At 36.1% G+C, this 72,089-nt stretch overlaps 1 protein-coding gene across 1 annotated transcript; it reads left to right on the forward strand.

Annotated features, from left to right (window-relative positions):
• Positions 1-4,743: 4,743 nt before the first annotated feature.
• LOC113732489 (uncharacterized) lies at positions 4,744-22,320 on the forward strand. The gene is made up of 15 exons (XM_027258271.2): positions 4,744-5,181; positions 5,262-5,404; positions 6,691-6,780; positions 8,251-8,313; positions 9,222-9,308; positions 9,402-9,551; positions 9,637-9,797; positions 10,220-10,454; positions 10,626-10,736; positions 14,065-15,123; positions 15,242-15,505; positions 16,808-16,993; positions 17,109-18,263; positions 18,711-19,061; positions 21,497-22,320. The coding sequence occupies exons 1-15, from the start codon at positions 4,887-4,889 to the stop codon at positions 21,818-21,820; spliced, it is 4,674 nt and encodes a 1,557-aa protein (XP_027114072.2). The 5' UTR covers positions 4,744-4,886; the 3' UTR covers positions 21,821-22,320.
• The last annotated feature ends 49,769 nt before the right edge of the window (positions 22,321-72,089 follow it).

Below are 72,089 nucleotides of genomic sequence, written 5' to 3' on the forward strand. Positions count from 1 at the left end.
GAGATAAAAGAGGAAAAGGGTCGGCTAGCTATATATTAGTAGACTAGTACTTCTGAGGAGGAGAAAAATTAGTATCGTGACTCTTTAGATAGGATGATTGACGATTTCTTGTGTTTCTTCCTTGATAGCCTCATGTCCATCGAAATTGTTCAAACTCTTACATTGTGATTTTTCTCAATGATTAATCACTAATTTTCTTTTCTAGTCGAAGGTCAATTTGAAGGCATTGTTCCAAACTTCTGTGAGATCGAATTGATTTATATTTGTTTCTTTTAATTCATTGGTATTCGTATGTTTTCTAATTTAACTTCTTATGATTATTTTGTTATTTGAATATCACGGGTCTGATATTTGAATTAACCTAATAATCTACTGCCATATTAATTAATTAAATTCATAATTGTTTGATTGGTTGATATTAGTGGCGACTAGTGTGATTGGTCCCATGTTAGGGGAACGTATGATCTAATTTAAATAAATCCTCGTAGCGTGTTTGTTGGTTAGGGTCAGATTTTTCTAATTTAAATAAACCCTCGTAGCGTGTTTGTGTGAACCATGTTTGAAAAGTTGCACTTTTAGCTAGAGTCATGTCTACTGTTGACTTAATTCTTGTTTAATTTCATGAATTGCTCTTTTTCTTAATTAGTTAATTAGTTGTTCTTAAAGTCACCAAAAATTCCCTCATAATTTTACTCTAAAAAGAGATAAATTTTCTCCAGTTCCTGTGGAGACGACTCTACTTATCACCATATGCAAATTTTTATTTTTCTTGACCAGGTTTTTATTATTGTACAGAGTCGACATCTATAGTTGACATCTGTCAAAATTCCCTCCATTTTATTTCTTTGATACAAGATTGGATATATTATCAGAAAATAAATTTCTTCAATTATTTCATAAAGTTTTATTCGATACTTTACAATCTCAAATACATTTTAAAACCCCTTGTGGCCATTAGATTGTAGTTTCTTATTTTAAACATGCTTATTTCCACAAAATTCCTATTACTTTTCATCCTCGCATAGGTCAGCGTCATGATATTGAATATATAGAACATCCAAAAAACTCCTAAAAGGAGTCCTATGTTAAAATTCAAAAGATAATTACATTTAAAACAACTACAGTTAAAAAACATATCTACTATCCTAGAAGACATAAAAGAGAAATTACAATTAAGTTACACAGAGAATCCCCTTAAATTTTGGGATAGAAGCCAAGATTATGCTGAAATAAATCTCAAAGATGAAAATAATATAATTAGAGTTAAGTCCATGAGGTATAATCCAATTGATCAAAATGAATTAAAAATCAAATTTAAAAATTGTTGGAGATACCTTTAATAAGAAAAAGCAATTCTCCCCATTCGTCACCCACATTTTTGGTAAGAAATCATACTAAAATAATAAGAAATAAATCTAGAACGGTTGTTTTCTATAAATAGCTAAATAATGAAACCATGTTTGATGGATACTTTTACCACATAAAAAACTCTCATAAATATGAGTAAAAGAAAGAAAATATATTCTAAAATTGATTGTAAAAGTAGTTTTTCTCAAATAAAAATGCAACTCGGTAGTATCAAATATGCAGCTTTTAGTACTACTTAAAGACAATATGAATGGTTAGTCATGCTGATTGGATTGAAAAAATGCCCCCCAAATATATCAATGAAAAATGGATAAAATTTTTAAGGATTATCATTTCTTATGTATATACATTGATGATATCTTAATAGCATCAGATTCAATAGAATAACATTTAGAGCATTTAAATATAGTTTTTGATCTATGTCTAAAACATGGAATAGGATTATAGGAGAAAATTGAATATTTAGGTCTATAAATAAATGGTGAAGGTATAAAAATGCAATCGCTTATTTTAGGAAAAAAATTATGAGTATTTCCTGATAAATTAGAAGATAAAAAATAATTACAAAAATTTTTGGAAACATTAAATTATGCATCAGATTTTATTTGCAACTTAGCAGACAAAATAAAAGAATTACAAAAATTGCTAAAGAAAAATAATAAATATGAATTCTTCGAAAATCATATAACTCTAGTAAAGAAAATAAAAGAGTAATGCAAGAATATATCATTTTTAATCTTACCTTCTAATGAAAATAATCTCATACTAGAAATTGATGTTTTCGAAAAAGTATGGAGTGCAGTTCTAAAAACGAAAAATAATCTATTATGTAGATATGAATAAAGAAGTTTTTGAACTTCTTATCAAGCATGTCAAATAAAGCCAAACTACAGTTAGCTTTTTACAATAAAGTTGAATTATTATTATATGACCTATTCAAAAGGGATGAAATAAAAAATCTTCCCTCTTCATAGGGACAAGAAGATTGTCAACAAATTGAGAGATTTGGAATAAATTCTCTTAATAATGGAATATTCTTGAGATCGAATTTTAGCCAAAACTAAACATTTCAAATGATAACCATATTTGATAATATAGATAATGAGCTCTGAATACAATTCTCTTATGAGAGAATTATATAATTTATCAAAAAATGGATACCGATTATATGGATTTCACAGGAATCTATCCCCAAATAAATTGCGTGCGGGGATTTGATAGCAATTTCATCCAAAATTGGTATAATTTTGGAATAATTAATGTTATATATATATGACTACTCCCAATTTTCCTAAAATTTTCAAAATCCCTAGGTGGATTCAGGGCAGAGTAAAGCATATTTATCAAAATAATCCTACATATGGTCCAAAGACATCTTAATGCTCAAAATTATCCCAACAGGACTAGATTTGGAAAATTCAAATAGATATGATGCCTTTCATCATATCAAAGTTATGAAATTTGATAAGTTGGACATAAAAGGGTTATTCTCAATGGAAGGAATATGAATATTTCTTTGAAGACAAAATACATTATCAAAGGGCTCTTTGGATAAGAAACATTTTGCAAAATCTTGAAAATACTCCCAAGTAAGGTTTTCGGATATATGGAGGAAATGGAGCACTTTTTTCAATAATGACCACCTATGCAGGAAAGACTGCAAAGGCAGCAATATATTATTTAAATTGGAAAATACATTTACTTGACAGTTGTCGAATCAAGTCAAGCAATAAAGTCATCAAGACATTATGCAGGATGAGACAACATAAAAATAACACGTGTCTGACTTGTACGAAAGAGAAAAAAGAAGACAAGGACACCTCATCAAGCAGTCAAAGTATGGAATAAAATATAAGCACTTACATCAGAATGCACTCTCGGAATCGAAAATACTTAATTCAAATCCGCGTAATTCAAGCAAGATAAAGTTCGTGGAAAACACCACTTAAAATCCAAGATTGAAATAGCATCTTCTATAAATAAGGAAACAGTAGATGAAGAGGGGTGTTGGACTAATGAAAACCCAATTTCTCTTAAAATATCTCTCATGTATAGTTAAGCAGAGAGAGAGAGAGAATATTGTACTATCTATCTTGTACTTTAGTTTCCACATTAATAAAAGAAGAAAGTTCTTTGTAATTGTCACTTCTTTATATCTAAGTACACGCTTAGAGGTAGGAAACGACGTTAAACTATGCTACTAATCTTTGAAGCGTCCCTTAAAGGAAGTCACCTTGGTGGTTGGAAGATGCAACGCCCAAATAAGATATTCTCAGGCAAGAAACCGGAGTTTTGTCGGTCAAAAATCAGAAATAAGATATGAAAGCGTGATGGACCCTTTTCTTTCACTAAAAAGAAGTTGTTAGTTTACATATGATACACATTCCATTCTCTTGAAAATTTTGTGGAAGATACTTCAAGCCTATGTAGTACTTTATCAATAAATATAACACATTTTGAATACACATTACAGATACAAATAATATTTATGACAAGATTTATAAGTATAAATGTCTTGTTAACTAACCCAAGTTTTAATTTGGATCTAAATTTGGCATTGAGATGTGAATAGGGGAATTACTTTCTCTTATTGAAGGTATTTCTAACAATTCTTCAATTTATTTTTTGAATTCATCTTGATCAATTGAATTATATCTCATAGATTTAACTCTAATTATTTTATTTTCACCTTTGAGTTTTATTTCAATATAATCTTGGTTTCTATCCCAAAATTTAAGGAGATTTTTTATGTAACTTAATCGTAATTTCTAAGCCAAAATCTAAGGTAGTAAATATGTTTTTTTAACTATAGTAGTTTTAAATGTATATGATATAGATAAGTATATCTATATCTTCCAAAATTATTATTATAGAGCATATGCAAAGAAGAGGGAAATATATATAGAAATAATATTATATAACTGTAGTTGGGCATGAACAGATTTGAGGATGATGAAAATTTTACTTATACATTCCACATGGAAAAGATAAGGCATTTTACTTGGGGGATGGTACTTCTAAAATTTTATTTACTTTGTTTGTTATTCCTGATGGTGAAATTTGGTATTTTTTAAATTAACTTTTTTGTTTGTCTGTGATATGTGATTGTGAAATTTGGTATATATATTTTTATTAAAGTAACTCTATTAATTGTAGAAAATTAGCTTAGCGCAACGGTTATGCCCGTCTATCGGCCCACATGGATTGAGTAAAATGTGGTCAAAAGTTAAAAACTTATTAGAGAACTAAATTGGTTAAAAGAATTCATCAAGAACTAAGTTGATTTCAGCGAAAATGTTCAAGGACCAAAATAGCGAAATACCCTCAAGTTTTTACATGTTACTATATATTAGGAATTTAGATATCTTCCAAATTTTCAGATGGATAACGAAAATCAATTGTCGTTTATTTACGAAACCCTCCATTTTAACCGCCATAATTTCCACTCCTCCCCCACTAAAACCCAGCTCTCCACGACCGGACCCTCTCAATACAGCAGAAGGAAAAGAAGATAAAATATGAAAGTATACGGAACAGGGGTGTTTGATTTCAGGCGGCACCGGGTGGCTGAGTACCCCGTGGAAGGTCCGCTACCGGCTGGTGCAGCTGAGTCGGCTGTTCCTGACAAGTCGCTGGAGTCGAAGCCCGGGACAAATTTATCTACGTCGATTACCCTAACCGAGATCCAGAGGGACCGATTAACGAAGATTGCAGCAGCTAATTGGGCGAAAACGGGAGACTCTACTTCTGCGAAGAAGCCCTTTAGTCCTCAATTGGTTAAAGAGATTTACGACAATGAATTGACGGTTAAAGGTAAGGGTTTTTTAGAGGGTGTAGAATATTAGTTAATTGACTTTAATGCAAATGCTAATCCTTTGTTGTGGTGAATGAAGGAGGGCGAAAGTCTGTGCCGTTGCAGAGAGTGATGATATTGGAGGTGAGTCAGTACTTGGAGAATTACCTATGGCCGAATTTTGATCCAGAAACGGCTACCTTTGAGCATGTGATGTCGATGATTCTCATGGTCAATGAGAAGGTATAGATTTTGTTCTTATATTTATATTTATGTATGTTTTATGTGGATTTTACTTTTACATTTCTGCTGAAAGATGAAACATAAAATTTTAGATGGTTTAAGTGGTTTCATTTGGATAGGTAGGTAACCACATGGTTTGGTAGAAAAGAATGCTTCCTTTTTTTTTTTCCTGATAGCAGGTTTGGTTTATTAAGTAGGTTTATTTTGGTAATTAGGCTAATTTGTAGTTCAATTAACATGTATATGCTATTGTAGAAGTTATAATATGTCATTTTTTTGTGGATATTTATCTTGCATTCCATTACTAATGTGCAAAATGGCCAGTTATGTGGAAATGTGAGTTGGATTTGACTGTTTTATGCAAGAATCATTTAAAAAAAAAATGAATTCACGTACTTGAGAATTCACTTGACCTCTATCTATTATTTTTAGATCTAAAGAACTTGATGGGGCATGTCTGTTGAGATAATGACAAGAAACATAGGCATGAAATTCAGAAATTTTTCGTCTAGTGGTACTTAATTTCTATATGAAGGGGCTTGGTGATTTATGAGAATGCTGTATAGATTGTGTTTGTATGTTAGTGAATGTGAGTTTAGCAGCACCTGAGAGACATGCCATACAAAGTTGTGGATCTATTAAGTGGAACTGCCATAGTTTTTATCTGTGAAAGTCTGACGTTAGTATCGCATAATCTCTCTGGCCTTTGGCTAGTTTGGTGGTTATGGAGGCTTAGCTTTCTTGGTAAGGTGATGTTTTGCCATTTTTTTTTAACTTTTATGTTAAAAAATATGTTCTAATGTTTTGACAAGGTAAGATAATGGCAATACCCTATGCAATTTTCCCACTGAAATTTTAAGCACATTATTCCTATTATATTTAAATAATTGCCAAAAGATGAACATGAATTCTCAAGCTCTGCTTTCAAGGTTTGAAAAATATTAAGAATTGAAAGGGCATTTTTGTAGATGAATTTTCAAGGATAGGATAAGTCCTCCTCTAGGCTAGAGGCCCACCTTTTTCCCCCCCTTATATTGCTGTTTACAAGTGACTGCAGGGGAAAGTTTACTTTTTCCCAGTCTAATTTGCTTGGTAACGTCGATTTTTACTGGTAAAACAGTTAAAAGCTGAAAGAGCAGAAAAAGTTTCTGCTTTTGGATATTGAGTAAAAGAAATATGGGACAACAAAATTCTTAATCCTAATTATTGAAGTTTTTAGTTTGAAATTAAAGCCATTTCCCTTGAGCAAGAAAAGGAAAAGTAAATTGAATTTTGCAAATTTGCAGTTTCGCGAAAATGTGGCTGCTTGGGTTTGCTTTCATGATAACAAGGTTATGTTCATGGCATTCCTCGAGAGGGTACTTTGCTTGAAAGAGGTATGTTTCTGCTAGCTTGGAGGTTGCTTATCATGAAAATTATCATCTCCTTGTTTTGAAATAAGTTTTGATGGACTCTAATCATTTGGCTGAAGTTTGCACCTCTGGCTTTGGCATTTTCTGACTGTTTACTTGCAAATTTGTGTAGTTGTGATACTGTATTGGAATAATACATATTATCTTGGTCCTACATTGCACAAAGTTCCTTCTTTTTTGGTCATTTTTTCCCAAGAAGAGACCTGACCCTTTTTCTCATGGTGCTTATGAGAAATATCATTCATCCTTTATTCGTAAAGTTGGTTGTTTTAAAGCTTTGTCAGTTAGTTGACTTGTTTTTCTCTGCTTTGAGTCATCATTTCAAGGGAAGGTACCTTGGCCATTGAACCCTAAATAGGCAAGAAGGCAGGTGTAATTCTATTGTTGAAATGGTAGGTCACATGGACATATTTTGGCTATGGGCTTCACCCTTGTTGATGTTGAAAAGTACTCTAGAACAATCAGCTAACATGCCATGAAGATGTTTGTTATGCGAGATCTAAGCTGACATAAATACTAAACAAAATGATGACTATTTTCAAGAAAAGGGGTGCAATAGATTGTTCATTTAACTGTAGATATCAAAGTTTTTGGAGTCATGAAATGAAGCACATGGTAGTGGATGCTGTGATGTTTGTGATGTCATTTTTCATTCTTTGTTTTTGCGGAAGGTGGATTAAAAAATTATGAGTTTGTGGATAGGGAAATGACAATTTCCTTGATACAATTCTTAGAGTGAACAGTGTAGGTGGACATGCACTTTTGGTTTTGACTGTTGGTTTGCTGTGATAACTTGTAGAGTTCTTTGCATATCTTTATATTTCAGCTCTGCCTCCTGTATTTCTTGGCAGAGTCTGCTGAAATTTAAGGAGATTTCTCATTCCAATAGTCTGAGAAACTTGGATGTTGTCACTCAGGATTCTGCACTAAGCCACATGGGAAGAGGAGGGTGGGGGCTGAACTTGCACTGCAGGAATAAAGCAATTTTGGTCTATAGGACTATGACATTGTGTTCTTTCTTTTCTGATTTTTAGTTTAACTTTTTGCATCATCAGGTTGGACAAAAGGTTAATGCTTGAATAGTTGTCGAAATAGACTATCTTTGAAATAAATGCTTTGAAATAGACTATCTTTGAAATAGACGTTTTGAAGGAAGACTATGTTGAGGCCTTGGTCTAGTCTAGTGGTTGAGGTCGAGGCCCCAGGATTTAGAGGTCCTAGGTTCAAATCCTCCTTCCCCCTCCCTGCTTCTTGAATCCCACCCCTCCAAATGACTTCATTTTACTTGAAACTAAGTTAACCATTAGTCAACAGACATCATTGTAGCTTTACCACTGTTGTTGCCTGATTATTGGCCAACATTGTTTCTTATACGAGGGTTGTAAATTCTTGGATATCTGACATCTTGAAATGCCATTTGAAATGTGGTTGCAGGGAAGAAACTTTAGTGTTGCAGAGAAGATAAACTATCTACTTTTCATGATCAATGGATTTCAGGTGCAGTAACAATACCTATGAGCTTCCATTTATTCGTAATTTGCAATTTAGGTGGTTAATGATGAGTTATGGGTTGATCCATGTCTTTTTACTAGCATTGTCTCAGTATTCTGGTCAGGTGTGTGCTGATTTTCTGTTGCACTAATGTGTGAAAATTTTTCTGTGTGATTATATGCTTAAGCTCTTCAGAAACTATTAGCTTAAAGGTACATGATTCTTTCAGGATGCTTTGGCACATGCATTTTATTTGTTCTGGGAAAGTGGATCTTTGTTCTTTCCTGCATGCCTTTCTGTCTTCTTTGGGGATTGATGCTGAGGTGCAATGTGTTAATAATGAAGTGTTTTAAGCATCTTCTTCCCAATGTTATAGAGGTTTATTACTGAGAAGAGAAGTTACTTGAAAGCATTTAATGTAATCAGTAGCAAGCAGAATATTTTGCATTTATTTCTTACTTTGAGCGTAAAAGGTTAAAAGATTCCTTTTATCTTCGTTCCTTTATTTTCTTTTGTTATCATCCTTTTTGTTTTTATAATCTTTGGCTAGACATTTTTTTTATCAGGTCATCTGTCAACAAGATGTGCTGGTGTTCGATCTCTTTTTAATTGAAGTATTTTACGTGTGCTAAGTAAACCTTTAAGTGCCATTGATTTGCACACAATGTCTATCCTTTCCTAATTCTTTTAATAAAGCCAATTAATTTTTGCCTGAAGATTTTTCTTGCAGGATGAATGTTCTTATTGATGAGTTATTTTGTCTCGTGAAAATGTTACTTATGGTCCTTATATATTGCTATTATGGTCTTAAATTAGCGGCATTGCTTCTTTCAAGATTTTCCTAATTGGACAACATTATTTTGCTATGTTTGTTGTCACGGATGATGGTATCTAACTATTTTCTTCTTTCTTAGAGCCTTGAAGATGAGATAGTGAGTGAAAAGGTTTTGAGAGTAGCAAGTCTACAGAGCTGGCATAGCTTATCGTATGGTCGTTTTCAGGTACACCTGTTTATAAGCTACAAGTTGGATGAGAATTGTCTTTTTCTATCCCTTTCACTTTATGATCAAAACGTTTTTACCTTCTTTCTGTAGATTGAACTTTGCCTTAATCCAGATCTGATTAAGAAATGGAAGAAGATTACAAGGCGAGCGAAGGAGGCTGCTAAAAGAGGGGAATCTTTGGAGGCATCAAGTATGATGGAAGTACGATTTTTGCGAAATCTCATTGAAGAGTTTTTGGAGGTATGCCTTCAGCTAAGAATTTCTAAGCAGTATGTGGCTCATAATTTTGGTTCTGCAGACATGTAATTTCTTTCGTATATTACAGGTACTTGATTCCAATGTCTTTCATCATCAGCAGCAGGATGAAGAGTCTGATCAGTCAGTTAATATTGGTGATCCTGAACAAGTTGATGATGCTTGTGTCTTGTATTGTGAACGGTTCATGGAATTTCTAATTGATCTCTTAAGCCAACTACCAACAAGGAGGTAGCATTTTTTCACCCTTATCATATAGTTGAGGTTAAAGTGCTGTTACATATTTTCGCATCTGAAACAAGCTCATTCTTTTACATAGCACTGTAACAATTTGAAATGAATTTAGATATGTGCTCCATTTTCATGTTTTTGTCTGTTTGTGTTCTGGAGAAAAGGGAGTTGGGTGATTGATCTCAGGTACCTGCATGTTTTTACTATAGGAGATGGCTCATCTTTAATTTGTTTGCTTTCTAGCCAGCTTGCTATTTCTTTCCTTTCTTGATATGATATGATTAGTGCCTGTTTGTTGTTTGTTGCCACATCAAAATTTTTTTTTGCTGAAATTTGTAGTACTTTTAACTATCTTCTCGTTCTACAGCATTTCTTGTTCTTCCTTTTGTCTTTAATGAACCTTTGGTTTTGTTCATTTGCAGATATATCAGGCCTCTGATTGCAGATGTTGCTGTTGTTTCAAAATGTCATTTAAGTGCTCTGTATAGACATAGAAAAGGGAAACTTTTTTCCCAGTTGGTTGACTTGCTTCAGTTCTATGAAAATTTTGAGATTGATGACCATTTAGGCAGACAGATGGCTGATGATGAGGTGCTTCAAGCTCACTATGAGCGCCTCCAGGCTTTTCAGCTCCTTGTTTTTAAGAAGATTCCGAAGGTGAGATTTTCTTTTTTGTATCTATGTGGTCTGGAAGTGGTACCGTCTCATTCTGGTCTCTCTGCAATTTAAGCAGTTGCTGCTATCTGATATGGGGTTTTTTTTTTCTTTTTGAGAAAATTACCATTCATTCTGGGTGTTCTTATTGATCAACTCCCTTCTCATTTGTAGTTGCGAGAACTCTCATTGGCTAATATTGGTGCAATTAACAAGCGTGCTGACCTTTCAAAGAAACTGGCAGTACTTTCTCCTGAAGAGCTGAGAGATTTAGTCTGCGTAAAGGTATGTGGTGTGGCTAGTCTGTGTAATGCTTTTCTATTTCTTTATTTGTGTGTGACTTCGATGGACAATAATTATGCAAGATATCACAAGTCAGTACCTGTTAATTGGTTGTATTTTGACCTCACTTACACACATGTTCATGTATAAGAGAATTTATGAGCTTGGATGTATAAGATATTGTAAAGTAAGGCTTCAATTCCCCCTCTTTGTATTCTTTCCTTGGTTAATAAAACTGGTAGGGGTCCATGCCAACTCCCCAGGGCCCCTCGATAGGCTTTCTGTATATTATGTTTCCTGGGATTCAAAACTCAAAATTAGCTAAAATGGTAATCATAAAGCAATGTTAGAAAGAATTCCGGTAATAGCTGACAAGAAGAGCAAGATTAAAGAAGCTGAAGGCAGTTTCAAATAAAGCTTGAGCTATAAGTCCAGTGCTGAGTCACAGTTTTGCCAGTTCCCTTGTTGATTGCTTCCAGTTCTTTTATCATTTGTAATAGACTTGTCAGTAAAATCCCAGGAGTAGTAGCAAATTAAGACTTTTAGATGCTCCAAAAGTTCTCACAATTTGTGGCTTTGTTATCCAGATGTATGCCAAATTGCTTGACAATCCTTGACTAACATTGCTTGGTCTGTTATTAGGAACTGAATTTGAACTGTTTTGGCTATTTGCTATAGAACAAGGGTAATACCGTCCATGCTACGTATGCTGTTGATTGAAATGTTGGTATGTAATAGGGACTGCTGGGAACTAATTGATTGATGAAATCACGATATTTGTTTGAATAATTAGAACTACCGACAAAAGACTGGGTCGGATGGTAGCTGTGTTCTGTGCTTAAGCATCTTGGATTAGCCATACCCTTTTTAGCATTCTTTTTTCAACTGCTTGTTGCTGTTTGAGGCTTTTTGGTGACCTAATGCTTGTTTAGTAGGGACTTCATAAAACAATATATGCAAATGAAATCTTTCATTTTCATTTCAAGATATGGCTCCTCCATTGATGTAGGTGTCTTGTGAGTATGTGATTCTGAGAAAGATGATTTTCTCTTATTGGATTGGTCTGGATCTAATAGCTGATCAACTAAGGGTATCTTTTTGGGTTCAACAGCCCTTTTGTCAAGATATTTGGTTGGATTTCTAATTGACAATTTATGGGATTTTGCCAAGATTGGGGTAGTGCTCCTGGGGTTTTTGGACTCCATGGTATATATTCAAATTTGGTGTTAACGCGGTTGTGAGAAAGATAAATCGAATTGAGTGTTTATAGGATTTTTGTGTATAGTTATCTGTTTCAACACTGCATAAAATGGTAAGAAAATAAAGGCACTAACTTATCTTGTAAGAGATATGTCTAGAATATTTAAGTATTGTCACCATTCCTATTGTGTCACTTAAGAATTAACTTTTTCCATATTCTGGTTTAGCATTTTGCTCAATTCATAATTGAACTTTAGTGTAGAATGTGATTTGAAAACTCTGAAAGTGTGTCTGTACATTGAACCTAGGTCAATTGAAATACTGTTTATAAATTTTTGATTTAACTTTGTAATTGGGAGGACCTTTTTTAGTACAGCTTTTAGTCAGCTGAATGTTTGCGAACGAAAGACGTTTGAATTCAGTAAAAGCTGGTTCTACTAGTAAACGAGTTGAAGTAAGAATGATTATGAGTCATTTAATAATCAACTAGGGCTTGAACATGTTCCCAAACTGATCAAAGAGGTTTGCCATCATATATAAGTATAGTTTCAACCATATGCAAACACACTTAGCATTTCCCCAATAAAATTAAATATGTATCAAATTAGTATCATTTATTTTCTAGAACAAGATAAGTGTTATATATACATATCTCGTGTATTATCCCAAAAATAAATTTAATTAGTTTTAACTTGTATTTGAATTCAAGGTCGAGCTTGAAATCAAACCCAAATGCCTTTACAAGTTAATGAATTCAAGTTGAACAACACTTCAGGTGCATATAATAAACCAACAAATTTGTACCTTTTCATGTAACGTTTGAACAGAGTTTGAATATCGAGTATTTGGCTTGACTTAGCTAAATTAAAGCTATACTTTTATGAAGCAAGTTTATTTGCAAAAGTTTAATTTTCTAGCTAGGATCGCTTATTAAACACTATAGTGGAAATGAGTATGAAACCTGAAGTTTAGCAACACGTAGTTCATTTTAAGAGTCGATTCATTAAGAAGAAATTTTCAAAAGCAAGTCCTTAATGAACTCAAAACTCAGCCTCATTTGCAAAATGAGGAGTATGACTAATGATCTTGGCATGTGATTAATGAACTTCCACTTGTTTTGGGAATTAGGATTATTATTGTCTGAATCCCATGCAAAAGATTAGAACTAAAAAAGCAAAATAAAAATTAAGAGACTAGAAGCAGTGGAAAGGTCAATCCTAATAACCCCCTCATCTCCCAAAAGAACTTTTAGATTGTATTGTCGTGTTGAAAATTTTTAAAGCTTAAGCTATACCCTTATCAAATTTAGAATTTGCCCACCTAAAATTTAGTGTAAAGTATAAAGTTGTTCATCCTAACTCAAAGTATATATATATGTAAGTTTGCCCCCTCAAGTTCCAAGTTCTGCAACCTCGAGGGGCAAGAAATGTGATTGTATACTTCAGATGATACATTACATTATGTGTTAATTAATGCTGACAATTGCCCGTTGGCAAATTCCGCTTAACATTTATATGCAACTATTAAAGAGTGAGCAAAGTTGAACTTAAGCAGATGAATAGTAGTGTAAAAGTAAAACAGTACCGAGATGAAGATTTCTTTTGAATTTTCTCCTTCTTGTTAGGGTGTAATCAAGCTGCATCAAGCTAACATGGTAAAGCTCTATCTTGAGCTCAACTTTAGCTGAGCCTACAAAAGCTTGATGAATTAAGGAAAAAATATTGCGTACACTCTTAATTAAAGGATAAAGTAGACACTTGCACAAATATATGCTTGTGTGTATATGTATGTCTGTATGTATGTATACATATTTGTGTATATGCTTGTGTATGTGTATGTCTGGGAAATGCCCAATTAAAATGGACAAGATTTCAAAGCACATGTGAGTATGCTTGAACTCATCTACCATCAAATCAGCTTATTTGCTGATAGTTTACACCTATATTATTATGTCTAATGTAGTCATTAACAAATGTAATCTCCAAAAGTTGTTATTGGTTTCTAGCTCATAGTTTAACTGCTTAATATTTATGTGCTTACCTCCATGAAGATGAATACTCATATGTTGGTTATGATGCATATCAGGCACCATGATTGCTTACTAACTGATATTTTTATTTCTTTAATACAGCTGAAATTGTTGTCCAAGAGTGACCCGTGGTCAGAAAGAGTGGACTTCCTAATTGAGGTGATGGTTTCCTTTTTCGAGAAGCAACAATCTCAAAAGGAAGCTATAAATGCTCTCCCCCTGTACCCTAATGAGCAGATAATGTGGGATGAGAGTCTTGTGCCAAGCATCAACTACTCAGGTGAAGGGTGCCTGGCGCTTCCAAAACTCAATCTGCAATTTTTAACACTTCATGATTATCTGCTGAGAAATTTTAACCTTTTCCGTCTTGAATCAACATATGAAATCCGGGAGGATATCCAAGAAGCTGTGCCACATCTCCTTGCTCACATTAATAATGAAGGAGAAACTGCTTTTCGTGGCTGGTCAAGAATGGCTGTGCCAATTAAAGAATTTAAGATTACTGAGGTGAAGCAGCCAAATATTGGGGAAGTAAAACCATCGGCGGTGACTGCTGAAGTCACATTCAGCATTTCCAGCTACAAAGCACAAATAAGATCGGAATGGAATGCACTTAAAGAGCATGATGTTCTGTTTTTACTCTCAATTTGCCCTTCATTTGAGCCTCTTACTGCTGATGAAGCTGCTAAAGCAACTGTACCACAGAAGCTTGGGCTACAATATGTACGCGGCTGTGAGGTTATTGAGATGCGTGATGAAGAGGGAACACTCATGAATGATTTTACTGGAAGAATTAAGAGGGATGAATGGAAGCCACCGAAAGGAGAACTGAGAACTGTGACTGTTGCACTGGATACAGCTCAATATCACATGGATGTTAGTGATATTGCAGAGAAGGGTGCTGAAGATGTTTATGGTACATTTAATGTACTGATGAGGAGGAAACCTAAGGAAAACAACTTCAAAGCAATACTAGAATCAATAAGAGATTTAATGAACGAAACTTGTATTGTTCCTGATTGGTTACATGATATATTTTTGGGCTATGGCAATCCTTCTGCTGCACAATGGATTAACATGCCAGACCTTCTGGAGGTTGTAGATTTCAAAGATACTTTCCTTGATGCTGATCATGTCAGAGAGTGTTTTGCAGATTACCAGGTTTTATATTTTTCTTTTATTTATTTATATATTTATTTTTTGCCTTTTCGTTTTAGTCTGTGATTATGGTTCATCTCAAGTGTATGTCTGCTTTTTCTTATTTCAATTCTTGCCTTAGGTTTGCTTCACAAACTCCGATGGGACAGAGAATGCCAACCCAAGCCCTCCCTTTCGTATTAAACTTCCCAGGAGCCTGAAGGGAGATGCTCATGCTCTTCCTGGAAATAAGAAGTCTATCTCAGCTCTAGGTGATGCTGCTAATGCAACAGATGTCCATTCCAATGGGGAAAAGCTGGTTGTTGAGGCTTATACTCCTCCAGACCATGGTCCATATCCCCAAGATCAACCCAAGCAGAACTCAGTTAGATTTACTCCTACTCAGGTACTTGATTGCTCAATTTGTCAAAGAATTCCTTACTCCTGTTTCGCTATCTCTTCTTTTGTAAAATATTCTTTCAAACTGCTTTGAAATTAATGCTGTTCTAGGTGTCTAATTGGAATTGTTCCTCTGAACACAACTTTATGCACTTTTTGATTTTGCAGAGGTGCTGCTTGTGTGTTTTCTGGTTTAAGTATGTCATTAGGCTTCTGGAGTTTTCCTTCTTTAGCAAGTATTTATTTATAGGTTGCTTTAGCAATATCATTGCTTTGAATAGGTTTTTCATACATTTGGTCATCATGGCGACTGCCTTTAAATGCAAAATACATCTTCTTGGTGTTTCCTTCATTTGTTGTGGTGTTCTACATGACCAGGAGTATGACCATCGGCTAGAACATATGATTACTGGTCCTACACATTTTGGTGGGATTAAGTGTAAGCCAGAAGTCTAAAGGGGACAGCCTAATGGATTGCTGCTTCCATTTTGCAAGCAAGTTGTTTTGGTTATTTCTTTTAAGACTTTCACGAGGCACATGTATTTAGTCCAACTAAATTCCTGTGCCAGTACATACAGATCAAACTTCTAGGGATTTATTGATTCCATGTTCGAAAATCCTTTGTTTGTTTGATATTTACCTTTTCCCTTTCTTAAAGTCATCCTCCACCCTTGGCTTTTAGCTAGTTTTGCTTCTGTCACAAGGATTTATGTGGGAAACCTGTATAATTTATTATGGACCATTCATGTATTGGATACAGAAGGTAATAAAATCTGTTGATTCAATTCTTTCCAAGGCTTACAATTTTTTGGTATTGATTTTTGCTGAAGCTTGAACAGTTTTCTTATAATTTGAAGGGATGCAATTCCTTTTAACTGATAATTCCCTCAGAATCTGGGTCTGAAGTTTAGTTACATCATTCTTCAGGCATTCCCTGGGAAATGCAGCTAATGTAGAGTGGATCATAACCAGTAACGAGAGATATTTATTTATTTGTGCCCTAGTCTTTGAATTCTTTGCTACTGCTTGTTTCATTTGATTTCCATCAGTGCCATGAAATAACTGAATTCGAGGGGTCAGTAAACTTTTTAAGTGCATTTTCTCGGGTACAAGTGGATAATTTATGTGGCACAATGGTGGTATTTCATGTTTATTTGCTTGAATTTCCTGCCAAATTTAGATGTCCCAAATTACATGCTAAGTGATGTCTAGACTTTTGCGATCCTTTGCCTTGGGCCTTGGTTGAACTATATCACAGATTGGTGGAATTATGTTTTTTTCTTCTGACATTATGATTTCTGTCCTACAGATTGGAGCAATCATTTCAGGTATTCAGCCAGGATTGACTATGGTTGTTGGTCCTCCCGGTACAGGAAAGACTGATACTGCAGTACAGATCTTGAATGTGCTTTATCATAATTGTCCTTCTCAGAGGACATTGATAATTACTCATTCAAATCAGGCTTTGAATGACCTATTTGAGAAGATTATGCAGGTATGTGTTTTCTATCCTCAAACCTGTGGAGTCTTCAGCTTGATGGGCTAATCACTCCTCTGTATTTGTTTTAAGTTTGGACTAGCTTTAAGTCATTTGTGTTCTGCTGTAACAGAGGGATGTGCCAGCTCGTTATCTTCTTCGTCTGGGTCAAGGAGAACAAGAACTGGCAACTGACCTGGATTTCAGCCGTCAAGGCCGTGTCAATGCAATGCTTGTGAGGAGGTTAGAACTGCTTAGTGAGGTGGAGCGACTGGCTAGGTCTCTCCAGCTGCCTGAGGATGTAGGCTATACTTGTGAGACAGCTGGTTACTTTTGGTTGCTTCATGTCTTCTCTCGTTGGGAACAATTTTTAGCTGCTAGTGAAAAGAACCAAGACAAAGCAACTTTTGTTCAGGATCGCTTTCCCTTCAAAGAGTTTTTCTTCAATGCTCCACAGCCTATATTTACAGGCCAGTCCTTTGAGAGTGACATGCGGGCTGCAAAGGGGTGCTTTCGTCATTTAAAAACTATGTTTAAGGAGCTTGAAGAGTGTAGAGCATTTGAATTGCTTAAGTCAACAGTTGACCGGTCAAATTACCTTATGACCAAACAGGCAAAGATTGTGGCAATGACTTGCACCCATGCTGCCCTTAAAAGGAAGGATTTTCTTCAGTTAGGCTTCAAGTATGACAACTTACTGATGGAAGAAAGTGCTCAAATCCTGGAGATTGAGACATTCATTCCAATGTTGCTCCAAAGGCAAGAAGATGGATATGCTCGCCTTAAGCGGTGCATATTGATTGGTGACCATCACCAGTTGCCCCCTGTTGTGAAAAATATGGCTTTTCAGAAGTACAGCCACATGGACCAGAGTCTATTTACTAGATTTGTTCGCCTAGGAATTCCTTACATTGAGCTCAATGCTCAGGGTCGAGCAAGGCCAAGTTTAGCTAGGCTTTACAATTGGAGATATAGAGAACTAGGTGATCTTCCATTTGTGAAGGACAATCAGATCTTCCATAAAGCAAGTGCTGGATTTTGCTATGACTATCAGTTGGTAGATGTACCTGATTATAATGGGAGAGGTGAGACTGCTCCTTCTCCATGGTTTTATCAAAATGAAGGAGAGGCTGAGTATATTGTCAGCGTCTATATGTATATGAGGCTACTCGGCTATCCTGCAAACAAGATATCCATCTTGACAACTTACAATGGCCAGAAACTTTTGATCCGTGATGTTATTAACAGGCGATGTGCTCCTTATGACTTCATTGGTCCACCAAACAAGGTAACATACTCAAAAGCATTTACTTGTTAGGGTAGTTGAACTTCCAGAAAATAACTTCCATTGGAAGTCAATATTAGCAGGAGCTCAATGACAGTAACTTGTTAGGTTTACATACTGCTTATTAGTGACGAATAAACATCATTGAAATTTCTCTAACTGATGCCTGACCTTGAGTAATCTTTTTCTATGGCTCATTTACTGGTGATTACTAAGGCATCATTTTGCATAGTTGCTAGTGTTAGATATTGGATAGACTGGAAGCCATTGTTTTTCAAGGAATGCCTAGATAGAGTTTGGTGGTAACAAGTAATGCTCCACGGGTATTGTGAAACAATTGAGCTTTAGGCACCTCCTGGTGCTATGTACTATGTTTATGAATCAATCCTCTTTGATGTGATGCATGTTTGTGCTTGTCTAACATGGCTTTCGCTTACTGTGATTTCTTAGGTTACTACTGTTGATAAATTTCAAGGCCAGCAGAATGATTACATTTTATTGTCTCTTGTGCGAACTCGATTTGTGGGCCACCTTCGTGATGTTAGAAGACTGGTTGTTGCTATGTCCCGTGCTCGACTGGGGCTTTATGTTTTCTGTCGACGTTCTCTTTTTGAACAATGCTATGAATTACAACCGACTTTTCAACTACTGCTCCAGAGACCTGATCAACTGGCTCTGAATCTACATGAGGTCATCCCATACACAGATCGTCATGTTGAGGACACTGGAATCGTCCACCTAATTAGTGGCCTTGAAGAGATGGCTGGCATTGTCAACTACAAGATGCATCAAATATATCAGGTACTGTCCAGCTGATTGAGTTATGATTTAAGCATTGCTTTCCTGAAATTCCCTTGACTGGCATATTTTCTCGATTATATGATTAAATGCATCAAATATATCAGGTACTGTCCAGCTGATTGAGTTATGATTTAAGCATTGCTTTCCTGAAATTCCCTTGACTGGCATATTTTCTCGATTATATGATTAAATTGCCTCATTCCATGCATGAGGGTGACCAGTGAAAGGGATTGAAATGTCTATATTATGTGCTTATAGCTTTTGGTTTAATAAAAGGATCATGTGGTTTGTTGCACCACCCCAAACTTCTATCATCCTTCATTTCCTGGGAGGCCAGAGTTTTGCCCATTAAGAAGTTTGATGAAATTATGTTGTGGACAACTTTTCTAGTAATATCTCCTTTTATCAAATTTTAATGCCCTATTGAACACCATTTCTTTATTTAAATCAGACTCTGACATATCATCAAGTTTATCATCCTCCAGGGATTGCTCATTGACTTCTGTGCTACCTCATCCAGATCACCATCATTAACTTTTCACACCAAAGGCAATAATTATTCAGGAGGCAGCCCAATCAACAGAAATCGGTCTTTTGCTGACTTTTTCCAACTGAACATCTTCATTACCCGTAGAGTACTAAAGGGACAAAGGGAAAAGAAGAAAAATTTCAGGATAACCATCTCATAGCTCATAAACACTAGTAGTAAAAAAATTGGTAGCAAAATGAATCACGTTTAGTCCACCAAAAGTTGGAACTTTAGCAACTTTAAGGTGACCTGCTGCAATGTTTACAAAGGTATGCCTGAAACTGTAAAGGTCAAGACTTCAAAGCTCAAGCTGTCAGACTCCATTAAAAATTGTGAGGAATAAATTTCAGGCAGTTTGTCATACAAAATAGCTGATGGAATAAATACTGATATGCATCTTAATTTTTGCATAGTTACAACAAACTGGAGCCACAAACAATATGATAACCAAATAAATTACAAATTCAGTTGGGCAGAAATTACTCTGCAGGAAAAGTTACTATTGGAAAAAAATTGATGGCAATTAGGTTAAACATCAAATTTTGATTATGCTGGGTTAGACAAATGGTTTGTGCTGCCATAGGATGGATGGCTGCTAGGTCATCGTATCAATATTTGAGCAATATTGCAGAAGGAGAGAGGCTAGGGAAGATACAGGGTGGTTGGAGCTTTGTGTGGTTTGGAAAGGAGGAGAGGGAGAAGGAATCTGACAGATGAATTTGAAAAAAAAAAGAACTGGGAATGGTGATAGTATAACAGGACAAGGCAATCCACATTAATCACAAAATGCATAAGGGACCAAGACTTGTTCCCACTTTTATGTATTTAGAATATCTTATTGTAGACTGTAGTGACCTTAATAATAGGTGAAAAAGTAGAAAAAAATATATTAGGTGAAAAAGGACTAGTTATGATTTTAAGTTCAAAAGATGTTGGCCCTTGATTTACCATACAAAAACAATAGATGTATTGGTGGGATTTTTTCCTCACCAGTTGACTGACATTATAGGATCAACTAGCTATTTGACAATATCTCAACTATTAAAAGGTTAGGCCTATTTGACAATATCTCAACTATTAAAAGGTTAGGCTTATTTGACAATATCTCAAACACTTGGGTGTGCATGCGCACACGCACAGAGTCTCTCTCTCTCTCTCTCTCTGTTTATCTCCTCTCTGACACACAAGCACATACAGAACAGGTTTGGTTAGAATGGAGTCCTTTTGTGGTTTTGCTCTGTCCTTGTTTCTCCTTTGGTCAAATAATTTTCTTTTGACCATTCTGAATTTCTTAAGCTGCTGACCCTCTTTTCAATTTTTGCCTGACTGCTTTGATGTATGATTGATCCAGAATTTGGCAGACGTTCCCTAGTTTAGTTACAAAAGATAGAAATATATAATTAGAAATATATAATTTTGTTCTTTCCCATTTAGTTTCCTGAACTCATTTGATTGTCTTTTTAATCATATGGATAAATGGTCTTGAATGTTGTTTAGTGTCCAACATAAAACTTTGAGGTGTGGAGTGGGAATAGGTTTAAACAGTATGGGTGCAAAATGGCATTGAACCTTGTTTATCTGATCATGTGTTTCTGCATATGGTTTTTTTTTTTTTTCGTTTTTTTGTGTGTGTGTGTGTTGTTGGGGGGGGGGGGGGCTTTGCGTCTAGCCACAGATTTTTTTCTTATAGTTTTACCCAGTAGGAGGCTAATTGGCAATGGACTTCTACTGCAGACTTGCATGCTGGCAGTCTTTAATACCGTTATACTTTTTTTTTGGGTTTCATTAAGCTTTGTTTTTTCCTGGGGTTGTGGGGCATAACTTGCAATTCCTAGATTTCCATCATCTCCGTGTTACACATATCTAGAATTTTCATTAACACTAACTTTCTGAGTTCTCTACTCAGGCACGAGCAATGAGCCATCAGTTATCAGCTTATTCTGAGCATGTTCCCATGGCAGTGGACGCTTCAGATGAAAACAGCCTTTCAAGTTCAACTGTGCGTGGTGCCTTGGAATCTGATCCCCATCGTGACAATGGTATTAATGGGGAAGTATCACCTGAAAATGAGTCAAATGAATCTGCAGCAAAGGACCTTGCAAATGGAAACAATGACATGCCACCTGGTAGCAAGTCAAATGGAAATGTTGATTTGAAAGTTCAAGGAGATGACTTAAATGGCATGGAAATCTCGGGTAGTGCAGAAGAGGAAAGCGAGATGGAGGAGTAATGAGTAGTAATGCTCCACTCTTCTGAACTTCCACATATGTTATTGGACTCAACTTGTTGACATATTGAAGGTTATTAGTTCAAACGGCATTAGTCCAACTCTGGAGAGGCCATTCAAGTGAGACAAAAGTTCCCAGAAGACGAAATGCAAGAACATTTTCACCAGACTGATCTAACTTGTAGTTTGGATGGAGGCAGTGATCTACCATGCAACGGTCGTTGGGAACTGTGAATTTTTGTTTAATCCTTAGTCCAACTAAGTAGAGAGAGGGGACACGTTGGGGGAATGTGGGAGGGTGTTCTGAAAAAAAATGAGAGGTGGGAGGAGAAGGAATTATGGCTTGCTGGTGCTAGATCAATGGAAGTGGCTACTGCATTGTATACATGTTTTTCTTTTGAGTGCTAAAGTAGGTAACAGCCACTAAATGTTTGCACAACATATTGCTTTCATGTCGTATATGCTCATCAAAGGGTCCCTCTGTGGTTCACATGTATTGCTAACTGCAGTTTTTGAGGAGCAGAGTTTGCTCCAGTTTCCACCTTAATTTTGGTAATAGATTACTTCACTGGGATAAATACGAAATATGCATGATTTGGGAAAAAGTCACTTTTCGTCCCTAAACTTTGAGTTGGAGACGCATTTTGTTCCCAAACTTTTAGACGTATTACATTTAGTACCTGAATTAATTATTTTTTGTCACATTTAGTCCAAAAATGGTAAATTGCTTGATTTGGATGAAGAAAGTCGTGTTTGGCACGTGATCGTTACGTAAAAATAATTTCTCAGTCAAAATTAATAGTTACGTCAGACTTTTTCATCCAAGTTGAACATTTTATCGTTTTTGGATAAAATATGGTCCAAAATAATTAATTCATGTACTAAATGTGGTGGTGCGTGCGTCTAAAAGTTTGAGGATGAAATATGTCCCTAACGCAAAGATTAAAGACAAAAAGTGGATTTTTCCCTTGTATTCTTTATCTAGTAGTACCAAGTCATATGCAGTAGTGGAGTGTCACACTGAAATGACTTGATGCAAGAGAAGCATGAGTTCTTTGATTTCATGGACACAGTTTACCCTTTGATACATGTAACGAGGTTATTGCAGCTGCAACAAAAGCACTGGCAACATAGATGAGAAGTGAGTTCTTTGATTTCATGGATATAGTTTACCCTTTGATACACGTAGCAGGGCTATTGCAGCTAAAACATGATTGTGTTGAATTCATTATTTTAAATTGACCGTTGAGAAACATTTGGTAGAGGAAATGCTTTATTTACGGATGAGTTTAAGCGTTGAAGTAAAAATACTGTTTAGGGTTTAATGTTTATGGTGCGAGTCAGATTATATTATAGGTTCCAACTTTTTGAACTATAAGGTCTTCCTAGGATTTGCAAGTATCTTGGGCTAGGGAGAAAATGGGATAGTTCCCGTCTACATGTTAAGTTTCAGTTGTAATTCAAGGATGACCCCTGCCTTTTAAGTGCGTGCTTTACCTGCACTCTGATCCTTGAAGTCTTGTGTCAGGCTAAGAAATCTACGAGAGGTTGAATGAAGCTTGGCAGAGCAAGAGTGGAGAAGGGAAGCTGGGAATGAGCGGAGAAAAGGAAGAAGAAGAAAGAGAGTAACCGGCAAGAGAGAGAAAATGAATCTTGTTATTACTCATGCTAATTCGGTTACAGGAAAATGGAATCATTTATACAATTCTGTTATTCATTTAAAGAATGTATATAAACTGGGAAGAGCCTGCCAAAGCATGGTCGTCCTCCATGCCTTGCTCACGTGCGGGTTATTATCAAAGTGGCCGAGCTGGAAATCTTTTTTTTTTCTTCTTTCTCTTCTTATTTTTTTTATTTGTTTGTTTGTTCTTTCTTCTTTCTTGGAACCCAACGTCTTTCTTTTCTTTGTTCTGAAAGTTATCGGCGCCCTCCATCAAACACCTTTTGTCCTTGGAACCCAACACTAATCATAGCATCTCTGCTAGCAACCTTATAAGAAAGGTCCTTGGAACCCAACACTAATTATACTATCTTTGCTGAGCAGCGTGCTTTTTATATTGTATTTATTGAGCTGTTAAAATTGGGATGGTGATGATTAGCTTCCTATTAAAAGCAGATAACAGGACCCTAGAACCTTAATATATCGCTGCCCAACAATAATCAATGTATAATTTTTTTAGAGTTTACACGGCAGCTATACATGCAGCCCGACTGTGCGCTGCTTTCAGCCGTCTTAATGGTTCCTCGGATTTCAAACACATGCACTCTTTACAGCTTTTCATGGAGCTTCTGGGCCCGACGTTCTATGACTAGAGGTGGAGAGTAGCTTTTTCAGTCCTTCTTCTTGCAGGCGTCTCGCCTTCTCTTCCTCTCCTCCACCTTATTTTGGACCCGTTCCTCAACCTTCGCTGGTTCTGTTGCATTTCTTTGGGCTCTTACTCTCACCATCAATATACTCCTTGCTGCTATTAGCTGGAAGAAGTTCTCGTTCTATTTCTATTTTTTGGTTCTTTTTTTGTTATATTTCTTGCTTCCTGCCTATCCAGGTTCAGAGCTTAATTAGCCTGTGCTTCCATCACTCTGCACTCATTTTCGCTTGTTTACTTATTAGCGTTTTCCCTTAGTGCGATTAGCTCCTGTCCCTATACTGCTTTTCCATTGTGCCTGCTGCTTAGATGGTTTACGTTTGTCCGCGCCTTGGCTGCCTATGTTGTGTGCGTTGACTTTGTTATTAGCTCCTTACTTGCGTCTTTCTTTCTCTTTAGCTCCGTTGTTTTACATGCTGGTGTTTTTAAAGCTACTGCTATTTCTCTTGTCTGTATGTGTTTGGTTTTATTTGCTTATTTTTCTCATTACATCTGTCATTGTTCGTCGAACTGTTCTTTATCACTTCTTCCTAGAAGTGCCACTGCTCTGCTCTTTTTTGTTCAGTTCATGTGTCGTTTACGTTCGGTCCGTTTCTTCTGTTTCTTGCATGCAGGTTGTGCGTTCCATCTCCTACAGTTAAAAGGTACTCTCTTCACTTCCACCTTGTGAACTTTGCTGCTAAAACTTTGTTATCATTCAATCTTTTTGTTGCTGCTTCGCCTTCATGCTCATTTCATCTTTTGTCGATTTGTTTAGCCTTTTTTTTTTTTCTCTTTTCCCACTGTTTGACCTTTGCTGCTAAGCCTTCGTCTTCATTCAAACTTTCTGTTGCTGATTGACCTTCATGCTCACTCCCACTTTTGTCGATTTGTTTGGCCTCTTCTGTTTTCCCTTTTCCAGTTTTCCTGCTTTCTTCTTCTGCCATTTGCTTTTCCTTTCTTGTTTCTATTATTTCTGCCTTCTCCGTTGAATGAATTGTCTGCTACGGACGTTGCGTGGTATGGAAATAAAAGACATATTTCCTGCCTTGTCGGTGTTCTACTGCTTTATGGCTGATAGATGCCTTTTGTCTGGGAAAGCATGAGTTTTTTACTTCGGTAGTACTAGCTCCATGGATAGAAATGCCAATCGTCGCAAGCGTTATGCCGAGATGCCCCAGGAAAAGAAGGTAGATCTCTTGCGGCGCCGCAGGGAATCTAATGCTGCACGGAAACAAAATGTAACCCTTCATCCTTCTGTTCCTGGATCTGCAACTCGCCTCTTAAGGAGGGGGCGCAGAACTGATGTTCAGCAACCACCTTCTCCCCGCGTAGGAACGGCTGGCAGTTCTGCTGCTTCGGCCAGCCAGTGTCCAGCTTCTAAACAAACATACTTTGTCGAGCCAGACAGAGTCGCTCTAGATAGTCATGGACTAGCATCTTGAACGTGCCTGACCAGGTATATCCTTACTGTACGTATTGGCTATCATTATTGCAAAAACGCCTTATCTCAGCTTTCATAATGCTTGAATTTCCCTGCAACTTTTAGATATTTTCTCCTCAGTTCCAGGCAATCCTCATTAAGCACCAGTGCAATCAAATTACTCTACGTGAGGGCTACAAAACATGGATCATTAAACTCAACAGACAGTGGTTTGGAGAAGGATGGCAGGAATTCTGTCGCAGCAACATCCTGAGGCAGAGTGATGCTTTCTTGCTCCGTCATTCCGGAAGTTTAGTTTTTGATGTGATTCATTTCTCAGAGGACCGTCAGCAAGCACGCATGCCATGGACAGATCCATTACCTAATATTCTACATCTAAAGCCGTCTCTTTTTTGGTCTGCTTTCGCTCATTATTTGTTTTTTTGCGGAAAATTCCGCTTGCCTCATATGTATATAGTTTTCTCTGCAGTGAATAGACAACTAAGAATAGTACGACAGCGAGTATTATCATCAATGAAACCAGAGTTTGCAAACAACTTAACTGAAGGAGCGTGTTTCTATCAGATTGTTACAGGGAACAATCGACATAAATTTGTAAGTTTTTTTTTTTACTCTAAAATGCATCTTCCCGTGATTATTCTGCAGCAATGTTAACGCTGTTGAGTGTGCCACCAGAAAATTCCCAGATTTATGCTTCACTGCTTACCTGGTGACAAAGCACCTTCTATTACTCTGAGGACTGGAAACAAAACAATAACTGTTACGATGCATGACAGACAGTTTATAGAAAACTGGGACATTTTTGCTGCTGAGCACCAACTGGAACTGGATGAAATTTTAGCTTTCCTTCCTGAATCAAGCTACACCTACAATGTTCTAATCTTTGACAGATATGGTGCAGAAAAGCAGTTCTCATGGTATCACAGTTTCCATGTTTACTCCATCGTGAAAAATGAATCAATTTAGATCAATCACAAATAGCAGTTTCCCTGCATCATGTTTCTTTTTTCAAGCGTTTACTGTAAGGATTCTTTTCGCTCATATATTATTCCATTCTCTGCAGCTTCTTTTTTATTTACAAGTTTAGACTTAACAAATGAAAAACTCTCCTGCTGAAAAAAATGCCCACAACACATGCCTTCTTCCAGACATTTCATTCACTTGTTCCTAAAAATATCCAAGGTACGTGTCAAAGGTTATAGGAGAAAAAACATTTTCCTTACATTTCCAGTATATAGTCTATAGCCATGCTAAGAATCCAAAAAAAACTTTCAAACAAACTAAACAATTTCTCTGTATGACAAATTTTCTTCTGAAATACATGTACACTGTCCCCTCAACCTGGGCATATTTACACCGTTCCACCGTGCGCAAGCACGGTGAACATCTCCTAGTCTAACTAACTGGACATAAAGCACTAACTTCTAGAATAAGTCCAATTACGTCGTTTTGCTTATTTTGCTTCTTATGACCAAAACGCACAGCAGTCCTTATAAAACGACATTTTATTTTTCCTTTGGTGCCTGACATACCCTCCCTGCTAATGTCAAGCTTGTCCGCAAGCTTGAAAACCTGGAAATATTTTATCAATGAAGCTTTTGTCTTCCCAAGATGACTCCGACTGTGGAAGATGATTTCATTTCACCAGGTATTGAATGACTGGTTGAGTATTATGCATAACAACTCTCTTTTTCAATACCTTCTCGGGGTATAGTACGCACTGATCAGAAGCATCAAGCTCAGGAAGAGTAGGCTCAATGTCCTGAGCAACACCAATCTTCTTCTTTAATAAGGAGACATGGAATACTAGATGAACTCTGGCTCAGTCTGGGAGTTGTAACTTGTATGCTGCTGCTCCAATCTTCTCGATAATCTGGAAGGGTCCATAGTACTTAGTAGATAATTTTAAGTTCCTTCTGATAGCCACCGTCTACTGCCTATAAGGCTGTAGTTTCAGGAATACCCAATCTCCTACTTGAAAGGTCCTTTTTGTCCTGTGTTGATCGGCAAAATGTTTCATTCAGTCCCGAGCCTTGGCGAGGTTATCCTTGATATTTGATAGAACTTGAAGTCTCTCTTTTACCATGTCAGTTGCTGCAGGAATTATACTATCATGAAAGGGTCCTAAAGGGAGATGCACTGGCTTATAGCCATGTAAGGCTTCAAAAGGTGTGAGTTGCAGACTTGTGTGAAAATTTGTATTGTACCATAGCTCAGTTATAGATAACCAATCACGCCAGTGCGAGGGATGTTCACTGCACATACACCTAAGTTAATTTTCTAGGCATTGGTTGACCCTCTCACTTTGGCCATCTATTTAAGGGTGGTAGGAAGAGCTATAGTGCAAACCAATACCCAACGTACGAAAAAGCTCCTGCCAGAATTTACTAATGAATATCTTGTCTCTATCCGAAGTGATAGACTCAAGCAGACCATGCAATTTATACACATGGTCAAGGAATAACTGAGCTACCTGCTATGCAGAATAAGGATGGGACAACTTCATGAAGTGACTGAACTTGGTGAAACGGTCCACCACCACTAAGATAGTGTCATACCCATTAGAGAGAGGAAGTTGCTCAATAAAGTCCATAGTCAGATGTGTCCAAGCCTGTTGAGGAACTGGAAGTGGTTGCAGCAGCCCAGGATAAGGAACACTTTCATGTTTATTTCTCTGGCAAGTGTCACAAGCCTGAACAAATTGTATAACATCCTTTTTGATACCAGGCTAGTAAAATAGAGACTGCACCCTATGCAAGCACCCCATTGATCAGAATTGCCTCCTACAGTTGAATCATGTAAAGCCTTGATTAAAATGTGCCTAATCCCATTAGCTGTTCCCACATACAGTTTCCCCTTGTGATGTGATTTCTTGATCCTCCAAGAAAGACTAAGAATTGACACGAGGAAGCCTAGATCTTTGTAAGAGGGACGTTTGCTTTGGAACGGATTCGAGTTCAACCTTGGACTGCTCAAGTGTGGAAACGAAGGTAGAATACGCCACAATCAAGTGTGTTGCTTGATTGATAAGTCAAGGAACATCAACGGATCGACGCTAAGATGCTCAAACTAGATTTCACAAGCTAATGAATTCACCTCTCAAGAGAAAACAAAATTCTGGAAAATTTTATTAAAACTCTCAGAACTCTATAATCAAAGCATACTTAGGGCTATTTATAGCCTCACATAAACCTACTACTACTTGGAAAACTTTAAGGAGCCCGGCCCTTTAGGGTTTGCTGCAAAATTGGGCCAAGTTAACAAGCTAACACTAAAAACTAATTAACAAACCAACTAGAAATCGGCCTTGCCACTCACGGCTTAGAACCAAATTCTTGCAATTTATTCTAAGCCCACATGAGCTGATTATTGGACTCTAAAATCTTGAATAACTACTACTAATGCTCGCTTGACGCTTCACTATTGTCGCCTTCAATGGATAACAACATCTTGGTCGGTATGCAAGTGTCTTCTAAATCGATACCTTCAAAACTGGTAAAAGATCCTTCTTGTGCTTGCACGGCTTGTACTAGAGTCAAAAGTGACTCCTTGAATCTTTTAGCTCTTGGTCATGTTACTGGACCTTGAGGAACCTTCATAGGGCCTATGTGCACATCATGGCTAGCTTACAATTTCGCATCATTCCCCTCCTCTTGAAAGCAATTTGCCCACAAATTGAAGCACAAATGATGATAAGAAGAGTTACATGCCTTCGAGTCAATCTTGTTATGATGACTACAACTGTCATCCAATGCAAAAATCACTTGCTAAGTTGGGAAACAACCCTTGTTGTACCTTGAATCTCATGAACCGGCTTCAATGTATGTTCAACTTGTTCGTTCGTGGCCATGAGATAAGGATCCTCAAAATGGTGCAAAGTAGCTCCCATGAAGTCAACCTCGTCACTCTTGACTAAACTTGCAAACTGATTTGACACATGATCAGCCCCAATATCTCCATAAGAAGGATTCAGCTCATCTTTAGTCATGCACACCAATGCCACTTTCTTCTTCTCTTTCTCGGCCAAACTTATTCCCTTTTCTTGCTCACGCATTGAACTTTTCTTTTGTTCACATTCTAGCTCATATTCTTCATGTAGTCTTACTTGATCTTCATGAACTTGTCTAGGGGTAAGAGGAACAAGAGTAATCTTTTTATCACTATGCATGAAGGAATACTTGTTAGTTCGACCATCGAAGTGGACAGCTTTGTCATATTGCCAAGGGCGACCTACGATCAAGTGCCTCGCTTGCATTGGTACCACATTGCACACCACTTCATCTTCATGCTTACCAATGCGAAATGGTACCTTCACTTGGCTATAGACACGTTCACCACCATCATTATTTAGCCATTGGAGTCGATATGGCTTAGGGTGCTTGGTGGTTGGAAGAGATAATTTCTCAACCATGAATAAACTCACCACATTTGTGCAACTTCCACCATCAATTATTAAACTACACAACTTGTCCTTAATGTGACAATGAGTGTAGAATAAGTTCTCTCTTTGCACACCTTCCTCCTCTATTGCTCAGGCAGCAAGCAATTTCCTTACTACCAAGACTCCAACATTCCCTTCAAATGGCAATTCTTCCTTCGAGTCGTCACTTTCCTCCACTAAAGATGGCATACCTTCACAATCTTCCTCATTATCCGACACCTCTTCTCCATTAGGCAAGATAAGCATGGTACGTTGATTGGGGCATTGAGAAGCTATGTGGCCAAAGCCTTGACACTTAAAGCACTTAGTGTCTCGGTGGCGTGGCTTAGAAGCTTCAAAAACAGCTGGTTTTGTAGATGTGGATTTCGGCCCTGGTTGGAATGAAGATCCCGTGGACGTCTCCTCCTTTTTAGGTTGAGAATTTCTCCAATTTTCAGCTTGATAAGTAGCACCTTGATGTGTACTACCGTTCCTCTTGAGATGCCTTTCTACCATGACAGCTTTATCTAGCATCTCATGTAGATCGATGTAGTGTTGTAGTTCAACCACCTCAGCAATTTCAGGTCTCAAACCATGCAAAAATCTAGCCATTGTTGTTTCAAGATCTTCTTGTATGTCGGCCTTCATGATGGCTATTTCCATCTCCTTGTAGTAATCCCCAACTGACATATTTCCTTGAGTAAGAGCTTGTAGCCTACGGTGCAAATCCCGGCTATAGTAATTAGGCACAAATCTCTTTCTCATCAAGCTCCTCATTTCCTCCCAAATCTCCACGGCTCTTTCTCGATTTCTCCTTCGGCTAAGGCGTAATTGATCCCACCACACGGATGCATAATCGGTGGAGGCTGCCAATTTCACCTTTTGTTCTTCCGCGTATGTGTTGCATTCAAAGACCAACTCGATTTTCCTTTCCCACTCCAAATAAACTTCGGGGTCCGACTTGCCTTGGAAGGAAGGAATTTTAAGCTTTATGCCTTTGATTGCATCATCTCCTCGCTTGGGGAAATGCCGGTCAGCTTTGTATTGCCTTTCAAATTGCTCCTCCTCATCATTAGATGAAGCCGATTCATCCTTTGCAGCCCTTCCTTTGCTCGAGTTAGATTGATGCTTAGAGTTCTTCAATTGGTCAATCCGCTCATGCAAAATTTCAAATTTTTGGTCCATCAATTTATCCAATGCTTGGGTCAAGAGCTTAATGTCAAAAGTTGGGACATTCATCTCTTCACTACGTGACATTTTTAAAAGAAACCTACAAAAAGAGTTAGTGTAACAAAATTTCCTCACACACTCCCTTACGTGTTTCACTTGCACTCGTGTATCACTCAAGTATATGAAAACGCTCTAATGCACTCACCAAAGCAAATTCGTATGCTTGTTAGTTGTTTGGGTTGAGCAACTTAGGAATCACCTTCAAGACAATCCTTGACAAATCTACAATGAAAACTAAAAGTTGCAGCAAGGAACGAGACAAATTATGGAATGAAGGTGCTGAATATGACTCAGATTTTAGGAGAAAAGAAACTAATAAATTCGACACAAGGTGTAACTAATGACTAAAAAGCTGAAATTTCAAGAATCCTAGAAAGTAACTCAATCGAGGATGGACTTTTTGCTGGAAATTTGAGCTGCTGTTTTGTCGCGTTTTTGGGCAGTTTCTTGTAGGGTATTTGGTTCTTTTAGGGTGTTCAAATGGTGTGGAGTTTAGCCCTTAAAATTCAGCTAATTCAGTTCACAATTTGTTGCTCAACCGATTCAAGAATCAAGGGCTATTTCGATTCACAATGGTGTGGCGGTTTGCTAGTTTTTGGAAACTGAATTGGGTTTGGAAAGGCTGTTTAAGGTCGGATGTAGAAGGTATAGGGTGCTTGAGTGTGATTTGGATTTGGTTTAATGGGTTTCTTGGCCGACTCTAATCCAAAAAGGTATAGGATTAGATGTATTTCAAGATTGGGACTTGTTTCACAATTAGGAAACTTGAGCCAATTGTTCTCTTTCCTTTTTTTCTTTTTTTCATTTTTTTTTTGCTGCTCAAGCTAATTCTATTCAAGAAATACAAATTCAGTCCCAATTACTTTTGGATTCAAGATCAAGTTCAAGATTTGCCAAGAAAGGGTGAAGTCTGCTTCAAGTTTCAAGAAACCCTAGAGTTTGGAACAAGAATTTCAAGAACTTCGAAATCAGTTTTTAGTGATCCAAGAACTTCAAGAATTTTGTTCAAGAAGCTCAAGAACTTTCCAAAATATGTTTTGGGATCCACATTTTGTAAGAAACAACACAAAAATTCAAGAATCAATGGCAAACAAGTTCGGACAGCTCCAAGAAAATTTTTCCAGCAATTTGACTCAAGAACAATTAGGTATGTAACAACCCCATTTTTTTTACTTTTGCTGGGTTGTTGCACAACCAAAACAACACAATTAACAACACAATTATGCTACAATCCGGATAAAATTCAGTAGAGATTAACGACTAAAGTTTTGGACAGATTGCAACAACAAGAGGCAAGTCCTACTTGAGACGTGACAAGAAGAAAATAAAAACCCTAGTGGCTGTAATATATATATTTTTTGTTTTTTTTTCTGGACAAAACACGAATAACCAACACTAATTGGCACCAAAACTACACAAATCATGATGAAACAAATCTGGAAAAATTCGGACAGCAACTTAAAACACAAACCAGAATTTTTGGACTTGCTAGAATAAAACCCTAGCAACCTAAACACGGATTTGGACAATAAAACTTGACTCAAAAATAAGAAAAGGGATATAACGTGATACCTCTTAACTAGCTCTGATTACCAACTGGTGTGATTTCTTGATCCTTCAAGAAAGACCAAGAATCGATGCGCGGAAGCCTAGATCTTTGTAAGAGGGACGTTTGCTTTGGAACGGATTCGAGTTCAACCTTGGACTGCTCAAGGGTGAAAATGAAGGTAGAAGACGCCACAATCAAGTGTGTTGCTTGATTGATAAGTCAAGGAATATCAAAGAATCGACGCTAAGATACTCAAACTAGCTTTCACAAGCTAATGAATTTGCTTCTCAAGAGAAGACAAAATTCTAGAAAATTTTATTAAAACTCTCAAAACTCTATAATCAAAGCATACTTAGGGCTATTTATAGCCTCACATAAACCTACTACTACTTGAAAAACTTTAAGGAGCCGGCCCTTTAGGGTTTGCTGCAAATTGGGCCAAGTTAACAAGGTAACACTAAAAAGTAATGACAAACCAACTAGAAATCGGCCTTGCCACTCAAGGCTTAGAACCGAATTCTTAAAATTTATTCTAAGCCCACATGAGCTGATTATTGGACTCTAAAATCTTGAATAACTACTACTAATGCTCGCTTGACGCTTCACTATTGTCACCTTCAATGGATAACAACATCTTGGTCGGTATGCAAGTGTCTTCTAAGTTGATACCTTCAAAACTGGCAAAAGATCCTTCTTGTGCTTCCACGGCTTGTACTAGAGTCAAAAGTGACTCCTTGAATCTTTTAGCTCTTGCGTGTGTTACTGGACCTTGAGGAACCTTCATAGGGTCTATGTGCACATCATGGCTAGCTTACAATTTTACATTACCTTAAATTTGAGCAACCCTTTCTCTAGCTGGTATCCTGAGCAAGCATTAGAATCTAACAATAGTTGGGACATGATGTTTTGGATCACACTATCACCATTATAACTCTCGGTTAGCTCTTTCATCCAGACTGGTTGTAATGTTGAAAGGACACAAAGCTGGCTCACTACTTCTTGCTCATCACAGATTCCTTCCATCCTCCTCCCAGACAAGGCGTCAGCTACCCCATTGTCAGACCCCCTTTTGTACTGGATCTCATAGTCTAGGCCCAGTAATTTGGTAAGCCATATATGCTGTAAGGGGTGAGTAAGCCTTTGTTCCAACAAATATTTGAGAGCCCGATGATCAGTTCTGATGATAAAGTGGTGTCCAACTAAGTAGTGTTTCCATTTGGTCACTGCTAATACTAAAGCCATCAGTTCCTTCGCATAGACAGACATTCCCAAATTCTAGGGGGATAAAGCCTTGCTAAGAAAAGCTATAGGGTATCCTTGCTGCATCAAGACTGCCCTAATACCAATTCCACATGCATCAGTCTCTATCATAAAGGGAAGCTCAAAATTTGGCATTCTGAGGACTGGTGCAGTTATCATGGCCCTTTTAAGGTCTTCAAAGGCTATTTGAGCATTGTGACTCCACACAAAGCCTTCTTTCTTTAATAGCTGAGTCAATGGTTTGCAAATAACCCCATATCCTTTAATAAACCTTCTGTAGTATCCAGTTAACCCCAAGAATCCTCTCAGTTCCTTAATTGTGCCTGGAGTAGGCCATGATTGAATACATTCTACCTTAGTTGTATCCACACTCACCCTATCCTCAGAGATTATATGTCCCAGATACGCCATGAAGTTTGAGCAAAAGAACACTTAGATCTTTTGCAGTAAAGTTGGTTGTCAACCAAGACTCCTAACACAATCTTTAAATGCTGCGCATGTGATACTAATGTAGGACTGTAAACGAAAATGTCATAAAAAAACACCAATACAAACTTCCTCATGTATGGTTGAAATATTCTATTCATCAGAGATTGAAAGGTAGCTGGTGCATTGGTTAGGCCACAGGGCATTACTAAAAACTCAAAGTGGCCATGATGTGTTTGGAAAGCAGTTTTACGTGTGTCAACTGTCTTGACTCTCAACTGATGATAACCAGCCCTAAGATCTAGTTTAGACATATATTTGATCCTATGCAATTCATTCAGCAATTCATCAATGTTTGGGATAGGAAACCTATCCTTGACAGTGAGCTCATTTAGTTTTCTATAATCCATACATAACCTCCAAGTATTGTCTTTCTTTTTAACCAACAACACGAGAGAGGCAAAGGGACTACAACTGTGCTTAACAATTCCATTTGTAAGCATTTCAGCAACCTGCTTCTCAATTTCAAACTTGTATGCATAGGGATACCTGTAAGGTTTGAGTTTGAATGGCTTCACTCCTGGTTTCAAGATAATCTGGTGATCTAACTCTCTCTCAGGGGGCAGTCCTTTTGGAGTTACAAACACCTGAGAATATTGTTGTAGAACTGAGGATACCTGCTCTGGAATGTCCTTCACCTGATCGTTCTTAGATTCCACTTGTAGTGAAGCACAGCTCCTTTGCTTCTCTTGTATAAATGTCCTGAGATCCTTGCCTCTCACTAGTTCCATCACAGGTTGATTAATGAAGCCTTACAGATGTAATAAATCACCCCTACTACTAAGGGCGATACTGAGTGCATGGAAATCAAAAGTATAGGGCTGAATTGGCATATCCAGTCAACCCCTAAGATGATGTCTCATACTCCCAATTCCATTATTTTCAGATCAAACTGAAACTTATAGTTTTGTATCAGCCATCTGACATTTGGATAGATTGCTTCGCTAGTTATGTCAGTTCCATCAGCCAAGGTTACTGTAAAAGGACTGACTATTTGATGAGGAAGTTGAAGAGATTTAACCAATCCATAGTGTATGAAGCTATCTGAACTTCCAATGTCTACAAGAATCTTGACAGGTACTCCTCCCAAGTTACCTAATAGCATAATAGATTTCCTCCTTATTGCTGCTGCTGGAGAATTCAATGACACCTCAGCCATTGCCCCTACCCTTCCTGTGAGTTCATCTTGCTCTCCTTCTGCATCCTCAAAATCAGTTTCCTCCCCTTCCCCAAATCTAAATAGTTTAAACCTCCAGACTTGCATTGATGGCCAACCCCAAATTCTCTCCACATCTGTAGCACAAGTTGTGTTTATGCCTATATTGCATTTCCTCAGCTGAAATCTTATTAAATTCCCTAGATTTAGTTTCAACCTTCTTGAAATTTGGGTAAATAGCCGGAAGTTTGTAGGAACTTGGATTGATCTGACCATTTGTGTGCTTCCTGTACATCCCATACTTGGGTTCTACTACTATTCTTCCTGAAGGCTTATGCTGTTTAGACTGAACTTCAAGTGAACACTCTTGCAATTTAGCAACTTCAAAAAGCTTTGGATAGAGTCTGTGGCTTGACCATCTTGACCATTGGCTTAATTTCTTCCTTTAAGCCACTGATGAAACTGGATACAAAATACTCCTCATCCAGTTTGGGGTTTCTGATCAACATAAGAGTCTTTAATTCTTCAAATTTCTCCTCATATTCTTCCATGGTTCCCTTTTGTTGTAATTTGTTAAATTACTCAACCACATCACGTGACCACTTTCCAGTAAACCTCTCACACAATAATTCACAAAATTCTGACCAAGACATCTTAGGTCTTTCGAGTTTCACACCTTGGAACCAATTGTCAGTTCTTCCTTCCAAAAATATTTCCACCATATCTACCCTTTGATTCTCAGGTATTTGGTAATTCAAGAAGTATTTCTGACATTTTCTTAGCCACTTCCTAGGGTTACTCGAAGAAAGCATAGGCATCTCCAGTCTTGGTAGGTTGGGAGTGAAATTCTTACCTCTAGCATCAGGCTGAATTCCATGCACTTTTGTGGAAGACATGAGCTTCAAATGCACTGGAGGAGTAGGTAGGATTGGTTCTGACGTACCTTCTTCAACCTCTGGCATGCCTTTTTCTTTCATCATCACCTTTAGTAGAGCATTGAACTTTTGCTCCATCTTGTTGAACTTCTAATCCAGGCTTCCTACCATAGCCTCTAATCTCGAATTGTTCTGCTCCAGTTCTTCATGGAATTTCTGCTGCAAATTGTTTTGACAAGAGGCCTAAACTGGGGTCATGGTCCCCATTACTTCTTGAAGTCTGTTTTCCTATTTCTTGAGTTGATCCTTCAATGATCGATATCTGGTGTTTTTAGCCATCAATGGTGTCCCTAGCAGCCAAGGATCGGCTGCTTTAATACCAATTGTCAGGCTAAGAAATCTACGAGAGGTTGAATGAAGCTTGGCAGAGCAAGAGTGGAGAAGGGAAGCTGGGAATGAGCAGAGAAAAGGAAGAAGAAGAAAGAGAGTAACCACTAACCAGGAAGAGAGAGAAAATGAATCTTGTTATAACTCATGCTAATTCGGTTACAGGAAAATGGAATCATTTATACAATTCTGTTATTCATCTAACTATCTAGACATAAAGCACTAACTACTAGAATAAGTCCAACTACGTCATTTTGCTTATTTTGCTTCTTATGACCAAAACGCATAGCAATCCTTATAAAACGACATTTTATTTTTCCTTTGGTGCCTGACATCTTGTATGAGTTTTCTTGGACACGTTGAGGGAAAAGCTGGTTGACTAGCACTTTTGTGTATTGTTCAAGCCAAAAATCACCATCATTCATAGCAGCCATGGTTTTAACTTTAGCCTCCTCTTGGGATAGTAGCATGCCAAGTGAGGTCCACCACGGTTTTTCAGAAAAATCAAAAATACCTAAAAGAAGCCCTATGTTAAAATTTGAAATACAATTATATTTAAAACAATTACAATTAAAAATCATATCTACAACCCTAAAAGACATAAAAGAAAAGTTACGATTCTCTAAAATTTTGGGACAAAAATCAAGATTATGCTAAAAAAAACTCAAAGACGAAAACAAAATAATTAGGGTTAAGTTTATGAGGTATGATTCAATTGATTAAGATGAATTCAAAAAATAAATTAAAGAATTGTTAGAAATATCTTTAATAAGAGAAAGTAATTCTCCAGGTAAGAAACCATGCCGAAATAATAAAAAATAAACCTAGATTGGTTGTTAACTATAAACAGTTAAATAATGAAACCATATTCAACGTATATTTTTTACAACGTAAAGAAACTCTCATAAACATGAGTAAAAGAAAGAAAATATATTATAAATTCGATTGTAAGAGTGGGTTTTGGCAAATAAAAATGCATCTTGATAGTATTAAATATACAGTGTTTAGTACTCGTCAAGGACACTATGAATGGTTAGTTATGCCGTTTGGATTAAAAAATGTCCCCCAAATATATCAACGAAAAATTGATAAAATCTTTAAGGATTATCCTTTCTTATATGTATATATTGATGATATCTTAATAGCATCAGATTCAATAGAAAAGTATTTAAAACATTTAAATATATTTTCTAATCTATGTCTAAAACATGGAATTGGATTATCAGAGAAGCAAGCAAAAATAGGATTAAAAGAAATTGAATTTTTAGGTCTAGAAATAAATGGTGAAGGAATAAAAATGCAATAACATATTTTAGAAAAAAATACAAGTATTTCCTGATAAATTAGAAGATAAAAAATAATTACAAAAATTTTTGAGAACATTAAATTATGTATCGGATTTTATCTGCAACTTAGCGGAAAAAAGAAAAGAATTACAAAAATTGCTGAAAAAAATAATAAATATGAATTCTCTAAAAATCATACAACACTAGTAAAGAAAATAAAAAAGTAATGTAAAAATTTACCATTTTTAACCCTACCATCTGATGAAAATAATCTTATATTCGAAACTACTGCTTCCGAGAAAGTATGGAGTGCAGTTTTAAAAATAGAAAATAATCTATTATGTAGATATGCATCAGGAATGTTTTCAGAAATAGAAAAAAGATATCACATAAATGAAAAGAATTGCTTGCAGTAATAAAAGGATGTCATAAATTTTACTACTTTTTATTATCTAAGAAATTTAAGCTGCGAACAAATAATTCTCAAGTAAGAGCATTTATTGAAAATAATATTAAACCTCTACCTCAAAATAAAAGATTAATTAGATGATAAATGGCATTATCTGAGTTCATGATTGAAATTGAATTAATAAAATCTGATGAGAATTGTCTTACAAATTTTCTCACTAGAGATGGAAGGTCTAATGAATAAACAAACAATCCTCTCTTGAATAAAATCTCGGAGTTATCTGAGCAAATTTCTCAATTGTAGACATCATTTAATGACGTAATGAATATTGTGAATTATCAAGAAATGAATAAAGAAATTTTTGAACTTCTTATCAAGTATGCCGAATAAGGCTAGAATACAGTAAGCTTTTACGACAAGGTTGATACATTATTATATGGTCTATTTAAAAAGGATGAAATGAAAAATCTTCCCCTTTTAACGAGACAAGAAGATTGTTAACAGACTAAGAAATCTAGAATAAATTCTCTCAATGGTGGAATATCCTTAAGATCAGATTTTAGCCTGAACCAAACATCTCAAAGGATACCCATATTCAGTAATATAATAAATGAGCATCCACTCGTTTCTGAATACAATTCTCTTGCGAGAGAATTATATGATTTACAAAATATGGAAACATATTATATGGATTTCACAGGAATTTATCTTCAGATGGATAGTGTGCAGGGATGTTATAGCAATTTTAGTCAAAAGTGGTACAATTTTAGAGTAATCAATACTATATACATTACTACTCCTAATTTTCTTGAAATTTTCAAACTCCCTTGGTGGATTCAAGGAGTAAAGCATATTTATCAAAATAATCCGACATATGGTCCCAAAAATATTTTAATACTCAAGTTTATTTCAGCTGAACCTGACTTTGAAGATTCAAATAGATATGATACCTTTTATCATATGATGAGTTGGACATAAAATTTTATTCTCAACGGAAGGAATATGAATACTTTTCTGAAGACAAGATACATTATCGAAGAGCCCTTAGAATAAGAATTGTTCTGTCAAATCTTGAAAATACATCCAAACAAGATTTTCGTACATATGGAGGAAATGGAGCATTTTTTTCAATTATGACTACAGATATAGGAAAAATCCCAAAAGCAGCAATGAATTATTTAAATTGGAAAATACACTTACTTGAAAGCAGTTGAATAAATTCTAGCAATAAAGCAATCAAAACTTTATGCAGGATGAGGAAACACAAAAATAACACATATCCGACCTGTACCAAGGAGGAAAAAAGAAATAAGAACACCGTATCAAAGAGTCAAAGTATGGAATAAAACATAAGCACTTACGTCACCCCCAAAATCCAAAATATTTTGTTCAAATTCACAAGATTGAAGTAAGTGAAAGTCCGTGGAAAGAATCAATTCAAGTCTAGCAGTAAAGTCCACCAACCCCTATAAACAGATAAGATGACTTGTAGAAAAGGGCATTCATTGAGCCCACAAAGGAGCAACTTTGCCTTGTAAAATTTTCTCTCATGTTTATGTTTAGTTAATAAAGAAAGAAAGAGAATAGTGTGCCAAGCCTATCTTGTACTACAATTTCTTCATTAATAAAAGAAGAAGTTTTCTTCATAACTTTTTATCCTTTGTATCTGAGTACTTTTAGAGGCAGGAAACGAAACTAAACTGTGTTGCAAAATTTTGAAGTGGCCCTTAAAGGAAGCCACCCTTATGGTTGGAGGTTGAAACTCCCAATTAAGAAGTTCTTGGGGAGATAGTCAGAGTTTTGTCGGTCAAAAATCAGATATAAAGATATGGAAGCTTGATGGACCCTTTTCCTTTGTTAATAAGAAATTGCTAGTCTTGATATGGTATGCACTCTATTCTCTTGAAAAAAATTTATGAAAGCTTCTACAAACTCATTTAGTACCTTATCAACAAATGTAATACATTCTGAATATTTTTTTGATAAATAAAAATATCCTTTACGTCAAGAATCATAAATATAAATATCTTGTTAGCCAATCCAAATTTAAATTTTGACTTAAATTTGGGCACCGAAATGGTATCAGAGCCCAGAAATTATCTACATATTCTCTTAAATAATAACGATGATTATATTTCTAATGAAGAATATGATGCAAACCCAATTCCTATTAGATATTTTGATAATGGAATAGAATTTTATGATTCTGATTGGCACTATCTTTCTCCTTGAAATAGAAGAATGCGAAATATGTGATTCAATATTATTTCTTATTAAAGAATATGTATATTAGTTGTGGACACCAAAATTTCAATTTTATTTAATTCAATTTTATTTTTTATTTTTTATCTTATTCTTATTTTTTTTTATTTAACCAAAGTTCGCAAAATGTTAGTTAGCTATTTTTGAATTAGGTTCATCTTCTTTTAAAAATAATAAACAAAACAAGCATTTTTTGCATTAAATTTCCGAAAAAAAAAGAAAATTCTCACAAAAAAATTATTTTTAATCTTTTAAACTCAATTTCTTCAAAATAAAATGAAAATTTATAAGGTAAATCTCAAAGAGGAATATAACCTTTATTTACTCTAAATTTTTGCCTTGAAAAAATAAAAACAAAAAAAACAAAAATAGGTGGAATGCATGCAAGATAGCTAAGTGGATTAAGGAAGCATTAGCCATGTATTTTGTCTTTTTGCACATCACAACACTTGCAAAAGGCTAGGTGGCAAGACAGCTGTTGGATTGGGAAAAATCTGGAAGGAAAAATGGGAGAAACTTGGTAAGAAAGAGAGAAAGAGCTTCGGGGGCAAGAAGGAAAAAGGGAAACAAATCGAGAAGAGAAAGGAGGAGAGTTTCGGGCAGGGCAAGAAAGGAAAAATAAAGGGAGAAGAGAAAGAGAGGAGGAGGAAGAGAGACTGCGAAGAGCAAGAAAACGAGAGAAACTGGGAGGAAAGAAAAAAAGGAAAAGAGAAGGAGAGGGTTTCGGGAACAAGCAAGAGAGGAGAAGAAAAAAGGAAAAAAGAAGAGAAAGGAAGGAAGGGGGAAATCTGGGGAAGATTAGAAATGAAATCAGCAAAACAAACGAAAGGAAAAAGAAAGGCAAAAAAGAGAACAGAAGAAAGAGAGCATTTTTGCAGAGTTTTTTTTTTAGGATCAGGCTGATTTTTCGTCACTTTGGGAGGCAATTTTCTCCACTGAATCAACTTCTTCTTGGATGTTTTAAGAGATTTGGGATATCTAAAAAATTAGAGGTTTAAGTTTCGTTCAGAGACAGTTTCAGAATAGCATTAGGAAGACATCCGAATCAGGGCTCAAAAACAGGAGCTCGTCATTCCTTACAATTTTCTGGAGTTGCGGGTCAAAGGAATTTCTCACCATTTGTCACGTTCTTTTGGGATTATTTCACGTTCAAAAACACTTGCTGGGATTGAGGTAATCCAACTTGGTCCTTGGTTCCTGGTAAACGTTCATTAATCCTCATTTTTGCTTCAAGATTTGGTGAGTTTGTGTTGTGGTTTACTGTTTTATAGTTTGTGTATCCATTCCTTATAGTAGTCGAGTCTATCAGGAGTCCTAGAAGGAGACCTGTGCATGAAAGTTTACTGCAACAAGCTCGAAGTTCTTGGCCTATTGCAGCAGTGTTGGCAGATCCATTTTTCTTTTATTATTGTGTTATAGTGGTTGTCATCCTTCATGTGTTTGGTTCGTTGTTGATGGAATGGTTCTGTTTTAATGAGGGTCATGAATGGAATCATCTAATACTTCCCACAAGATTGCAGACTGCGGTCTTAATAAATTCCATGTTTCATTATTGAAACAAGCTGTTCCTTTGTAACCTTCTGGTCTTCTCATCATGTGTTTGTCTTGCATTTCATTGGTTTGCTTGCTGTTTGGGTAGGAATATCATGCGCAAGTCTACCATTAATCATAAGGGAGTGATTTGTGATGTAGCATCAGGCTACAATATGACAAGTCTGTTGCAGCAGTGTTATTCGCATTCTGGAAACTTCAGTTGCTCCAACTGAAGTTTGTGATCATGTTCAGTTGTTCTTGTTCTGTATGTGTATAGCCTCTCTCCTTTTCTCCTACTTTGGGTTTAGTGTTTGGTAATGGGTGAGCTTGTAATATTGAAGTATTTTTTTTTTTTTTGCAAAAAGCTTTTAAACCAGAAATTTGGAAGGAACCTGAGATTTTGATGTTTCCTTGTTCTTTCTCTTGCGGTTTTGTCATGCTCTCGGATTCCACCAATTCAAGTCATTGGGGTTTAATTCGATTCAAGTTGAAGTTGTATTGATAAAAAGTGATTTTATGAATTTTTGTGTCTTTGGTTTATGAGTTTAGATTCATTTATCAATTAAAATGATTTGATTTTGCTCACGAATCACTTTGTTCATAAAAGGAAATGGTCAAAATTTTCTTTAATATGATTATAAATCTTCATGAGTTAACTCAAGTTTTATCGAACTCTTTAAGTTTAGATTTTGGATACTTCATAATTTAGTGAATTAAAGTGATGGCTCTTGAATCATTGATTTACATTTTTGCTTCATAAGTTGAATTGTTTAACTATATTTAACTACATGCTTGGTTTAAATGGCATTTAATTTGTATAGTTTAGGAACCTTGAGTTGATTTCAAATAATTTGTTTCGTGTTTATCAATTAAATTGGTGCCTTGAGCATTTTGATGTTTTTGGAGGGTAAATAAGAGAAATTTCATTTCATAAGTCACTAATTCAAGAGAGGTATACTCTACCCCTTATTTTGATTTTTACTTGATACTACGTGTTTATTGCATGTAATTGCATGTTTTAATTTCTTGTTTTATTTACTTTTAGTATTATTCATTTACTTGATTTTGGTAAATTATTTGAGAGGCATTTAAATGCCAAATTGTAATAGTTAGATGCTCAAGACATGCATTTAGTTAGAATATGTAATAAATAGGTTTTAATTTTGCCAAAAAATGTATTTAGTTAGATAAATGTAATAGTTAGGTTATTATTTTATTCTTTCCCCCCCTTAGATTGTAGTTAGGGCCCCGAATGTAATAGTTAGGTTTCTATTGCTTTTATTTGTTTGTGTGCTTGCATGCTTGTGTGTTTACTCGCTTTTTTAGGGTCTTTGCATCTAGATATCATACTTATGTGCTATGTGCTCTATGTGATTTATGTGTTTACTTGCTTTTATTATGTTTTATATGATTTATTTAGTTATAATAAATGCATGATGTCACCACACTAGTCCAACGCTAATTGTGGTCTATTTTCTCGATTTCTCGCTAGTCCAATGCTAGTGAAGAAATTATAGACATGGGTTAGTCCAATGCTAGACCCTTAGGGATCATCCACGCGCTAGATCATATTTGCGTGACAAACACTACATGTCATGCATATTTTCTACTTTTTTACGATATTTACCATTTTTGCATGATATTTTCTTTATATGTACATCCCTTATCCCTATGTGTGAAACATGACATGTAGACTTGCATTCCATTTAAGAAAAATTAGAACTAGGTTAGATAATTTGCTTGATTAGATAGGAGAGTCACCCTTTAAATATGGGATATGGACAAGTATGGCCTCTTAGCCTTAGTACGCTCATATCTCCTCTATAAAAAAGGAAAATCTAGTCACGAATTTTAGTTCCCCGCACCCGTTATGCTGCATTCCTCTTTTTTAGGTCACATATACTTGTATATTATAAATTTTCTTTTTCTCGAGTCTCATCTTTTGCAATTTCGTGACCTCTTCAAAAAGTCACTTTTTGGGCATCACAATTAATGTGATTTGCACCAATCAAGATTTGAAGAGATATTTCGACTCCCCAATATCCATTAGGTCTAGATTCGCATCCATATAGTAACATCCAAAATGTGACAAGTTTTATAGGTTAAATTAAGAAAATTTTCGACTAAATCACGCAACTAGTCTTGACTAGGTTGAAAGGGTGTCTTGGATTTTATCTTTGCCTTCCCTTTCTTCAACCGTGACTCCGGAACTCTTTTCTCTTGTTTTTCGAAGACTTAGGAGTCGTTTAAAAAGGATTTTACCTATTTTTTATTAAAAATACATTTTTAGGTGACTTGGTACACCTTAACTTAATACCAAGTGGCGATTCCTGTTTTCTTCTAAAAACCCTTTTTAGACTATTATTTTGGGCCAAAACCGTCGCATTTTTTAAGTCCCATTTTAGGCCAGTTTTCTTTATTTATTCTCTAAAAATCAAAAACTCATTTTCACTCAAAAATTAATCAAAAATTTATTTTTATAACTCATAATTCTGTTTTTTTCAAAAAAAATGGGGCACAACAGCTACAACAATTAAATGAAAGAATTACATATTATCGAGAAATATGGCTTCATGTTATTTTAAAAAATTGTCATCCCGTTACCTGCCATGATAGATCCAGGCGTTAAGAGAAGCAGAACATGAAAAATATTTAATAACTAATAGATATGCACAAATAAACAAAGAACTTAGAGCCCATTATAGAAATGAACACTTAGATATATAATGAATAACCCATAAAGAATAATATACTGCCAAGAATGTCAAAAATACATTAGTAGAGACTTACCAATAAAAGCTAAAATAAATAGAGTAAGAAATCTTATAAATAAAAACCATTTTGAAGAAATTATAATAGAAGCATTAAATATATTCTTAGAAATAGAAAACCAAATCTGAAAAAAGCTGTATGAGAAAGAATCTATATTTAATAAGAATGCATACATGAATTCAGAGAACTATAAAATAATAGAATTAGAAAATTTAAAAAATAGAACGAAACCTATTTGAAATACAAAAAACAATGTTATACATATATAAAGATCTAAAGAAAGAAATTCAAATGATTAAAGAAAAATTAGAAAAAAGAAGTTTAGAAGAGAAAAATTACTGAAAAAAGAAATAAAACAACTATGAAATATCTAACAGAACATATTTCTAAAATAAAATGAGTGAATTTGAAGATAACTTTACCTGTCTCTCAGATTATGAAATAGAGAAAATAAGTAATAAATTTAATAATCTGATGATAAATATAAAGCTTGATATAAAACCAAAGATGTCTGAAATTTCAAATATTAATGATATACCGTTTTCTAGCAGACCGTCTCCGCATATGCCAGACATAGATCTGGTTCAGGAAATTCTTTTATTTCGCCAATAATGAACATGATAAGGCAAAAAGGATACTTAGATAATGAAGGTTATACACTTTTAGATAGAACCACACCTAAAACTATATTTTTGTTTGGAACATAAAAAGATTTAAACTGTGTAAAAAATATAGAAGAAACAATAGATAAATGAAAAATTGGATTAAGATCAGCAGTAAATTAGAAAGATTAGATTCAAAAGAATTTTTAGAAAGATCCCTAGGAAATAGCGTTTCTCGATATTGGCAGACATTACCCAAAAAGATTAAATCAATAATATATGGAGAAAACCAAAATACAAATGATATGATAACTAGATCACCTGAATTAATTCGTCTTGAATTTGTTGGTGGAGAAAGTTATTTTAAAGATGCTAATTCAGGCCAAAAATATACCAATGCATTGTTTAAATTAACATTTTATGATATGTGTAAAATAGATAAGTATATTTGGTTTTTAAGATTATTATTATAGAACAAATTCAAAGAAAAGAGAAACATATTTAGAAATGTTTTTTTTCAAAGATTTCTGACCCATGGGATAAGAAATTAAGAGAAGAATATGATAGAGGAGAAACATCTTGAGAAAATCTACCAAAGAATCTAATATACAAGTCAGGAATCCAACTCTGATCCAAAAGCAAGCTATTAGGTTTCGAATTCTTACTTACATATTAACCGCTCTTTCTCTATCTCTCGGACCAATGTGGGACATAACCCTTTACTCATGAACATAACAAATCTCCTCCATTATGAGTAACCCTCACATTGAACCCAAATTTACACTCTTTTCAACATCCAAACTGCATTCTAAAACTCTGCCAGTCCTTGGTTCCTTGATCTAACACCAACCAGACCTCCTGCCAAACCCATGGCGCACTTAGTCCAATACTACCAAATTTCTTAGCACTTTGGCACTTCGATCCACCATCAAGAAGAGAATTTTTACCAGTCCAACTCTTGAAAGAATCCACTTGCCCATGAGTAGTCCAGTCTCGTGACCTGAAACTTCAATACCAATTTGATAGGAAGAAACATCTCGAGAGAGTCCACCAAAGAGCTTAATATGTAAGTCAGGAATCCAACTCTAACCCAAAAACTTAAATCATTAGGTTTCGGGCCCTTACATATTAAATGGTCTTTCTCTATCTCTCGGACCAATGTGGGACATAACCCTTTTCTCGTGAACCTAACATAATATAATCATGGAACTAAAGATACTCTAGGAAAAAAATATTCCTTATGTTAGATAAACTAAATAAATGGTGTGAAGAATCCATACTCTTTAAAAAGACATGTAAATTAAAACATCAATTTAAACTATGTTGTAATAATATTAATATGCTTACCCAAATAGAATGCAATACTCCATATTGTTATCATAAGATGAAAAATAGATATAAAAAGTGAAAGTATTTTAAAAGAAAATATATGAAAAGAAAAAATGCAAAAAATTACAAACATAGAGAAACATTTTCAAAAAAAAAAAGATATATAGAAGGAATAAGAAAAAGAGAAATATAACAGATTGTCAATGTTATTTTTGTAAAAAAAGGACACTTAGCAAATCAATATCCTAAAAAATTTAATAAAAAGAGATTTGAAGTGGATGATGATATTGAAGACTTGATTAACAATACTGAATTCATAGAAATAAATAGATTTGCAAAAATAGAGGAAATTTTTTTCGATGAAAGTATATTTATGTTTACAGATACAGAATACGAAATAAACAATGAAGATTAGTGGGATACAAGAAGAGAAAAATAATTCTACCGAAATAATAGATATTCATTCAGAACAGTTAGGTAAATATAGCCAGGAATAGCTTATAGACAGAAAAATACTAGCAAAAATTCAAAAATATAATTTTTCAATAAACTCTCATAGTGAATTTAATGTACCTGCATTAGAAAAAGATAAAATTTTATTTAAGAAAATACCATATGTTCTATGGAATAAATATCAAAGAAAAGGCATTAGAATATAGCATTACTACCAATAAAATAATGATCCAATTAATATCTAAAAAGGATATTTACGATAAATTTGAAAAAATACCAGAGAAAATAAGAGAATCCATAGGATGGATTTATATAGGTTTTATTCAAATGGTTATTAGGTACACATTTAGAGAAGGACTAAATACTACAATAGATCTTACTATAGTTGATAATTGAATGAAAAATTGGGAAGAAGCAACCCTTGGTATTCTTAGAAAAGGGAAAATGGCCAATTTAGTCCGTATACTTTTTTTTCCTGTCAATTTAGTCCTTACATAATTTTTTTGGCCAATTTAATCCCTATACTTATTTATCGGTTCCAATTGAGGAGCTCCGCGGCGGCGCCACCTTGTAATTGCGATCAAACATCTAATTGAGCACTTAAGCGTGGATATTTCGGGTACTTCACTGTTGGGGCTCCTTTTCAGAAGTAAAAATCAAAAACAAAATTGATTTGTAATCCTAGGGTTATTGGAGATTTGATCTGCTCGGTGGCTCTAGATGAAATCACTGCAGCGAAATGCATCCAAGTAGGAATTGGGACAAAGCATCCTCAAGCTCAAGCTCACGAAGTAGTGATCGAGTCCTGAAGAGCGTCGGTGTCGGGTTGAATGGTGCAGACCATGAAAGCCTAATTTATGAAGGAAATGATGAATATTACAATGGAGACAAAATCGTGCAATGCCACTGCCGTGAACAATGCAGAATTGTGACAGCATGGACGGAGGCAAACCCAGCAAGAAGATTTCATGGTTGCAGAAATTATGGGGTAATTTTGTGCATGTGCTAAATGTTAGGTTTTGTTGAATTATTGCTTGAATTTTGACTATGAAATATATGTGAATGCAGAAACATGGTGCTTGTAATTTTTTTTTGTGGTATGATCCACCCATACCCCAAAAAATGAAGAATACGCTGGCTGCAATTTTGAGGGAATTGAGAAGTACCGAGAGGGAGAATGTAGCACTGAAGATTGAAATCAGCAAATTGAAGGCAAAAGTGAAAATATTGCTCTTGGCTTGTACTTGTTGTTGCGTTTTAGTTGTTGCTATACTCGGGGGCACTCAAAGGCAAAATGGTAGCTTCAGTGAATTGAAGATGTTGCAGTAGTTCTGGACATCATATGAAAGTACATTATTCGTACCTTTTTGACCATGTAATGCTGCTCTCTTCGAATGATCAAATTGCAGAGGTTTCATATAATAGTTTTGGATATGGATGGATTTGTAATAGTTTTGAGTTCCCAGTTGTATGTTTACAAATTCAATATTAAATATCAAAGAGAACAGCTTTCTTCAGTCTTCAGTGAGTTTTTGGTGATGTATATATGTTATTATTTGGTCATTGTTGGTTGGAGTGGAAGAATTGCTCATCAGATTGTTGGTAAAATCCCCTAACTTCTTTTTAAGTCATGTTCACCATGGCCAATTGAGTCCTTTACTCCAGCCCAAGTTAAATACGCAAACACACATCTGGAATCTTCAATTCAGAGCTCTCAACTAAAAGTTTCCCCCAGCAACTATATGATGCCATCTCCAAGTAGCATCCAGTTCCTTGGAAATCTACCATATTGATCCAGAACTCAATCACAGCACATAGGAAAAATTTCAGAATTCAGAATTCATTAGATTATAAGTCTTAGCAGTAAAAAACAATAAGTGACAAGTGAATCCCATGATTCATTACAAAAGCAAGTGAATCCCATGATATAAAGGTCTGGACATCAAATTGCAGTTGTTACTACCAAAAAAGACAAGAAAAAAACAACAAACTTAATCTAGCAACTTCATCAGCTTCATATGTAGCTGCATTCATCTAGCAACTTCATCAGCCAGCTTCATCAGCCCAAAAACAGTCAATTCAAAAACTACTTCATCAGCAACTTCATTAGCTTCATATGTAGCTGCATTCATCTAGCAGCTTCATCAGCCCAAAAATAGTCAATTCAAAAACAACTTCATCAGCAACTTGATCAGCTATACTTCATCATCTAGCTGCATTCATTTTCACTAATCATCCGGCTCATCGAGTATCCTATGAGCCTGCAAATTCATACGTAGTGAGAACCTCCAAGAGTAAATTAAAATCAATAATTTACATACGATTTTGTGGCTGCAAAAAATTACCTTTTGTTTTCTCCTTTTCACAGTAGCCATCCTGTTTCTCCATGTTTGTGCTTGGCAGCAAGTGCAAGTTCTTTTGCTCTGGCCCGAGGCATGACAAAAAAAAACAACACATGGTCCTTTTGAGCCTCTGAGAGCTTTCAATTGGAGCAGTAGGTTGAACATCAAATTCTTCAGGCACTTGGTCAACTTGCATTATAAAAGCATGACAAATTTCAGATGTATTCATCAAACAGTAAAGAAACAAAAATAATGAGCTGCATATGCAACAAAATAATAAAGGAGCTGCAACACATTATGAAAAATACAGAGCTGCAACACCTTCCAATAATAAGGACCCGCAACAACAGACAACAACAATTACAGTAGTAGTTACAAAACTTAAAAGCAAAGAATACATGTTTCAGCTTCTTGCAATGTTTGTGAGTCTTGAAATGTCTCATTATCACGTGGTAAGCTAGTATTCCCATCCACAGAAGGAGCTGCAACAACTAAAACAGATTAGTAGCTGCTAACTAAAACAGTGCAACATGAAAGAAAATAGGAGTTCAGCCATACCAGTTTCACCGTGCGTTCCGTCTTTTCCCTTGGCATCCAATGGACAAGTTCTTGCATTATGTCCAAGTTCCTTGCATTTTCCACACCTATTACTATTCACAGGTGGTATTCTTTCATTGCTGTCCACTCCTTCCATGTTGAGGTGACATCTTCTTTTAGTGTGGCCCTTTTGATGACAAAGAGAGCAAGTCATACGTGTAGTACCCTTTCTAAACAGTCTTGTGCACCCTTTGGAGTCAGTTCGTGGCTCATCCGGCTCTCTCCTCCTTGCCTTCTTAGGCCTACCGGGAAGTTTTAGTTTCTTAGGTGCATACATAGGGGCCCTCTTACACCTTTTCCAGTTATTAGGTCTATTAATTGGACCAATAGCTGGCTCGTAAGCCTTTAGATATGCATCTCTTGAGTAATATGGATGCACTAGACTTTCAGGCTCGGCTCCGGTCAAAGCAATGCAGCCTATAACATGAGAGCACGGTAAACCAATGAGTTCCCATTTTCTACATGTACATGTCTTCGCCTTTAAGTCAACAACAAACTTGGCCCCATACATATGTGTCACCTCAAATCTGTCATCATCAGACCATCTGGCAATATTTGATCTAGCATCATCCTTTGCCTTTTCAATTTTTTTTTGAACTTTTGGACAAATAATATCACTTCTTTTTCTCATCCATTCCCATTTTGTCCTAAGTCTTTCCATTAGGTATATCCTAATGCTTTCAAGCATACCAAGGATCGGCTTTTCTCTTGCATCTAATATAACGGAATTAAAGCTCTCACACAGATTATTGAGAAGAATATCACACTTCGCCGTGATCCTAAAATGTGATCTGGACCAATGGTATGGTGATGTGTTGTCCACTAGCCATTTGTGTGCTTGCTCATCATACTGCCTTAACATATCCATTTCAGCTTCAAATTTATTGACATACGAGGATCTTGCACAAGCCTAAAACATACACTTGAGTGTTTCTCCGGGATGGACCTTTTTTAAATTGTTGTGTAAATGCCTAACACAGTGTCTATGCTCCACTCCAGGAAGAATACCTTGGATGGCTGAACCCAAACCCTGTTAGATAAAATTACAAAAAAATCCCATAATTAGTCATTATAAAGTAGTTTTCCAACAAAAAAATTTCTTAATTACTTAGCCATACCTTTTGCCTATCACTGATAAATGTCCATTGTTTTTTGTCCTGGATTGTGAGATCAAACTTTAAGAATTCAATGAACCATGTCCAAGAACTCTTCTTCTCGATCTCAACCACTGCATATGCAACAGGATAGATGCAATCATTAGCATCTATCCCTACAGCTGTCAAAAGCACTCCCGGATGTGGTCCTCTTAGATGGCACCTATCCACACCAAGTACAGGCCGACAACCTTCTTTAAAACCTTTTTTCAAGGCTGCAAAACAAATGTATAGTCTTCTGAATCTCTTTTTTCCACTAAATTCATCAGCCTCCATCTCCACATGCACTGTGGAACAAGGAATTGAGCTCAACAATTCCTCACAATAGTCCCAAATTCTTGTGTATTGCTACTTATATTTTCCTTGGATTAGAATTTTGGCTTTCCCAAAGGTCTTATAAGCCTGATCTTTTGTGATGTTCACATTCAGTTCTTCATGCACATTGTCCTTAAATGCACCAACTGTAACCTTTCTATTCATCCGCAGGAACTCCATGTAATGCCTAGCCAAAAAACCTGAATTTACATGTTTGTGATAGAAAGTTCTACCACATTGATGTTGTGGCCCCATCGTTCTTATCACGAATGCATCGCAATCTGGTTCTTTTGTAGCATTAACAAACCAGTTGCATTTTTCTTTCTTGCATTTTGCTCTGATCTTGTTCTTATCATTCTTTTGCCAACCATGTTCTTTGCCCCACTGCACAGAATAATATTCAACAGCTCTTTTAAACATCTTCTTAGTGTCAAACAGTAAACCAACATATAATTTGGGGTTCTTCATATCAATATCTGGCTTGAACCTTGCATATTTCATCTTCTTTCTTGAGGTATTTTCATCCGAGCTACTAGAGCAACTATTAAACTCCTCTGTGTTGATGGAATCAGATTCCTCTTGGATAGGAATCTGTTCACCATCATAAATATCACAGTCATGGTCAGCAGCAAGACTTCCTTTTCCTTTTGCTTTTGCTTTGGTTTTTTGTGGCTGCTCTGATCCTTTCTTCTCTTCAACAGTGGCATTTTCCCCTCCATAACTAGCGTCATCTACACTCCTCTGACCATCAATTTCGATATCAGCAGTAGTTGCACAATTCTTGTATATTATGTCATCTTCGTCTTCCCTAAAATCATAGTCACTATCATGAAAGCTTTCACCACCATCCGTTTCCTCTAATTCTGGTTCAGTTTCATTATCTGCACATTCATCTTTTTCAATCACATTAGCATCTCTCCGTTTACCCTTTTTTATTTCCCCCCAATCTACTTGAGTTACATCAACTGCAAGTTCTTCATTCCCAAGGAATTCATCAAATGTGATGTCCACATACAGTAGATCTTTTTTCTCATTCTCACTGTCTCTCTCGAAAACTGCCATGTTCTTGCTAGGTTCCATGGATCTAATATGAAACTCTTGGACAATGTAAAGTTCAACTCTCCCAATTTGTTTACCTATAACAGCCATGTCCATGACGTCCTGTTCACTGTCTATTTGTCTAACTCTCAGTCTCCCATCTATGGTTGGGATTCTATATCTATAGCTGGCATTTTCATCACATCCAAGTAAATGACCAAAGCTTAACACAGAAGCTACGTTAATCTTGGAGGCTAAAACCCCATCAAAATGCTCCATGGTACCCCCCACATATTTTGGTTCTGGTTCTTCAATGTATGCCCCACCACAGTAGATATATAGAGTGAATATATCCGAGTCATCACCTATTTTATTTTCCAAGCAAAAAAAATTACTACCATAATTTGTAGTTTACAGTCATTGTCTGCCTTTTGAGGGACATGAAAGCAACATGACAAATTAAATTTACAGCCATGGACCACATGAACCCCTTTTTAGAAAAACAAAGGAAAAACTAAAAACAGAGCCCTTTTTCCAACGACATTTCAATTGATCTTGCTATTAAAGTACAATACTTGCTCTTCACAACAACACAAACCCACACCGAACTTCATTAAGCTATTAACATAACAAATTAAATTTACAGCCATGGACCACATGAACCCCTTTTTCAGAAAAAAAGGAAAAACAGAAAACAGAGCCCTTTTTCCAACCACATTTCAATCGATCTTGCTATTAAAGTACAATACTTGCTGTTTAGGGCAAGACAAACCCACACCGAACTTCATTAAGCTATTAACATAACAAATCAAATAGATTTAAGTGGCTCAACTTACCCATTTTTGTTGACCCCTCTTCTCAAAATTTCTTCTTTCGCGTCTTTCATCGCTTGCTGCCTCCATCATTCGACTTCCTACGCCACTACATTTCCTTATTCATCACCATTTCAGTCGATTTCAGTCGGTTTTTGCAAGAAAAAGTTGAGGTTTCAGGTTTGGGTTTTTCTCAGTGGTGATAAAAGTGTGCCGGTAACTTTTGGTTTTGATTTTTACTTCTGAAAAGGAGCCCCAACAGTGAAGTACCCGAAATACCCACGCTTAAGTGCTCAATTAGACGTTTGATCGCAATTACAAGGTGGCGCCGCCGCGGAGCTCCTCAATTGGAACCGATAAATAAGTATAGGGATTAAATTGGCCAAAAAAATTATGTAAGGACTAAATTGACAGTAAAAAAAAGTATAGGGACTAAATTGGCCATTTTCCCTTAGAAAAAACCTTAAATATCAAAAGCTAATTTTTAATATATATATCCAAAAATTTCTTATAATATACAAGATAAAGATTTTGATAAGACACTTTCCTTAATACAAGATTTCAAAAGAAAGGATTTATTTCTCAATGGAAATAGACCATACTCTATTACATATATGATTTCTTTATCAAATACTCATCATACTGAGAACTTTTCAAATACTAAATTCATAAATCTCCCTAAATTATTTTCAGAAATAGGAAAAATATATCTTCCAAAAATTACTAATATAGAATTAGATGAGGAATTTAATCTAGATATAAATAAAAAATCCTACTAGATAAGCCAAATACATTATTACCTAGATTATCCTACATAGGAAATATGGTTAGAAGTAGTTCACATCGTTTTCCAAATATGAATACCAATAAAAAAAAATAGGAAAAATCGTTCAAAACGCCCCTCGCATTTTATAAAATGACTTTTTTCGTCCCTTACTTTTAAAAGTGTACTTTTACGTCCTTTACAAATTTATATTGGTCAAATTTAGTCCCTATTTAGGTTTCCGACTGGTTTTTGGCCGGAATTCATCACATGCCTTGCATGTGATCATTTATTAGGACTAAAATTATCAAATTAAAATTTACATAATCCATTTATAGTCCCTTACATTTCACAAAATGAATTGTTTCATCTCTTACATTTCGCAAAATAAATTTTTTCATCCCTCACATTTCACAAAATGAATTTTTTTATCTCTCATTGACCGCGTGTATGAATAGTTTTTTTTTAAATTCATGTATATATCTATTTGATTTCATCTAAACAGTACAAATAATATGTAATATATCTCTATTTGATTTCACCTAAACAGATCGATATATACATGGGTTTAAATCTAATAATTTTGTTTTAAACCTATATATATATGTGATTTCACCATGTGAATCTATTCAATATTTGTAACCTTTTCTATTGTAGTAATAATTCATTTATTGAGTTGTTTAATAAGAGTATCTAATTAATAGGTGTTAATTTGAATTCTATAGTCATGCTAACAAATTGCAATTTCAATCTGAAATTTTTATTCGCTACTTTTAAGACCAACAGTTGAATTTCTTACCTTATGATTATTTTAAAATTTGAAATGTCAATTATTTACTTCTTTTTATCATACTTTTCCTTTGTTTATTTTTTTCTGTCTCAATTTAATTCGATATAAACACTTGAAAATGTTTAGAATTAAATGTCGTCTTTGTTTTCAATTTTCAAGTAAAAGGAATGAACATGAATGAAAAACTAACAATTTTTTTTAAACCCCCGTATATATCTATTTTAATTTCACATGAAAAATAGGAGAAATTAAATAGAGATATATTACATGCTATTCGTATTATTCAGGTGAGATCAAATAGATATATACATTAATTTAAAAGAATTTTATTCGTACACATGAATAATGAAGGATGAAAAAATTTATTTTGTGAAATGTGAGGGACGAAACAATTCATTTTGTAAAATGTGAGGGACAAAACAATTCATTTTGTGAAATGTTAGAGGCTATGGATTGGATGATGTAAATTTTGATGTGACAATTTTGCCCTTAAAAAATGATCACGTGCAAGGCACGTGGTGGATTCCGACAAAAAACTAGTCAGAAACCTAGATAGGGACCAAATTTGATCAATGTGAATTTGTAAGGGACGTAAAAGTACATTTTTAAAAGTGAGGGACGAAAAAAGTCATTTTACAAAATGTGAGGGACATTTTGAACGATTTCCCCAAAAAAATAACGACAAGTTATAAAATAGAAGCTAAATATTGAAATGGAAAAAAATATGAAAAACTATAATATTTTAATAGATACAGGTGTTAATGGAAATTATATATCTCATAGATTGGTTGAGAACTTACCTATTTATTAATTACAAGATCCTTATCAATATACAAATTTTAATGAAGAAACCATGAAATAAAGGAAACTGTATAAACAAAAATTGAATTAGCTAATAATCAAATTCCTATTTGACTTCTAGTTGAAAATGAAGGATTCAACGATACTCTTGAAATAATGTTAGGAATAAGCTTTTTTGATTCAGTATCCCCCTATAATATAACTACTAGTGAAATAGTTATTACCCATAATGATAAAAAGATATATGTTAAAAGAAAATAACGAGTCAATATAGTATTTATATACCTATAGGAATAACCTATAAAGATTATAAAGTTGAATACTTTGCAGCATATATTGATAAGGAACATGTTTATGTAAATCTACATATTTTTCACTACAATATCATGAAACCTTACGTGATCGAACAAGTATTGATATTACTTTAAATTCTGGAATAACTAAGCGCCACAGATATTACTTGGTTCATTCCTTGTTAAATATCCTCCATTTTACTTCTTTGATACCGGACTAGATATACTCTTAGGAAATAATTTTCTCCAACTATTTCATAAAGTTTTATTCGATACTTTACAATTTCAAATATATTTTAAAACTCCTTGTGGCCACTGGATCGTCGTTTCCTGCCTTAAACATACTTATACCCGTAAAATTCCCATAACTTTTCATCTTCGCTCAGGTCAACATGGTGATATTGGATATTCAGAAAAAAATCAAAAATACCTAAAGGAAGCTCTATGTTAAAATTTGAAATACAATTACATTTAAAACCATTACAATTAAAAACCATAGCTACTATCCTAGAAGACGAAAAAGAAAAGTTACCATTAAGATATACATAAAATGCTCTAAATTTTTGGGACAAAAACCAAGATTATGCTGAAGTAAAACTCAAAGGCAAAAATAAAATAATTAGGATAAATCCAATGAGGTATAATCCAATTGATTAAGATGAATTCAATAAACAAATTAAAGAATTGTTAAAAATACCTTTAATAAGAGAAAGTAATTCTTCTCATTTTTCACTTGCTTTTATGATAAGAAACCATGCTGAAATAATAAGAAATAAATTTAGAATGCTTGTTAACTATAAATAGTTAAATAATGAAATCATATTCGACGGATAATTTTTACCATGTAAAGAAAGAACACCCATTCCTTTTGTTGCTGGATGACTACTTTTCCCTGTATGATGCGGCTTACTTGTCTCTCTCACCATTTCCTTCCAACTTCCCGAAAAGTTTTCATTTGAGTACTACCTATGCCATTCTTTTTAGGGAAAAATCCATTTTTCGTCCCTAAATTTTGAGTTAGAAACACATTTCGTCCCCAAACTTTTTGACGTACCATATTTAGTACATGAATTAATTATATTTTGCTACATTTAGTCCAAAAACAGTAAATTGCTTAATTTGGATGGAGAAAGTCACGTGTTTGGCACGTGGTTGTTAAGTAAAAAAAAAATTTCAGTCAAAATCAACAGCCACATTAGCCTTCTCTGTTCAAATTGAATATTTTACCATTTTTGGATTAAATATCGCCCAAAATAATTAAGTCATGTACAAAATGTGGTGCATCTAAAAGTTTGGGAATGAAATGTGTCCCTAACTCAAAGTTTGAGGATGAAAAGTGGATTTTTCCCTTCTTTTTATCCTTCTTATTCTTTGTTGCATAGGCATTGGTGTTGAAGTTAAACCAACCAATTTGCAGTGACAACAGCTTGAAGCAAGTTCCAAATTCCATGCTCTCCTCATGCCTACAATCCACGTACGAAACCAAAAGACCAAGGGCTAGTGATTTATATGGCCTGGCCATTTTGGGTCATAACTCATAATCGCCTGCTGTAGACCCTGGGTTGTCTGAGTAGAAGGGATACTATTTCTTCAATTACAACTCCAAATAACTCTGTATATTCCTACAGCTCCACCAAGGATAATTGGCATTGAACTCCATAGCAACACCATATGCTCAAACATACTTCTCTGAGCAAGGGCCACCTGTTAACCTTGATAGCTTGGTTTCATTAGTGTCATATTCTTGCCTAAACTTGGCAGGGATCCTTCCAACGCCTGAAGCTAAGATTCTCAAAAAGATCGTCCCAAATGTCAAATCCTAGCTTGTTGAAATTGCAGTATTCCACACTTACCGTTATTACTCCTAGCACTCTACTAGCTCCTGTTCCTACTTTTTATTGGTCGCACGCATTACAGTTGGCCCTATATCAACCACGTAGTGTATATCCACTGCTACACAACAAATATTATTTATTATACATACTTTTTTTTTTGTTGTAACTGCACATGTCTACCCTACTTCTATTCTATTCCTATTCGTGGGCGGTGGGGGAGGGGAGAATCTACTCTATAGGAAGGCCCAACTGAGTCGAAGGAACCTGACGGGGACTGAACCACCATCAGATCAGACGGGTGCACCACATACCCGTATGAATTTAGAACAAACCTCATATTGAGACACCTTGATGGGAGGCAAGGTTTGAACCTTTTATCTCCCATCCCACAATTAATGTGGGAGCCAATTCCTCTAGAGGGAGTTGGTTATTTATTATACATACTTCAAGCGTAAAAGTTTGGTGGTGTCGTAACGTGCACATAATTTTTTAAGGATTTTTTTGGCAATTTCTAATACACAAATCCTTACAATGAAGCACACACCTCATTTATTTCCACCCTTGCGTCTACTTACTTTTCCAATTCAGGCTCACTTAAAAAAAAAAATTAGTAAATGCCATCTCATCTAGAGAAATCAATTATTTAATATACCAATTTCTTCACTTTGGGCTAACCCCAATTTTTGAAAAATGTCAAAAGGATACATAGAATTTTGAAATCTCATGGTAATTTGAACCTTCAATTTTCAGGACTCTTTTATAGTACTTGCTATTGTAAGTATCGCTAGTTGATTGGAGCCCCACGCAACACGTGAGGCTGCCCAGGCATTTTGTTCAATTTATATGTATCACTTAGTTAAAAGGAATTGAAGAGATTTAGTTAGCTAATCTTCTCTTCAATCGGACTTTTTTTTTTTTTTGGTTTAATTGTACAAGTGAATAATTGAATGAAATTGTTTCATGTCATGTGGTCAAAAGAAGTTTACAAAAGCTAGCAGTTGATACCAAGTTAGCGAGTTTATGCCAAAATAGACAGCAGTTCTACGTACATAGACCATGTCAAAGTGAAAATAGATATTGAACATTCACCTAATGCCAAGAACTGCAAATACAGAGATGTGATCATTGAAAAAAATACAGGGAAATGACACTCACAGTTAAAATGATGCCTATTTCTTCCTATATAACCCCGAAGCTACGCAATGCAAGAAAAAAAAAAACACTTAATTTTTGCACCAGCAACCCAGGTTAATAATATTGTCCATTTGTAAGTTTAAAACGTATCAACTCACAGGTCAATCCACAGATTCAAGGATTCCAAGAAATATAACGGAGAAAAAAAATCATGAAATTATCTAAACAATTATAGCAGAAGACGGTACCATTAGCTTTGGGAAATTGTAGCAGCAAATAGAAATAACCCAATTTCAACTTATTCAATGTTCCTTCAAACCATGTGCGTGAATTTCTAATTGCGTAATTAACTGTGAATTTGTCAGTGTTTTGCTAGGATTTTTGGGATGAGTGGTTGAGGACATGGAGGCGGTGGTGGGAGAAGGCCGTGGAATGTCTATGCGCGCGGCAAAACGAAGAATCAGATGACAGAGAGAGAGAGAGAGAGAGAGAGAGAGAGAGAGAGAGAGAGAGATGCGAAAGCAATCATCCTATCTCGGCACCGTGAAAAGACGAAAAGCCCGTTCTCACAAGCCTACTTTAGTTACTACTTCAGAATAAAATAGTCAGACGAGGGCAATAAAGTAAAAGACCACCCATCGGCAACTTACCACACGCATATTTTCACTCCAGCAAAGCCCAGTATCAGTCCCATCAAAAAGTACGAAATGTCTGAAAAAGACACCTACTAAAGGTGTCAATAAGGGACCAGTTGCACTGTTTTCTAAATCCAACTCCCTCCTTTTATTCTTAAGGATACTAGTTGGTGCGTGCGCGAGGTTGCCTAGACATTATTGTTTATGAAAATGTTGTCTTCTTTCTCATTTTGGGTCTTATTGAAACTTCTCTATTGTAGTAGCATTATTGATGGAATGGAATGTCAGATGTGGAAATCCGAACCATGATCAAGAGGAGCTGAACCAGCCTGACAACATGTGGAAATCCGAACCATGATTAAGAGGAGCTGAACCAGCCTGACAACGCAGCACCGCTTACTTTTATAGAAGCATTATTGGTGCAATGTAGGAATCCAAGTGATGATCGACAAAAGCTAGAGCACCACCGCACCACACAGCACCATGAATATATTTATATTTTTTAATCGTAGATATAGATAGATAGAATGGTCTTTCGGTGATGAAATGACGAAGAAGCCAATGCTTCTTATGGTATGGACCATTTTTCATAGAAGGGTAGAAACGAAAACCAGAGGTACTATGGTCAAAAACAAGCTCATCAGTCAGTAAATTACAGTCATGCAATCGTCCATCACCAAGCTTACCATGACCAACTTTTGCTGTGCAATTCCACAAATGCCTACTCAGGGAAGGTGCCAATAGGGGACGGAATCTACATTTCCTAACTCCATTCCCGCCTTTATACTTCTTAGGAAGTGGCACTTTGCTAGGGTTGATTTTTGTCCCATCAAATTGCTAAGAAACCTCTAACTTTTAAAGTAATACGAGAACAAATATTTAGAACACATTTTTCCCTTTGGAAATTATTATCAAGATTTAACCATTTTATTTGTTACTCCCATATAAATACTCAACCACAATTTTTTCTTGGAAATATCACTTTAATATTTGTTAATTACTGGCCCCTTAACTTTATCTGCATGTGTCATAATACCCCTATATTTCAAGCCATTTACAACTTAAAACAATATGAGACCTTTGTAGTTGCAATAAATTGCAGGAACAATGTTTTCCTTTCACATAATTGAAGAAAGTTCGCAAGTGCTATTAAGAATTCCATCCCTAATCTAGCTTAAATAATACCACGTACTATATCTAAGTCCACGTTTACAACCTTATACAGCTCGAAATAATTCATGAGGCTCTTTTCCAAAGAAAAATAATTATAACAATGGTAAATTACATTTTATCCCCTGCAGTTTGATGATTTACCACATAATTCCTTTCTGGTTTAAAAATCTATATATAATCCCCTCATGATTTGGGTTAAAGTGTCACCGTTAGTTTTTTTTTTTGGGTTAAAACTAATGGTCAATAGTAAAAAGTCAAAGTCAAACTAATGAATTGACAAATTCATTCTTTCACTACTTTTTCTATTTTCTTTTTCCTTTTCATTATCTCTTTTTTCTTTTGGAAAGGGAAAAGATGATTTTGAAAACCTATACTTTAGCCTATAAAATCTTAAATTTCTCCAAATACAAAAGAGATGGAATGGAAATAAAAATAAATAAATATGAAACAAAAAATATGGAAGGAAAATATAAAACAAATGAATAAGAAATAAAAAATACCAAATCTTTTTGACTAACAATATCATTACAGGTTTTTAAGCCAAAATTTTAATAGTATTTTTTATTTTTTATTTATCTATTTTTATTTCAATTTCTTCATTTTTATATTTGGAGGAAAAAAGAAGTGATGAAAGGGTAAATTTGTCAATTTAACTTTAACTTTTTACTATTAATTGTTAGTTTTAACAGAAAAACTAACGGTGACACATTAGCCCAAACCATGAGGGGAGTATATATAAATTTTTAAACATAGGAGAGGTTATGTGGTAAAACACCAAATCACAGGGGGTAAAAGATAATTTATTCTAATAACAAACATCATGAGGCATAGCGGTTGGTTATTTTTAGGGATAATTTCATAAGCCTCCTTTGAGGTTTCTCACAATCTCACTCCCCTCCCCAGAGGTTTCTAGAATATTAGAGACCTCCCTTAGAAGTAAGTAGCTAGTATCAAACCCAACCCAATTCAAAATGACAAACAATAAAAAAAATTGGGAGCCGGAGAAAAAACAATTTGATACCACAAATGCCCTCAAACCACTGTTTCTCTTGTTTTTTTTATTGAAGTGACTTCTTACTCTTGTAGTTTTCCATGCCACACATCAACCAGAAAAGGGTGCCTGAATTTGGTGCCCTTTTTCTTATGGCATTTTAGATATTATTTGCACTTCTGAATTATCGTTAATTCAGTTAACCATATTTATAATTAATTTAAGTAAATTTGTCCAAATAATTGTGTAATGAGAACTAGAAAGGGAAAAGAGAGAGAGAAGAAGGAACTGAGATTTTATTCAAATGCCAAAAAGTGTCTTTCCCCTCCGGATCCTCATGCTTATATACAGCTCAGATAATATCTAAGCTGTATGCAAATGATGTCTTGGCTGCATGCTGACTCAACAATAACAGACTAACAAGCTAACTATAAGAATATTCCCTCTAACTAACTCAACGGAACTGCATGGATTGCATTTCATTCTTTCCTAAAGGCTGAGTTAGCTAGTCATTACATTTCTCTCCCCTTAACCAAATCCTAGTCTCTAGGATTGAAGGGAAAAATCTGGAAACTGAGACCTGATGACTGCTGCGTCTTCCCAAGTTGCATCATCCTGGCTCAGGTTTTCCCACAAGATCAACACCTGCTCCGTAGCCTGACCCCCCTCCTTTTAGTCCTCCTCTCCAGCACAGCTTGGAGTGCTACTCGAACCTCTCCTTGTTCATTCAGTGTGGGTAGAGAATACTGGACTGGTTCCCCCTTAGTAGAGGGCTTCAGCTGAGAGACATGGAACACAGGGTGGATGGCTGAACCTGATGGCAGCTCTAGTTTGTAGGCCACTGGTCCTATCTTCTGCAGCACCTTGAACGGTCCATAATACTTAGCAGACAACTTCAGGTCCCTCCTCAGGGCCATAGTAGTCTGCCTATATGGTTGTAACTTGAGGTAGACTAAGTCTCCCACCTCAAAGCTCCTATCAGACCTGAGCCTATCGGCATTCTGTTTCATCCTATTCTGTGCCTTCAGCAGATTATCCCTGAGCATCAAATTCCAGTTTACTCTTTTTGACATCCAATCATCCACTGCTGCTACCAACGATGCCCCCGGGGTGATGTTGAGTTGTGTAGGTGTATAGCCATACAGGGCTCGAAATAGAGACATCTACTACTGCTAGTAATCTTTTCCATTTGCGAGGTTGTTCAGAGCACATGCACCTTAGATATGTCTCTACACACCTGTTCACTTTCTCTGTCTGACCATCAGATTGGGGGTGATAGGCAGTAGAGAAATTTAGCTGAGTCCCTAGCCTTGAGAATAGCTCCTGCCAAAATATGCTAGTAAATGTCCTATCTCTATCTGACACAATGCTGGAGGGTAAGCCATGCAGTCTGAATATCTGATCAAAGAACACTTGTGCTACACTCTTAGTAGTATAGTGGCTTGTTATAGGAATGAAATGTGCAAATTTTGTGAATCTGTCAACCACTACAAACAGTGTATCACACCCCTCAGATTTAGGGAGCCCTTCAATGAAGTCCATAGATATGTGCTGCCAAGCTTGTTCTGGTATGGGTAGGGGCTGCAACAGCCCAGGGACCTTACAATTTTCTCCCTTATTTCTTTTACATATGTCACAGCTCCGTACAAAGTCTTCTACCTCCCTTTTCATGCCAGGCCAGAAGAAATATGCCTTAGCTCTCTTGTAGGTACCCAGATTTCCTGAGTGTCCTCCAACTGCTGACATGTGCATGCAGGCAATGAGTTGTTGCCTAAGTGAAGTAGAGGCTCCTACATATACCCTTCCCTTGTACCTGATGACCCCCCCATTGTAGGAATATTCAGGCATTTCTGTGCCATTGATGGCTAATGTAGTGAGCAACTCCTTAGCTTTAGGATCCTGCTCATAACTTCTAGCTAAGTCAGTGATCCATGCTGGCTTTATCATAGAAATGGCACTGAGCTCGTGAGTGTCCTTCCCCCTCCTGGAGAGTGCATCTGCCACTACATTCTCCCTTCCCTTTTTAAACTGAATCTCATAATCATATCCCATCTGTTTAGTCAACCATTTCTGCTGCAGTGGAGTCCAGATCTTCAACTCCAGCAAGTACTTTAGGCTGTGATGACCAGTCCTAATGATGAAGTGTGACCCTAGTAAGTAATGCCTTCACTTGTTAACAGCAGCAATCAAGGCTGGTAACTCTTTCTCGTAGATAGATAAAGCCTACCTAATGCCTGACTCATATAAGCAAGGGGCTGTCCTTGCTACATAATGACAGCTCCAATAGCTTGATTGCTGGCGCATCTGTCTCCAACACAAAAGGCTTTGAGAAGTCTGGCTGTGAGGACCCGAATTTATTTTTATTTTTATTGAATATTATTGGTTTATTTAAATATTTATTCACCTGTTTTCTTCAAATAATTTATTTCAACTATTTTAAATCCATTCATATGGAACAATGTCTTCCTTATGGTTTTTAAAACGTCCCGTTACCAAATTTAATTTTTGGAGGTTCGTTTAAGTGAGAAATAATGAGTACATGTGTTTCGAGGTGATATTCTATTCGAGAGTGTAATTATCTTGGGAAAATTAAGAATGATCAATAGTAGATTAAGAAAGTTAATTGAGAAATTAAAGGTGAATAAGTTCTAATTAAGTGCTTACCGCTCGCGCGTCGATAGTTTTCCGAAAGACGCGCTGATGCAAATTTATTGGAGATTTGAGGAATTAATACTCGACTCATGTGAGGACTCGCAAAAATTTACCTATTTTAAACTCCTATTACTAGCTCATTTAATTATTTATTTGGCCAATTGCCCCGAATATTATTTTCTAATCTCTCTAGACCTATTTACATGGATCTATAGCTTAATTATATTTTTAAAGTGATTTGTTTCAAAATTTATTTTCTTGGAAGTTCGGTAAGTGAGAATAGTGAATGCATGTTTGGAAGCAATAACCGTTTTGAGAGTACTATAAGCTTGGAAAATTGGAGACATGTACATTAGTTTTAAAATAGGTATTTTTATGTTTAAGTGTTCAAATGTTAGTTAGTTATATTATCGTTATAAGAATTTCTCGGGAGGTTCACTTTATCGCGCTTAAATCGGAAGTACGCATTTTTATGCGCGCGATTTAATTGAGGGACTTTAGACCCTTATTTTGGAAAAATTAAGATTGAATAACAATTGGTGCCATTCCGAGTCTGTTTCACTGCTCAACTAAACTTCCAAAGTTCATGAGTTGAGTTTGGAAAACCCTTGATTAACAAGGAAATTTTAGTAACTTTGAGCTACCATATCTTGGTGCTCAAAACTCCGACTCTTGATCCGCTTGTTGTGTCTTAAACTTGGATTGCAACTCTAATAGAGTTCCAAATTTCATAGGTTAGTTCAAATCAAGTGAATTTTTCCGAATTTTCAAAATTGGTCAAAAATCGACCTAAACCTGTCTCAAGTGCCCCAAAACAGCAATTTTGAGCTAAATTTTGAATACTTTCCGTTTGGAATCATGGAAAAGTGTATTCTAGGAACTTTTAGTACTTTGGAAGGAGTTTCCAACGGTACCAAATTTTTCAATTTTGGACTTGTAACGAGTGAGATACAATTTTTCAAAAATCTCGTATCAAAACTGAAATTTCCAAAACTTAAGGGAAATAGAGTTGTTTGAATTCTCCTTTTCCCTTGATATCACTTGAACGTTTTACCCTTGATTTCGAAGGCGAAAACTCGATTTCTCTTTTACTTTTGAAACCCCACATTTGGGTCTCAATTTACGAATAAATAAGGCTCACTTCTGAGAAATTTTCTCGGATTGTACAAGCGTACACTCATGCGTGATAATTGGGGTTTATAAATGATAATTCACTATTAATTTGCTCAGGCTCGCACGAGGACCTTCAAGAGGATCCTACGGTGGACACCTGAATTTCAAGTGACATTTCTTCCTTGTTTACTTGGTGAGTGTCAAGTGTGTGAAAACGTGTTAATTGCTTTTGATAATAGAACATTTTGAAAACGCTGAGTCGAGTGTGTACTTTATCGCACTCGTTCTCATTTAAGTGAAGTGTACTTGAATTTCGTGATATGAAATACTTGAAGCACTTGAAGTGACTTGTTAAGTGAATTTAAATAAAATGTTTAAGTGATTATTTGTGCTATGGCTGCATAAGTCAATCGGAGTGAATCTCCTCAATTCAAGTGGTAAGTGGGGGACACCCAAATCTCACTGGCTAACCTTGGACTCGAGCCGGCATGGACTTGATCGGGCTCCTTGGCGAACCATGAGAAAACAAAAGCTTGATCTATTAAGAGATCTTACTTGACATACTCGAGCAGTATCGCCTCAAACAAACGACAGGCGGGCCCGATACAGGGGTATGTAAGGTGAAAGGGGACATGATAAGTGAAGTTCTATGAACTAAACCTACCCGATTGATGGAGTGTCAACTCGTGAAGGTTCGTAATCGTGCAAGTGGAAAATAGCTCCTGAGAGCTCCTATATCCTTGAATTGTTTCTGTTTACTTTCTCGCTCAAATTGTTATTTATTGCAATATTATTTCTCTACTTGTTAAATTGGGATTGTTACTTGAACAACGTGACTGCATGTGTGTTTTTGGCCTCATGAGCGTTTTTGCTCACCCTGTAGATTTGTTTTCCTTAACAGGGAAGGATCTGGAGTGAATCTCGGAGAAACCCCTTTTGAATGTACTTTTATATTAGGGTTTTTCAATGTATTGAGTTAGACTCTTGATTATTGTATATGTTGGGATTTGATGTAACCTTTGAGAACTTGATGTAAGGATTGGATACTTGACGTATTTTGGAACTCGTGATGTAAGTTTGAATGTTATTTATGGGAATGACCTCCCTTTCTTACTTATATCATCGTGATGGCTGGTATTTCATTAAGCTTGAACGGGAATTGTCTTGAGCCCTTGCGAGAGCTGGGTAGGTGTCCCGTAGATACCCTTTGGTTCGCCTTAGTGAGAAGTGGGGGCGTCACACTGGCAATGCTGGAACAGGTGTGTTACTCATAGCTTGTTTGAGTTCACGAAATGTAGCACTGGCTTCCTTGTTCCAGCCAAAACCATCATTCTTTAAAAGATCAGTGAGAGGCTTGACTATGGATCCATAGTTCTTGACAAACCTCTAGTAATATCCAGTCAAGCCCAAGAACCCCCTTAAGGCCTTGACATCAGTCGGTTCTGGCCAGTTCACCATGCACTCCACTTTGGAAGGATCAGCACTCACCCCGTCACCAGTAACCACATTCCCCAAATATTCTATTTTATTTTGTCCAAAAGAGCATTTAGTGAGCTTAGCAAAAAGGGTATGAGATCTTAAGGTCTCCAAGACCTGTCTAAGATGGATGATATGAGAGTCCATGTTTGGACTATATACCAGAATATCATCAAAGAAGACTAAAACAAATTTTCTGAGGAAAGGTTCAAATACTGAGTTCATGAGGGCCTGGAAAGTAGTTGGAGCATTGGTAAACCCGAAAGGCATGACTAGAAATTCATAGAGCCCATAGTGAGTATTGAAAGCTGTCTTAGGGATGGCCAAAGGGTTCATGCAAATCTGGTGGTAACCAGATCGCAGATCAAATGTGGAAAAAACTTTAGCTCCATGAAGTTCATCTAGAATATCATCTATAATGGGAATTGGAAATTTATCTTTAATGGTTAGGGAGTTAAGTTGCCTGTAGTCTATGCAAAATCTCCAGCTACCATCTTTCTTTTTGACCAGTAGGACAGGTGAAGCAAAGGGACTGTGACTAGGTTGGATGATGCCATTGTGCAACATCTCCTTGACTTGTTTTTCTATCTTAGTTTTCTAGACATGGGGATATCTATAAGGAGCTAATTTGAATGGTTTTGCATCAGCTTTCAAGGGAATTTGATGGTCAAATGATCTCGTTGGGGGTAATTGTTTAGGCTCACTGAACACATCTTGGAACTCAATCAACAAATGTTCTAGAATATTTGGAGTGGTGTTTACCTGTGACTAAGCTGTACCGATCGTGCAGGCCTGCACAGCTTGCTTGAGTTTCTTCCTCATGTATCTTTTGGCCACCTCTCCCTTAGTCATCCTGGTGTTTGCAGTACCTTCATCCCCTTGCAGTGTCGCCATGTCACCATCCTTACTGAAAGAGACCTGCAGTTGCTTAAAATCAAATGTTAGGGGGCTGTAGGCTTTCATCCAATCCACCCCTATGATCAGATCATAGGGCTCCAAATCCAACAGGTACACATTGTGGCAAAATTTCTGTCCTTGCATGCTCCATTGGAAATTGGGTATCCACTGACTGCAACACAGTTGCTGACCATCAGCAATTCTGACTTTGAAAGGTTTGTGTTGCCCGATAAGCTCCTGCCACCTTTGCGCAACTAACTTCTTAAGGAAATAATTAGAATTGCCTCCATCTAATAGGATAGAAATTTCAGAGTCTTTAACCTTCCGTAACAACTTAATGGTGCTAGAGAGCAGATTCCCTGTGAGTGAATGTAAGGATAATTCTACCTCCTGTTTGTTCCCACTACCCATGTATTCTATCACCTCTTTCTCATCTACCCTGTCCTCTAGATCGGTAGCAATAATCATGTGTACCCTCTTGTCCTTACACATATGACCTGGCCCAAACTTTGCTCCACATTTAAAGCACAAATGGTTATCCTTCTTGTATTGAAACTCAGTGGGGGTGATTCTCTTGTATGGTTGAGACATATTACCTTGCTTCGCAGAATCTCCCTCGCTGACTGTTGCTGCCTTGGTCACAGGTGGTCTGTGTGTAGACATTCCTCCACTGGAGCTCATCTGTGTAGGAAGAAAAAGCCTGTTAGATGCCCTGCTCTTCTTGAAAACCACCTCTAGTGCCTTTTCCTGCCATCTTGCAACCTTAAAGGCTTCTTGTAGTGTCTGAGGTTTGTGCATTTTGACCAGTGCCTTGAGCTCCTCCTGCAATCCACTCAAATAGCTGGAAACAAAATAACTCTCACTCAACCCCGGATTCTTCAGCAGTACTATGGCTCTCAACTCCTCAAACTTCTCCTGATACGCCATTACTGTGGAGGATTGCTGCAGTTTGTTGAATTCCTCGACTCCATCTTCATCCCCTAGGTCCCCAAATCTGTGACTCACTCCCTCCTTGAACTCTTCCCAACCAAATGTCCTCTTATCACGTTTGAAACTTTGGAACCAGACATTTGCCCTCCCTTCCAAGTGCATTTCTGCAATCAACATCTTCTGCAAATCCAATATGCCATACAGATGGAAGAAAGTCTCATATTTCTGAATCCAATCCCTCACCTGCGAACCTGGGGAACTCTAGCTTAGGCACTCATGGGATGAAGGCATTTCGTTCTCCTCTTTCCTGATGCACCTGCCCTTGCCTGGAATTGCCTTGCAAGGAACTTGTAGGGGTGGCTAGGAGTCCCCTTTCTTGCTGTGGATTCCTGCTACTCCCTCCAATCTGTGCAGCAATGCCAGCTACGAGAGTCTTTAGCTCTGTGGAGTTGGCCAGCATCTTCTCCTCCATGGATTTCAGAGCCTCGCTGGTAGACTCCATGAATGTCTGCAACTTAGCTTCCTGCTTTCGGACATTCTCCTCGATTGTTTTAAGGCGTGTACCTTCTGCCATGGCTGTGAATCAAGCTCCCGAACCAAGGATCGGAAGCTCTGATACCACTGTAATGAGAACTAGAAAGGGAAAAGAGAGAGAGAAGAAGACTGGAGAAAGAAGGAACTGTGATTTTATTCAAATGCCAAAAAGTGCCTTTCCCCTCCGGATCCTCATGCTTATATACAGTTCAGATATTCTCAGATAATATCTAAGCTGCATGCAAATGATGTCTTGGCTGCATGCTGACTCAGCAATAACAGACTAACAAACTAACTATAAGAATATTCCCTCTAACTAACTCAACGGACTGCATGGATTGCATTTCATTTTTTCCTAAAGGCTGAGTTAGCTAGTCATTACAAATTGTGAAATGTTTGATAAGTTGTGCTAGTATTTAAGTCATTTTGCTCATGATGATGTAGGAAGTGAGACATAATATTCCACCAAGGAATGTCTCTGATATTTTGAAAACCTCATGGGAAGGGAATGAGACTATCATAAACCTAAGGGGAGGTTTTCGAAATTAACCCTTATTTTTACCCAATTGTTTTCTCATTTGCCGTTGGCTAAGTAAATTGGAAAGGAAAAAAAAAAAGAGAAACCCTAAAACATTACTCAACAAAACAACCCTCTCTGTTCAACCCAAAAGATTATTAACCGCCTTCACACTGGAACTTATGTCGATTTAGAGTCAGCTTCTGCCCCTGTATAAATCTTATTTTCCGGAACCCAAATACTCTGATCGAATCCCTTGATTTCAGACAAAGAGAAATTAAAAAAAAAACTTTGAGAGTGAGCAAAGTAGCTCAAGATAGGCGGCGGAAAAAGTATGAGGAGAGATGAAAAAACTTTGTCAAAAGAGAAGGCTGTTCATCCCAAAGCTGAAGCAGCTAAGGCACGGAGGAGCATTTTAGCACAGCAATCACGAAGCTCGAGAGAAAGAAGAATAGCAATGGCATAACGTTGAAGGCAACAAGCCCTGCAGCAGGGCCAAGAAGCGCCAGGAAGAGGACAAGAAACGGGTCCAGGCGGCTGCACGGGAAGCCATGACTCTCAGGTTAGCTGAGCGGGAAGAGAAGGATCTCCAGAGGACCTTGATGAAGAAGCCTACCCCAAGATGCCCCAGGAGGAAGCCCAATTGTGCTGCCGGAGAGAGCTTAAGCAATAGCAAATGGTAGAGATAAAGAAGAAAGTGGAGGAAGAGGAGGAGCGGAAGCAAAGCCGCATTATGGATGAGGAGGAAAATAAAAAGATGGTGCTTGTATAGAATAAGAGCTTTGGGATGTCTTGGTTATGGAGGAAAAAACAATTGAGGAAGCCACTTGGTCAAATTGGGATGCAGGAATATTGGCTTGCAAGGGTTAGGCATGAGTTGAAGAAAATCAGGGCTACCTTCCCCGGAAAATCTTTAGTGCGTCATGTGGGAGATGTTGGAGAGAGATCTCTGTCGGTGGATGTTGGGGGGATTAATTTGGACAGATCCAATTTAGAGTTCTATGAATATCATTCCCTTGATGATTTAGAGGTTTTCATAAAGAGGATGATTTTTTGGAGGGTTATGAAGATCAGCATTACAACTACTATTAAGGACTTTAGGGTTAGATAATTTTGTAAATAGTTCTTAGAATGGATTGCCAACTATATGATCATGATCATTTATCTTTCTCTTGTTAGCTGCTAAAGTGCAAAAGATGCTATGCTGCCATCTGAAACTGTAAATATGATTATCTTAAATGAAGATACCAAGAGATAATTGATTAGTATTATCACCGTGCTAATTTCTAATGCCTTTGGACAACATTAAATTTGAGAGCACTCCCAAGATTCCTTTTTGGTACGCCCAAGTATTATTTTTCAGAGTTTTGAACAATAGAATTTGAGGTATGGCTACCTTTTTTTTTTTTTTTTGAAAGCAATTAACCTTTTACTAAACCAAAAGAGAATGAAGGGGAAAGAAATCAGGAAAAAAGAAAATGAAAAAAACTGCTAGGTTAGGATTGAAAATTATCTATGCATCCATTTACAAATTTGTCTCATACAACCTACACGGAAATGGTTTAGCGTCTGCAATTTATTATGCATGAAGGTTATTCTCTTTTTGACACAATTGTCAAGGGAGGCCTCTTAGAAGACGGGTCATGGGTGAGAAAGGTATGGTGTGAGTAGAGCGGTTAAAC

This window comes from Coffea arabica, chromosome 2e, assembly GCF_036785885.1.
Source record: "Coffea arabica cultivar ET-39 chromosome 2e, Coffea Arabica ET-39 HiFi, whole genome shotgun sequence".
Taxonomy (NCBI): Eukaryota; Viridiplantae; Streptophyta; class Magnoliopsida; order Gentianales; family Rubiaceae; genus Coffea; species Coffea arabica.

Bases quoted from the DNA above. Each gene is read 5' to 3' on its own strand.
- LOC113732489 (XM_027258271.2), top strand. From the start codon at position 4,887: ATGAAAGTATACGGAACAGGGGTGTTTGATTTCAGGCGGCACCGGGTG. The intron at 15,506-16,807 runs GTACTTGATTGC...TCTGTCCTACAG, and splicing joins TTAGATTTACTCCTACTCAG to ATTGGAGCAATCATTTCAGG. The intron at 16,994-17,108 runs GTATGTGTTTTC...CTGCTGTAACAG, and splicing joins TATTTGAGAAGATTATGCAG to AGGGATGTGCCAGCTCGTTA.